The following is a 72089-nucleotide window of genomic DNA, read 5'->3' as shown; positions in this document are numbered from 1 at the left end:
AATGGCAGCAGAGTCCATGGCCTCTCTGTGACACATATTGCTGCTGCATTGCTCAAATAAATTTGTAAAAAAAAAAAGAAATTGTTGAATCAAAAAAATATCAGATTCTTAGGCATAATATCAATGTGTACATTGTAATGTAATAAGGGTCACATAGTAAAAAAAGTGCTTATTGGCATGGCTGCAGAATTGGAAGAGCATAAAGCCTTATGATGCATCCACACTGACGCTTGATATGTTTCATTAGGGTTCAGTCATGTATGCATTACATAATACATGTCAATAATAATCAGTAAAACTGAACCTGTGTTTTTCACACAAACTCCTTCTGATGAAACATTACATAATATATTGTGCTTGTTCCTTCCTGTTATCTCTGCACTGATTGGAGGACAATTAACAGTATAAATCAACATATCATCTGATATTGCTGAGACTGATAAGACAGCATGAAGACAAATTAAGAATCTGAGCACTTATATAATTATTTTTAAATCAACGTGTATAACAAATGCATGCATACGTTTTTTTATTTTTTTTTTATGTAACAATACTTTCTCTTATACCATCTTAATATGCACAAACAACCTTATGTAAGTCATATGTAGGGTTCCTTAAAAACAATCTCCAAGAAAAAGTCTCCATTTTGGCTCTGTGGTACTATCACAGCATTTTTCTATTTATCATGTATTTAAAAGTATAGTTAATTTATAAATTAAAGCTTTAAAAAACACCACAAAACTTGTCTTGTGTGCTACATCCCATGTCTTCAGAAATCATATGAAAAGCTTAGTGTGTAATGAACAGAAATAAATATATTGTTATTGACAGAAAATCTGAAATCTTCTTGGTTTATTTAATTAATGATCAAATATAATGCAGTTGGAAGATGCAAGTGTAAAATTTAAGAGCTGTGGTAAAGTACAGAGTTATCTGTAAACATCAATTTAAATGTTTTTTTAGGTTTTTTTTGCATTCCACAGAAGAAAGTGTGTAATATTGGCTTTGGCATAATATTGACATTATGATGAGTATATTATTATTATTATTATTATTTATTTTTATTTATAGAATTTGCATCTTGTGACTCAAATTATATTAAAGCCATTGTTTATTTCATCTACCAACTGTAGAGCAGGTACTGTAAAGGGTATTCGCATCATCTTTACTTCAGGAGGACACCAAATCACACCTGCACTCTTATCTTTGCCTTTATGGCTTTATAGATCTACCTGATCTACACTGTAATCATGTTCACATGGCAGATCATAAATGATCAAGTTGTTTCTTAAAACCATAATTGCAGATTATGTTAAGACGATTTGTTTAATTTATTATTTTTTTTCCCCTTGCAGTGACCCCTCAATAATTTTTCAACAGTTTCCAGGGGTTATGTCAGCTTTTAATTACAGGCAGTGTAAATTTTGCTTATCATGTTTATTTAGTGAATCATCTACTCGTGAAGATAAGAGAACCTGTTTTTCTGCATGTACAGTAAAGCAATGGTTCTCAAAAAGGTTTTCTTCACGTCTCATATTTAAATTGGCCATCAAATGGTGACCCAACACAGTATTGTTAATCATACAAAACAATGTTTTAATTAATCAAAATGAAATCGTCACATTGCATATACTATGCATAATTTCATAATTTAGGTTTCAACTGAACCTAAACCAATCCCTCTTCTTAAACCTAACCCTATGGTAAAGACATGATGTTAATCAATATTAATCTGAATGTAAATTTGTAATACAGTATTTACCTAGGGTGCCCATATTAGTGTATATAGTATACTTGTACAACATACTATTGTATTAAAAGCTATTATTTAGTTGCAGATCCCTTGCGCACAATCACAGCAGTGAGTCTGTGACCCATAGACATCACCAGACTCTTGGTCTCATCCTTTGAAATGCTTTTCCCAGCCTTTAATGCAGCCAATTCCAATTGTTGCTTGTTTTGAGGAGTTTCTGCCTTTACTCTCCTCTTCAGATGGTGAAATTCATGTTCAATCGGATTTAAATCTGGAGATTGACTTGGGCAATCTAAGACTTTCCATTTCTTTGCCCTTATAAATTCCTTGACTGAACTGGCAGGGTGTTTTGGGTCATTGTCCTGATGCAATATGAAGCACTTCCCAATGAATCTGGTGGCATTTTCTTGAATATTGGTAGGCAAGATGGTATCCAAATTCATTCTGCTACTGTCATCATACATTAAGTCATCAGTAAAGTTGAGATGGCCTGTTCCAGAGACAGCCATGCATGCCCATGCCATGACACCACCTCCGCCATGCTTTACAGATGAGGCTGTATGCTTGGGATTATTTGCAGTTCCCTTTTTTTCTCCACATTTTTGCTTTCCCCTCACTTAGATAAAGGTTCATCTTTGTCTCATCGGTCCATAAACACAGTTCCAAAAGTCTTCTGGCTCACCTTTGTGCTTTTTTGCAAACTCTAATCTTGCCTTTCTATTTTTGGTGCTGGTCAGAGGTTTGCATCTTGCTGTGTAGCATCTGTAATTCTGTGTCAAAATCTCCTGAGGACAGTAAATTGTCAGAGCATCACCCCAGCTTTCTGGAAGTTGTTGGTGATTTTACAGACACGTCTTTTAGGGTTCATTTTCACAGCTTTTATGATTTGTCTCTCATCAACTACTATTGTTTTCTTAGATGGTTTACAAACTCTTACCCTTTGTTTTTGCTAGAGCTCTAACTGACTTCCTCTTTTCTTTTAGCATCCAAATTGCTTGCTTTTCTCTCAAAGTCAGCTCCTTCATCTTCATCCTGGTTTGTGTGTCATCATCGAATTCAAGATGCAGAATACAGAAGTAATGAATATAACTGATACGACACATTCCCTGCTAATATCTGAAGAATTAATGCAACAGGACACAGCTGATCACTTAGAAAGACCTGTGAGGCAACTGTTCCAATACTTATGCTCACATCAGATAGAGGGATGAAACTCTAAAAGTGCTGAACTTCTTAGCTGGTAAAACATCTATGTGTTGAATTACCCAATAATAAAATGTGACATTCTGTAGTTTTGTCTCATATTCATCTTTTAATCATATTTGTAAATGTCTTGACTCCACAGTCAACAGAGCAATTTTGTCTTTACTATTCCAATACTTTTGGAGGGCAATGTGTATATATATATATATATATATATATATATATATATATATATATATATATATATATAAATGCTGAGCGTTGTTGTTCTTTCATAGTGCAAACTGTTTTTTCACTGACAAGTTTTGAAAGCTGTCATCTTAGTAAAGAGATTTTGAATGTCTTAATGTCTAATGTTTTGATTTTTAACTATTTATAGTTGTCCCTAACCTGGTCAGTCCCCCAAACAGCATTTTCTCAAAACAAAATGGTTGTCAAGAAGCTATAATAACTGTCATAGTACAATATATTTTATAAGCATAAATCTTATATTACAACTATTTTAAAAATGCAATCTGGTGGATTATGCCATGGTGTAAGAATGCAAAAACTTTGGTCGCACTACAACCATTTTATTGCAATTGGTAATCTCATCAGTGCCTTGATTGGAGGACTTTGTTGAACAATGCTTATCTGTCTGATATTATTTGCATCACTGTTTTTACAACAAACAGGATTGATTTTATTGATTACTGTCTTTTAACACCCAAAGGTCTAGCAGATGACTTTGAATGCAGAGGTCTTAATAAATTTGTAAATTCTACACAATATATAATCATGACAAACATCTACACTTTTTGAAACATGAGCATTATGAAAATAGACAACTCATTAACCAAAATGATAAACAGATCGGTCCAGTCTTAGATGCAGATTGATCGCTACATCATGACAGTCACACTACATAAAATATTTTATATACAGTAGCAACGGAAACACCTGTTTACCTAGCTATTGTGTGAATGATGGATATTACAATAAATGAAAAGCCTTTAATAAAGAAAACGAGCAGGCAAAACTGACATATAGGCATATACACAAATGTTATTAAAATGAGAACCATCAAAACAACTGAAAATCCAGGGCTATATATGCGAAGGAAATTAAATTGAAAACCTTTGAAAATCTGTCTTTAATTTCTATTAAACTTTTTATAAATGTAATAAGGATAACTGGAATGCACATCACACTACAACAATTGCATATTAATATCCTTGCAGAGGCCAATTGATCATTAGTCCATCAATACACAGTTTGCATAAAATTATTCTTCCTTAAATAGTTTTGAGGTGACAGGAACGCCTCATCAATAATGCAAATGTCCCTCTAATCAGTCTGAGGAAATTAGGGGCCACATTTAGCCTCTGACACAATACTCAATATGCCATCTTTTCTCAAGGCCCTGAAAACAAAGAGGGCTAACTTGTTGAAATAAGGTGTGGTAAAAAGTCAACCTGAATAAAGAGTTCTTCACACTTTTTTTGTATTTACAGAATACAAAATAGGGAAAACACAAAAACGTTGCTTTGAATAAAAGCTTACACAAACATGAATGTAAAGCATTGAAAATCAGTATTAAAACAACAGTTTCATAGTAGATCATATTTCGTATAACTGTAGATGTAAATTTAATAGTTTAATTCAAAGTTTCATTATTTGCTGCAGACTTGTGTAGCTCCGCCAGCCTGTCATATTCTTGTGTGCTCAAAAGAAGATATATTTATATATATATTAAATAGTCTGTTCTGTTATTTAGTCTCCACTTTGATCCATATGCCTCTTTCAGTGGCTATACCCAAAATGCATCTCTGAAACTGCTGAAATTGGCAATAATGAGTGTGAGTGTAAGGCTGTCTTCCTGCCTGCTCTGCCAATAACACACAACACAATGGCGACAGAGAGACATACATGTTACTGGCTAATGCAGTCCTTCTTGCATTGTCTAATCTGTAGCCTGTGACCTCTGGATCAGACATTAGCATGCTAAAACAAAGCATTGATGAGATAAAGCACGACTGTGGAAGCTCTGAGAGTTGCAGAAACTTTGGAATAAAATGTATGCATGCATGTATTTATGTTTAAATCATACAAAATCCATTTACATTTGAGGAGAAGGAATATAGCATGAAAGCCATATTGGCTACTTATATATATATATATATATATATATATATATATATATATATATATATATATATATATAGGGTTTGATATTTCCTTGTATGCTGTTGTATTGAAAATTATATATCCACAAAAGAAAGTAAATGAGTAATAATGGTGTGTAAATGTATAGGTTAATCACAAAATTTTCATTTTTGGGGAATTTTTTTCTTTAAAATGCCCAATGATATAAACTATTTTTTTTTTTTAATGATCTGGTTGATCATCAAGACTGAAGAGCATTTTAATTTAAATTCTAGCACACATACAATTAATGCAGGAAAGTAGTGTCATACATACAGTGAAGACCCAAAGCACCATGGAATGTGTTGATTTGAAACATATGGTTTCCAGTTGCACTGTCGCTGTGCACTCAATATGAGCACAGATAAATCAACTTGCACCAGAACACAACCATAACTCCAGTCAAATACTGACATTATTAAGGGAAAAAGATCCAATACAACATGACAATTTACTAAAGATGGGATCCCTTAGTGTAGTTGTTGAACTTGTTAAACTAATGAAAATGTATTTTGAATAAGCACCACAGATGACATCATGAAAATTAAAAATTGAACAAATGATGTGAGCCAACTGAGTAATAGCAGTAGTAGTAGTAGTAGTAGTAGTAGCAGTAGTACTAGTAGTACTTCGACTACTACTACTACTACTACTACTACTTACATACAATGTTTTTTAAGGCTGTTATTTATGAAGTAACTCTGAGATCACGTCCAACTGGATCCTTTCCTATGGTCACAGTCTATTTAATTCCTTTACTTGTTGCTGACAAAAACATGGTCACCTACCAGCTTTCACATGTAAATCAGTGATATTGTCCAGATCTCATGAACACAGTATTACAGGTAATATTGCCTCTTTTTTTTTTTTTTTTTTTTTTTCTTTGGTGATTTGTAGTGGCCTGCCAAAGTGTTGTAATGGCTGTCATTGCTATTTGCAGTCCTTGACAGAGCTGACCAATGTTAAAAACACATCTTCAAGGCTGGAGTGTTTATTCTCTACCTCCCATATGTAATTTACAAGATGTTATTATTATTTTTACTGAGAGAACTGTAGGGAAAACAACCCTGTCTACTAGATGCTGACAGTTAAATGTATTGTCCTGTGATCTACTTTTAATGCTGTGCCAAAAATACATTTTGGGACAAAATAAAACAGAGAAAAAGTCAATATCATGGTGTAACCGTTCTAATCCAAACAAATCAGACTGTATTGTGTATTGTTGGACATTAATGCCCCTTGCTGGAACAGATACAATACTGCAAGTCTGTTGCTCATAAACCTAAATAATATACAGCTCTGTCTTGTATTGTATGACATATGACAGAACTGGCATATTTGCTGTTTGTCAAATACAACCAAGGCATTTATAAGGTGTCAGTCTGGGAAATACAGGTATCAAGTGTTTGTGACCATTAAAGTGATTGATGAAATCGTTTTTATGGGAGACACATTATACAAGCTTGATTGAAACAACAACATATGCATCAGTCTAGTACAGTTATACATGTGGCTTGTCTCCCAACAAGAGTGATTCATTAATGTATCCATTAATGTATCCATTAGCATGCATGATTATGCTAATCATGCGGTAATTAAGTGCCAATTCTTCGGAGACTGGTTTTTAGCCTTTAATTTCCCTTGAATGTAGCGATTAGTTATGTTTTACTTTGCCGATTATTTTCAGGCCCTCTGAAATATTGGCCAGATGTTCTTTTCAGTGTCACAGTTCTGCTCTCTTGCTCGGCTTGTATTGAACAAATTCTTTAATCACAGCCATTTACAACCTGAAATTTAATCAACCAAAAACAACAACAACTGGCTACCTATGAATCACATAAACATCTGAGGTGAATGCTGCAGTAATATTTCTGCATTGGATTTCACATAATACTGAACTGGGCACCAAAAGTGCATAGACAATATTTCATCTATTGGCTTTCTATATTTGTGAGTGATTTATCAGTTGTAAAAATACAGCACACTGATTGGTGAGGTATTTCAAATTTCTATTTCTTCTTTTGGGTCTCTCATAAAGAAGAAATAATAAAGTGTTGCCATTATTGTTGTCAGTTGAGCTTAACTTTTATTCAGTGGCCTAATGCCATGCCCTTCCCATACATTAGGAAAGTATAAATTTGTATTTATTTGGGTAACACTTTATTTTGATATAGTCAACTTTAGACATTCTACTAACAGTAAGTAACTTTGCAACAACATGTCAATTAGCATTCATTAGAGTATTAGTAGACTGTCTGCTTAATATCTTCTAACACTTTATTTTGATGGGTCCACAACATACAACGTACTGCCAATAAGAAACTTTGCAAGTATATGCCAACTTATTCTACTAACCTTAAACTTAAACTAACAGTCTACTCTGAGAGTTAGTTGGCATGTGGTTGCAAATTAATGAGAACTGGTTGACATGTAGTTACTTACTGTTGCTAGTTGCAAAGTTACTTACTGTTAGTAGAATGTCTAAAGTGGACTATCAAACTAAAGTGTAACCTTTCTTTGTGAGACAGACCATTTTCTGCTCAAGATATGTGAAAAACAAAACAAACAGTGCAAATACTGGCTGCCCCATGGAAAAACCAAACCAATTAAATTTGCTCTAAATGTACAATAAAGAAATAACATAAATAAGAGAGAAAAACAAGATTCAATTCATTTGGATGTTTCTTTAAACATGGCCTACATGCCCTAGAAATGGCTGTGATTACCATCATAGTGAAAACACTACAGTCACACACAGTGAATCACTCTCTAGTCCACTGACCCTGGCTTTGTGCAATCAAACTTATATTGTGCAAGTGCGATCCTACAAGACTGAGTTCAAAATAAACCTGATCCATCGTTTAGTAGTCATGGGAAAGATCAAGATATAGAGAGTGAGTGCTTTGAACAAGGTCCAAATACTTGAAACTCTGGACCATTACATTTCAATGACCCTTGGTACCACCCCATTACATACAAAGAGTATTTTCTCATCTGCAGCAGCTATTCTGTGTGCTACAGAACATTCTAGATTATTCTAGAAATATATATAAATATACAGTATATATACAGCAGGTAAAATAAGTATTGAACACGTCACCATTTTTCTCAGTAAATATATTTCTAAAGGTGCTGTTGACTTGACATTTTCAACAGATGTCGGTAACAACCCAAGTAATCCATACATACAAAGAAAACAAAACAGATAAGTTCAGAAAATAAGTTATATGTAATAAAATGGAATGACACTGGGGAAAAGTATTGAATACATGAAGAAAGGGAGGTGCAAAAAGGCATGGAAAGCCAAGACACCAGCTAAAATCTATTAGTAATTAGAAAGCAATCCTGCCCATAGTCAGTGAAAATTAATATTAGCTGGTTCAGTCCCAACACCTACAGTACCAGGATTATGAAGATGAAACAAGGGTGGACATTTCAGCAAGACAGTGATCCCAAACACAGCCATGGAAACTCTCGATTGGTTTCAGAGAAAGAAAATAAAGTTGCTAGAATAGCCCAGCCAGTCACCTGACTTAAATCCAAATAGAAAATAAGAGGCCCACAGAACCTTCCAGATTTCAAGACTCTGTGGTAGAATCACACCTGAGCAATGCATACGACTAGTTTCTCCATACAGGAGGCGTCTTGAAGCTGTCATTAACAACAAAGCCTTTTGTACAAAGTATTAAATACATTTCAGTAGTTCAATACTTTTTCCCCTGTGTCGTTACATTTTATTACATGTAACCTAATTTCTGAACTTATCTGTTTTTATTTGTATGTATGGATTACTTGGGTTGTTACCGACATCTGATCATCATCATCATCATCATCATCATCATCTTCGTCTTCTTCTTCAGCCCTTCCTATGCTAATGATAAACTTGTAATTTTGTTTCTTTATAGTACTCCATACGCATAAGGCAATATAACTTTGATGTCAGAAGTTGTAAATATAAAATGTGAACATGCATCTGACTTTATATGGAACTCAGCCTTTGAATAACAGCGCTTGAATAACAGCCCATCATATCCATCTGATTTTATGGGTAGTTAAAAGTTCAGATTATGGTTGGAATTTGAGATGGGGTTAGAACTATGTTTGCTTCACAAGAATGTTGTTCCTGGACCATCAAAAGATGCTGATCCAGAGACACATCCTGCATGGCAAAACCAGGGTCACCGTTAATTCTCCACATAGACTTTCAGATACTATGTACCTTCATCTTTCAAATTTGCTGTAGGTAAAATATTATTCTGTTGGATCTGTCATAGCACCACATTCCCACAGAAGTCTCTTGAAACATCAACAAAAATGTATCTCCACCCAAGAGCTTCTATGAGAGCACCTAACACGGCAGGATGTAAAAGTGGCAGCAGCTGCGCAAACACGCATGCTACAGGTCACAATAACAGAGTGTATTCACCTAACAGGCCCTGTCTGAGGAACTTGGCAGGTTAGTCTCTAGCCTCCATGACCCCACAGGCTGTCAGAGCGAATGGGCCGACCGAGGGATAAAACCGCTTTTCTCCTGCTGGTCGCCCCAGCTGGGGCTCTCACCTTATGATATTTATTAGCAGTGAGATGGTGAGTAAGTTTGCCAAGAAGTTTGAGGTCTTAAGGACTGTACTTTTCAAAAGACTGTGGCAAGGTCAAAAATGAGGCCGTTTCCTCTGAGGCTGTTTACTCTCTGAGTCAACGAGAGAAATTAAGCTTAGTGTGGCTAATTCAACTGAAAGGCATTAGTTATTGAATTAGAAATGTTCATACTTCATTATTCTGTTTATTTTTTTCAAGTGTTTTCATAGCTGGTGCATGTCATATTCACCCATTTATTTTTAGTGAGAAGTGTTAATATAAATTCTAAATGCTTTTTGAAAAGAAATCAGGATATCAAATGGAAAATCCTGGCAAGTTTTATTTTCTTATTAGCAGTCTTTCTAAGACAAGCAGCCCTATTACTACTGCTTATAAGACTTTAGCACCCTGACATCCTGTTATGGACAGGCAAGCACTACTAAAAGGCAGTAATAGCTCCTTAACACCACTGGATAGACAACTGTCCTAACATCTGAATGTGTAACCTTGAGGTGCAACAGAGAAAAAAAGTAGCCCACCGTGACCTTTATATCCCATCACATCATCTTCAGTCAGGAATTTTTAAAGTTAGATCACCCATCTCACCATGTGAGGTTAGACAGACACACAAGTGTGAAAAGAGTTACACGCAGAAATGTTTGACTGTTCTTTTTGATGAAGCATCAGAACTGTCTATTACTGGAACTCATGTCTGAGTGAGACAATCATCTTTTTGGCATGCCTGTCAGATTCAGCTGACACTAACAGAGATAGATCTGTCTCAGCCAAAAAGGAAATAAATATGGTTCACAAAGCAGGCGGGCACAAAATGATGAGAAAGTGAAAAGTGACATGGTAGAAAATGCACTGAAACAGTATTATTGTATCTCTTCATACTCATGCACTTTCTTTTTTTAGATTAAATAGAAAGGATGCCATAAGTTTTTTGTTTACCTGTACTGTGCAATACTGTGAGAGGAAGAAAAAAAGAATAAATGCAGCTAATAAATGGCAACTAATATAATGTATGTATAATTATAATAGAAAAAAGGCCTATCAACATACAAAAAATAAATAAAAAATGTTTAGGCCTAAATTTAAGATTCATGTATTAGAATTGCATATAATTTTTATTTATTTGGATTACACAGTTTGAACTCACACAAATTAATTAAATTAATGCTATGCATATTTGTCATTCATACATAAATGGTGCAGTTTAGGATTGCTACTTGATGTTCAATTTAAAATCTAGTCCCTGAAGCAAAACCAGCTGTGAATCCCACACTAACAAACACTCTTGACTTATGGGAGTGCCATTTTGGCACCAAACATAAAGTTAAATGAGTTATTACTAAATGGGAATGGACAGTCTCTGAGTAAAATAATATATACTCATTAACAAAGCATCTGCAAATTATTTATGTAATTTCAGCAATGTCTTTACTTGTAATATTTTACTTGTATTTCCGCCACACTTCCAATATCCATTAGCAAGTAACTCCAATAAATGTCACTTTGGCTTTCACCTAATTAAAACAATAGATATCACACAGCAAATTGTGGTGTCATTCACAAAGCCCTTTCTCTTTGCGCTGCAACTTCTTCTAGCCACTTATGTAGAAGGATGACATAAATAACCATCATTAAAATGCCAAGCAATGGGCACAAAACCACATTACTGAAATTAGCCAGCACACACTACTGTAAACAAGACTGCCCACCTTTTTTATAGGCTGGATGGGTGGGAATACTGTAGAAGACTATATCTGAAAGAATCCACTGATGTGCAAATGTGATGGTATTTCAAAGGTAATAAATAAACAATTATAATATCAGACGGCGCATACTCTGTTAATAGCACTACGGTCAAAAACACCACCTAACAAGACTAGTCAGCAAAGCTTAGTATTATCTTTTAACCTAAACAAAATAAGACATTTCATAGTCCTATTTATTAAAAACCAGGCCATTCTTGAGCTATAAGTTGGTAAAGTGGCCATAATCAGTTTTCACAGCTGATCCCCAACACATTCACTCTTTGATGCTTGTTAAGTCCATGGCTGGGTCCAAAATCACCACATTATTCCCTTCTAGTGTACTTATTTGAGGAGGCATCCATTTTCTGAAACTATAGTGGACATTATTGAGTGCACTCATTAAAATCCATAAGCACTGCAATAACACGTGTTTAACTTTTTCATGTACAGCGTTAAGCTAACCGAGACTTGTAATAGCACTTGCATGTTGTTGCTCTTTTGTTGGTTTTGATTGCTTCTAATGTCCTCATTTGTAAGTGTCTTTGGATAAAAGCATCTGCTAAATGACTAAATGTAAATGTAAGTGATGTACACTCAGCATTTAGAGAATACCCATAATGCACTGTGAGTGGCATGCCAACTGAATACCCACGTCTATGCAGAAGAGGACAATATTGCCTGTAAATGCTCATGCAGGCAAGCATTGCGCGTGACACAAAGCATTCACAACGACATGGCTTGCTTGTTTATTTTATTCACATAAGTTGAGAAAACCAAGTCATAATGAACACCTCAGAACTAGATATTACTGTAACTACTGTTAATGTACAAGATTGAGAATTACATTAAGAATGAAAAGGACAGCATTGTTTTTTAACGTGATCAAAATGGCAGGCAGTCAGTAAGAAAAAAAGAATTACAAGAAATAAACTTAAGTATTTGTGAATTAATTTTGTATAAGTTAGTACATTTGTGAGATTTATTTATCTGGAATAATATATATTGCTGTGACAGACAGAGAACATGAAAGTTCATTGCCCAGGCCAGTTCAGCATCTAATGTTTCTCCCACACTGGCTGGTCTAAACACAGACAACAGCACCACCTCTTGACAGATTATTAATAAAACACAAGTAATGCTCTTCAGTGTTCGCTTTGTTATACTTTGTATTTTAGTGAATATATTCGAATAACAAAAAGCTTTTGAAAAGAATCCAGGAACAAATATAGTTAATTTAACACAAACTAACAAACTATAACCAACCACTGAGATAAACTGTGCTGATTAATGTAATGGGGAAAATCTGATTTTTTTACTGATTCTCTCGTTCAATCTCGTTCATCAAAATAAACTAATATTTATTCAAGTCATTTGTTCATTTGAGTAGTATTAAATGTTATATTTTCAACAGCCAAACTCCCTGAACATGTCCACCTATGCAATTTTGATCACATTCCGAATTAGGAAATCATAATGCAGCCATAATTTATAAGGAACATACATCATTACATACTTTACCTCCCGAGTCTTCTATTATTTTTTTCATATGACAGATGCAATTAACAAATCACTCGTTAACGATCCATCATGCATTGTGACAGTATTAATTATTCAGATGCATTGTCTATTTATTTTATTTTATTTTATTCTACTTATCTGTGGAAAAAATTGTTGGTTGTCACTGTAGAGTTTGAGTGTTGATATATACAAAAATGTCCAACTGCATTATGAGATAAGCAGCTAATTGTTCTTTAGAAACAATATATTTTTACAGCATTATTCCATTACTGTAACAGAAGCACTTTTGTTTAATATGCAAAACTTAGTTTGTAATGCCACATACAGCATATACCTCATATTGACATCAGACCCACATCTTTGAATGAAATTGTTGAATTAAGCCACTTTATGCTGTTAATCTTAAACAAAGGCTATGGCTAAACAATAAACAAAGACGCCAACATCGTCTTAATTCATTACTTTGCCAGAACACGAGCTAGAATTTAGTTAAAAAAAAATATATATATATACAGTATGTGAATGATGAAACAATAGTTATACAACTACTACTACAACAACAACTACTACTACTACTGCTACTACTACTACTGCTACTACTACAACTACTACCACTAAACATGGTCCAAGTATGCAGCCAAAGGAAATAATCAATAAATATATAGGCCTATGTGAACATGGCAATGGTGTTCTTGAGTTGTTTCAAGAATTCTCATGTGAGATTTTAAGTATATTTTATCTAATACTGGTTATACACCACAACTTTGGGCCCGATTTGAACTTGCCAACATGTTTTTGTAGCTCTCAGAAAAAGGCCTAAAATCTGAGGCAAATTGGTGCTTATTCTTGTGAACTGCATAGTGTGAATTATCAAAGATACAAGTCTGGAAATTACATCAGCAACAACCCATAGCCAATGATACAGGGCAAGGGAAATTTCAGGTAGATGAGTTGAAGTCTTACGTCATTCCCTGTATCACTTCTCGGACATGCATTGTGTAAACATGACAGAGTTCTCTCTCTCTAACAGCAGGTATCATGATCAGTTATCGCTTGTAGTGTGAACCCACTTCAACACTGTTTCAATGCTCCGCTGGGAACGCGTAAACACTATGTATTCTGCCATGTTAAACACATTGTATCAAATTCTCCTTTATGTAGTGCTCTTTCATTCTCCAAGGAGTAGCTGATGTCTGTGCAGCTTTGAATTGTGAAACTAAGATTTTCTTTTGATTTTGATCTACTTTGCAGATGTACTTGATCTACTTCTACTTTACATCTCTGAAACGTTTTGATTTTTGCCTGGCAATGCTCAGTAATATTTTCAAATGTTTATGTATTTTAATTCAAAATCTAACTGTTCTTTTTACTGAGAGGAAGAAAAAAAAAACATACAGGTACTTTTAGTGTTCTATTTTGCTGGTAATCAATAAATTAGAAAGGAACACCTTTAAACAGGTGATATGACATGCTTCTGAACCTCTTGTCATTGTTAACAGTCTCTGACTGTGTAAAAGGCCTCTTCTTTGGCCAGAATTCAAGCAGACAGCAATTATGCTCTTGCTTGTTCTACACCAAAATGACTAAAAACAAAAAAGTAAAGAAACTACAGTGGGGGAAAAAAAGAATATACTGTATATATTTGATCCCCCTCTGATTTTGTACGTTTGCCCACTGACAAAGAAATTATCAGTCAATAATTTTAATGGTAGGTTTATTTGAACAGTGAGAGACAGAATAACAACAAAACAATCCAGAAAAACGCATTTCAAAAAAGTTATTAATTTATTTGCATTTTAATGAGTCAACTAATTATTTGATCCCTTCGCAAAACATCACTTAGTACTTGCTGGCAAAACCCTTGTTGGCAATCACAGAGGTCAGACGTTTCTTGTAGTTGGCCACCAGGTTTGCACACATCTCAGGAGGGATTTTGTCCCACTCCTCTTTGCAGATCCTCTCCAAGTCATTAAGGTTTCAAAGCTGATGTTTGGCAACTCGAACCCAACTTCAGCTCCCTCTACAGATTTTCTATGGGATTAAGGTCTGGTAACTGGCTAGGCCACTCCAGGACCTTAATGTGCTTCTTCTTGATCCACTCCTTTGTTGCCTTAGCCGTGTGTTTTGGGTCATTGCCATGCTGGAATACCCATCCACGACCTGGTTTCAATGCCCTGGCCCTGACGGTACATGGCCTCGTCCATCGTCCCTTTGATGCGGTGCAGTTTTCCTGTCCTCTTAGCAGAAAAACACCCCCAAAGCATAATGTTTCCACCTCCATGTTTGACAGTGGGGATGGTATTCTTGGGGTCATAGGCAGCATTTATCTTCCTCCAAACACGTCAAGTTGCCAAAGAGCTCGATTTTGGTCTCATCTGACCACAACACTTTCACCCAGTTCTCCTCTGAATTATTTGCAAACTTCAGACGGGCTTGGACATGTGCTTTCTTGAGCAGGGGGACCTTGCAGGAACCAGGATTTCAGTCCTTCACGGTGTAGTGTGTCACCAATTGTTTTCTTGGTGACTATGGTCCCAGCTGCCTTGAGATCATTGACCAAGATCCTCCCGTGTAGTTCTGGGCTGATTCCTCAACGCTCTCATGATCATTGAAACTCCACGAGGTGAGATCTTGCCTGGAGCCCCAGTCCGAGGCAGATTGACAGTTATTTTGTGTTTCTTCCATTTGCAAATAATCGCACCAACTGTTGTCTCCTCCTCACCAATCTGCTTGGCAATGTTCTTGTAGCCCATTCCAGCCTTGTGTAGGTCTACAGTCTTGTCCCTGACATCCTTGGACAGCTCTTTAGTCTTGGCCACGGTGGAGAGTTTGGAATCTGATTGATTGATTGCTTCTGTGGACAGGTGTCTTTTATAGAGGTAACAAACTGAGATTAAGATCACTCCCTTTAAGAGAGTGCTCCTAATCTCAGCTCGTAACTTGTATAAAAGACAAATGGGAGCCATAAATCGTGCTGATTGATAGGGGATCAAATACTTATTTGACTCATTAAAATGCAAATCAATTTATAACTTTTTTTTAAATGTGTTTTTCTGGATTTTTTTTGTTGTTATTCTGTTTCTCACTGTTCAAATAAACCATTAAAATTATAGACTGATCATTTCTTTGCCAGTGGGCAAAATCGTACAAAATCAGCAGGGGATCAATTTTTTATAATTTTTTCCCTCACTGTACATTCTCATAATTGTATAATCTCATAATCATTTTACATCAGTAAATAATGAATAATTAATTAAGGTCTGCATAAGGGGATTGAAAATTCCAACTGCCCCCTTTTAGTGCTACAAACTACAAAGAGAGTAATGACAAATCATGAATTGAATCCTCATTTAAAGTATTAGATATGTTCTTTATACATCCACATTTGCCCTCACCTTACAGCTTTTCTGCAGTGAAGCAGTTTGTGTTTACACCAATGGAGTTCAAATACAAAATTATCTTTTCCTGGAGGTGTCACTTGTCAATAAATTAACTTGAATTAAATGTATGTTTACGCAGAAGGATGGAAATGAAATGGAACAAACCAGGAGAGATTGGCCTCATTACCTGACAAACATCTGACAGATGTCTGTAAGATGTCAGTCTTACATACATTCTAAACCATAAACATCTTAAAGACATCTAATAGACATCTATTTGACATCTGATAGGAGAGGTTCTGTTGACGTATTGCAGATGAGCAAACACTCTTGCAGATGTAAATGCAGACATCAAATAGACGTCTCCGTGATGTACATGTGCTATCAGGGTGGATCCATCTATAGCAGTGTTTCCAGGAGGCACACCAATAGTACGCATTTTGAATATCACCCTTGTCCAATCCATCCATTTTAGGTCTTGAAGTTTCTGCTAATGAGCTGATGAGTGTTTGTTTAGGAATAGTTTGAAAATAGGCTCATTTAAAATTTAAATAGCAAAATCTGCACAGAACCAATCACTGGTGAATACCCTGAAATAGTATAGTGCAGAGTGGGGGAAAACATCCCCTTTAAGGATTGAAGTTTTTTTTCTGTGAAACACGAAAGCAACAGCTATGCACTGCATTTTATTCAGCATCAGCTAATTTCAAGACCAAAGAGTGCAACAGGAGAGAGAGCAGCATTGGCAATTTTAAGGAAGATGATTGTGTGTTGAGCGTCTGCGATGTACTTCATTTGTGGTAGTTTGTGTGATGATGCGTGTGTTGCTTTGGTGCTATCGTATCTGGCTATGACTTGTCATATAGCCCATAAAACTCTGTCATACGTTTATTATTTTAACATTTTGGGAGAAATAAAATTTACATATGTGGTTTCAACAACCAGATGCATTTACACATGTCCAGTTTTGTATGAAATGCATCCCAGGCAACCTTCTGAAGTGCTTTGAGCGATCAGATTTAAATGAGTCTTGAAAGCGTTTCAGAGGGCATTTACACCTGGGCCCAGATTCATGAAAAATATTAGTGCTAAGGGTTGCTCCTAGTAACAAAATTCAAAGAAAATTCTTAGAAACGTGTGTTTCCTCTTAAAATTAAAGAAAATATCCTAGTAAAGAAAAAAGTAATTCAGAATGCATCTTAACCCTTAAAAGAGGTCTTAAGGTCCACAATTGTTAGGAGTACAGACAAGGACGTTTAAGAGGCTCAAGAGTTTCTTTAGCAGTGGAGAAAATGGACGAAACATGAAGAGGGAGAAGAAATGTGTTGCACACAATGCATGCCAGTGAGTTAATAAGACACTATTATATTGTGCAGGGATCATGTTTGTGACCGATCTTATTAGAGACAAGCTAACATCTCCGACACCGCACAGAAATGCCGTAGCGCCAGAAATCACTACATCAACATATTTAGCAACTGGAAAAATGCAACTAAGCAGCAATGATGATTTGGGTCTGTCACAACCTTCTATAAGCAAAGAGATCACAAACAAATACAGCACTTTCAGAACCTTATTGTGTCACTGTTTATTTCCTATACAACACATATAGTACAAATATGTATTGCAAAATACATAAAGTATGACAGCATGGTAAGTAAAAAAGAAATAATATATAGGCTACATATAAAAGGACGAATATTGATTTGCACATGCGCAGTAAGCCTCGGTAGGAAAATCTGACCGGTAGGATAAAATGTCAGGACACCTGCTCATTCTAGCGCTGCGCTCTCACAGCAGGTGGCGCTGAGCAGCTTTGTGGCTTGTAGTTTAATGCTGGAAGTGTGACAGGGGGGCGGCAGTTCGAGTGATGGCGGCAAACACAGAAATCAATAATGACAAAATATAGAAGTTGTTGTATTGGAAATGGACCAGAGACACTAGATAGTATCGATGAAACAGATAAGGAGGATGATCAAATTGAGATAGGAAGGACAGAAGAAGAATAGGGTAGTAGAGATAGGAGGGAGGATGTGGGTACAAAGAAAGGGAAGAAAAAAAACAAGGAAAGAGAGGTAAGAAGTTCGGGGGAGAGTGGAAATGAACAGGAGACAAGGAATGGAAATCTGGATAAGTTAAAGGTAACTTTGAAGGACCCGTGTAAGTATAGATCGGAGCAGCTTTCCAGCAGTGGAGAGAAACTCAAGGAGTAGGAAGGGCTCGAATTGGACACCGAGGTTGTGTTGTTTCTTTTTGATAGGTGAGTAACGTTGATTTTGCTTTGTCTCACACAACTTATTCTTGTTGGCTTTTGCTTGAATATGCTTTTGTGCCATCAAATGACAGTGGTACTTATATTTCATTATGTACAGTAATTGCTCTGCAGTAAAGCCATTCGAGCCAGTTACATTTTTGCAGATGATTATTTGTTTTATGCATGTGCTAATTATGAGTAAAAAATCACGTCATCATTATGTTTTAAACAGTGCCACTTTGTGGAATAAAGGTGAATTGCACATTGATTATGCAGACATGTAATTATTGTTGTTTAATGCTTAATCTTTCCTGCTGTTATGGAGCAGTCCAGCAACATGACAAAGAAAGTTGATCCTGAATGGTCCTCTTACATGAATTCAAAGTGTTGATTGGCTGATTCACAGATAGAACAAAGTTAGTATTCAACCTTGTAGATAGAACCTTTTTGTTTTCTAAATAAAAAGTCCTAAAATGTACAAAACTTAAAAAAAAAAAACTCATAATGTAAATAAGTTAGAATAAGAATAAGAATATGTGAGTAACTCAGTTTTGACAAAAATGTCAGATAGAACCTTATAATTCCAAGGCAACAAAATGTTCTTTTATTGTGAGTGTGCAAAAATAAAAGTAAACACTTTGCGAGTTGTATGACCAAAAATGGAGTATTTAATTTGTCAACTGTTTGATCGCGCCGGTGCCTCGCACACACACACACACACACACCACATATTCTAGCAATTCAAACTCGCCATCACAGTCTGTTCATTATCAAAATAAAATACAGTCATCCAAATATATAAATTTAAAGAGTCCGTAGTATAACCGGTCTACAGCTGCTGTTATGCCAATTGCATTTTTGTGCATGTGAAGAGTATGATTTTTTTTTTGTCGATATACGAACGCGCATGAAGCCAAGTCTACATTTAAAATAATAGTTTAATACTGATACGGAATACGGAATATTTGGATTTGTGCTGAATGAGAGAGGTACGTAAGCCCAACGGTAGGCTACTTTCAGTTTCGCTTTGTTTTGGTTTCTTTAGCTTTATTTATTTTCTTGGTCTGTTCTGAATACCGTTACATTTAAATTTTTCATTTTGGAGTGAGGGGAACTAGGCTATGATTATAGTGTTTGTAATGTTTATACAATTATATTTCACTTTATTTGGTATTATTTCTGGTATTATTACACTCTCTCCAAACATTCCGCTGCTCACAAAACAAATCAGGCTACAGTTTTGTGAGCAGCGGAACATTTGGAAAGAGTGGGTTAAGCAGTAGCGCCAAGCAACAAGAACGATTTTGAATTTAAGAAAGCTGATTGGTCAATAATATGTTGAGGACCAATACATAATCTACAAATCATGCTCCAAATACATCTACATTTATTAACCCGCAATCACTCTGTATCTTATGCACTGTCATGATCTAATGCACTTGTTAATGCCCGATCTTTAAAAACAAATACGGGAATGCAAAAATCCGAAATCTGACATTTTCTGGAACAGAATCTGGCAGGATCCGGCTCAAATTAAGCACTGGCCAGGGTTATATAAGCAACAGACACATTCAGTTACTAGAATTTTACTATTGCAGTCATCATTTGATCCTGTGTATTCAGGATGCAACAGTATTCTAAAGTGTTACTGGTTTATATATTATAATGCATCATTTCAATACCGCATACACGTTTTACTACAGTGTTTTCAAAGGGTTTGTTCATATCATGAAAGAGAGAGAAAAGTAAATAAACAGTTTATTGGTCATTTCAAAACTTTTTTTTTTTTTTTCTTGCCAGGGATAGGTATAAATTATTCATTAAAAATAATAAAATCAGGAAACTCAAATCAACTTGTCAAGGTGAAATTTCAGCATTGGAACTAAAGACAGACAGACAACAACAACAACAATAATAATAATAATAATAATTTCCAATGTTAAGAGCCCATGGTCAGTCATATCCAGTATTTCCAGATGATGCACTGAAGAATCAGTTCTGGGCTTCTTCTGATTGATGGTGTTAATGCTGTGTTACTGGCAGTAAGCACTGCATTGTTTGGCTAAGAATGGCTAAATTGAAGATGCAGTGAATCAGTTCTTAGACCCAACCTGTTCCAGTCTGTCTGAGTCTCTGGCCAGGATGGGGCTGATGCCCCTGAAGCTTCCATAAGGCCTCTTTGGTTTCTCACTCAGTGTTGGTGGGGTCCCTGTATCCATGGGGCAGATATAATCTGCTGATTCATCCATTCTGAGCTTTCTTAGTTGTCGGAAATTAGTAAAACCAAGCTTCTTTGGCTAAGAAAGAGAAATTAATAAAAATAAAACATGACAAAAATTATACTTGCCACTTATATGTAGCATAAAATAGATTATTTTGTTTGGAATCTCATACCCTGACTTTGGCAGTGGTGGTAAGTGGTGCATGCCCACTGGCATTGGCAAACTCCTGTTTCTCCTGCTGGGCCTGAGGCCCCACCAGTGAGTTAAAGTTAGTGGCGAGGTGGCGTCTGAGGAGGGTTTTCTGTGGAGGGATGTTGAGCAGCATGGCCAAGGTCTCTGACTGAAAGCGAGGCTCTAGGATCTGATATGGAAATACATACAACTTAAAGGGATATTTCACCCCAAATAATCATGATATTTATTTTAATGTTACAGCTAAAGTAAAATCAATTGGTTTAACATGATCAACTTAAAACAGATACAACTTAAAATAGATAAAATATCATACATGAAATCTTACTACTGTGCGACACTGAAATAAGCATCCTAAAAATAAAAAAAATAAAATCACAATGTCAGCCCTTCTGTAAATGTCAAAACTGAGTCGAGGAGCAGCCATTCAGCAGAAAGTTAGCCAATCAAAAATGCTCCCTTCCTATGAGTAATTGTGTATTTTTCTTCAGCTCTGTCCTGCAATAATGTGCCTGCATTAAGAGTGCTAATATAACTGTACAACAGCCTTGAGACTTTGTGTCATTGTGTCGATCCACTTGTCTGTGTTTGCATGTTCCAAACAAACTCTAAGTCTGTGCGTCAGTAACAAGGATTTTTTAGTGTCTTTTCTGTAGGTTACAAAATTACAGTAGGTATCTGTGTTAATGAGCAAGTCATTAAATCATCTGGCTAACTGATTCATTCAAAAACACTGATTCATTCCGGAAGCAGAATCAATTGAGCATGAATCTATAGAAAAAAAAAAGCAACAAAAACTACCTTAAAAACGGTGCACATGTGTACTTTAAAACTTGAGTGTTTTAAAGTCAAGGGTGGTTACACCAAAAAATTATTGGATTCAATTAGAAGTTAACTGATAAAAATATTCCATGGCATTATTTTTTAAAACAAGCTAAAGTGTTGTTTCAAAAGTGCTTAAAACAGTTCTCAGTATTGTAGTTTGCTGTTAGACAGCATCATCTGTTACAGTTCAGCCCCAACTGCAAAATAAAATAAATACTTGAATAAAAAAATTCTCAAATTCTCACATAAGCACTTATCATATACATATAATTTATCATATATAATTTATGATATTATATAAACACCTGCCCCTTGTTTTACCCCTTGTCAGTTCTAGTATATATTCTTTAAGTTCTGTTCGTTGTACTGTTTGCTTCCACGTGGTTTCTCCTGCTATTATCCCTATTTGGATTATCTTTTATCTTTTGTTTTAATAAAATACCTGCCTCCTTGTCATGCCAGATGCAATGAATCCAATGCAGTGGATCTAGAAGCTGTCCATCACTTCCTTCTCACCCAGAAAGATCACTCTCTCGAGAACCACACCAGAAACTTCTAGGACCTTGCCCAACAGATCTACTATCCTGAAAGTGCACTTATTTTTTTTATTTTCTTCTCAATGAACAATTGAAATAACAACAGCAACTTCCTTTTTCAGTTCATGGATCCATCTCAGTCCAGTGAGCCTGTGTCTCAGCCTTAACTTTCCATACCAGAGTAGTGTGGCCCTGGATCTTCATCTCCTTGGCTCTGCCTAGGTCTCCACCTCTCCAGAATCCACCTCTTTCGGTCATCCCACTGGTTCTAGATGGCATCACACATCAAGTCTGTGGCCCCTTCCACAGCCAGTTTCTTCGTGGCCTGGCAGTGGTAGAGACCACCATCTGTAGCCCTGTAGCCACCATCTGACTCTTTCATCTGGGTCATCACCCATTCCCACCACAGTTTTTTTTTTTTTTGTTTGTTTTTGTTTTGTTTACAATGCCTAGCAGGATGGTAATGTACTGTTAGCGTTTCTTGGAGTTTTATTGATTTGAATAACCATGTTCTCGTTTCCTGTGTTCCCGCTTTTCAGGATCCATTGAGCTATCTGATTTCTCACACCTGTTCCTCCTTTTTTACCCCTCATCAGTTCTACAATGTATTGCCCCCTTTCAGTTCAGTTCTTTGTCTTGTATTGTTTGCCATGTGGTTTGATTATCTTTTGTAATGGCTGGACAAATCAGACACATTATATTTAACAAATAATCCAACAGACCCCTCACCCAATAACTGGACAGGGTGCAGAGATGTCTTTGAAGCCATAACAAACAACCAGAGGCAGAACAGAACTCTGGTTATCATAGCAGCAAGGACAGATTAAAAGATTAAGACAGGTTTTATGAATTCTAACGGAATTCACAATGAGTTTTACACTCACTTAATTCACTTCAAAACAGACACATACTGCCCATAGAAAAGGACTTCTTTCATTAATTCATAGCCACACCTTTCTATGAATGAACATTCATATACGCAGGTCATTGTGTGTATTATTAATATTCTTGCCTTTGGTGTTGTATACTGTTCTATGCATACTTTATGAACAAGCCATGTTGCAACTTTTCTCTCGGGAGTCAGAATAACATCTTAGATATTTGTCACTCTTCAGTCCCAGAAGAACGTGATCGCTATTTCAATACCATCAGAACTTCAAATCATCAAGACTTTCATTCAAGACTGCATCCGGATGCTCGTTTTAACGGCCAAGGCAATGCAAGTATTGTACATTAAATAAAAAGAAACACAGATTTCGTATAAATTGTAGACTCCTTTCTAAAAAGGCGCTGGTGGTTCCTTCAGAGGGTTAAACTGACTTGTAACTGTCCATTCCTCCCCCTGCTTGAGTTTGGTTTATTCAGTCATTTTCACTTTTCCATACACCATGTATGCATCATTGTATATGTTTGTTTAGACTAGTTATGTGTTTGTGATTTAGTTAATACAATTTTGTGCACAATACATGACTGCAGTATATTATAAATTATTTAACTTGCTGGATTGGACAATCCTGTTATCTACATTACATATACAGTATAGTGAATTTAATGTATGAGAAAATTTAAACCTCATTAGCAGTAGTAATTTAATGACCAGTGAAAGCTGACTCACAATTAGGCCTCCATGAACGCCGCTGCCTCTAAGGTTTGGAGCATATTCAGCCAAATCCACCGACCTCAACCACTCCATCACACGATGGTTGGACCACTGCACCACCTCAGAGGGAGATGTCTTATTCTGCAAAAAATAAATAAATAGAAATACTGTCTTTCGGAGTTTCAAGTTTTATCCTTTGTGGAGATGTGAGTATCCTATACAATTCTGAAGTTGAAATGGTGAGTTTTTAAATCTGTGATTTGTCTTACTTCATCTCCTGGCCTGCGTCTCAGGCAGTTTGGGTTAAACTTGTTAACGTGGAGGACATGGATGGCACATTTAATGCTCAAGTGATGGAGCTGACTGGTGACTTTCAAGAACAAGAGATCATTCTGTGAGAAAAGAACATCAGTTTCTAAAGGGTAAAAATATGTGAATTTGAAAAAAAATGTAACACAGGGATAGAGGCAACTTTTGGTCTTACCACTGTTAGGTACTGTAGCATGCGACCATCAACTTTGTTTTCATAGAACTGATCTTTGTACTGTGGTAAACCGATGTCATCAAGCCAACCTACAGATGGAAAATAGGGTAGTGGAAACACATGCATTTATTTCAACACTGTCATACTGTCAATCTTTTCATTTCTTTTCACATAGCAAGCACTTATATTTCCTTAAAATCTAGCTAATTTTATTAGTTGTAGTACATACGCGTAACCCAGATGTGATCCAGTTCTGAAGATTTCTCCATCGTCTTGTTGCTAAAAGCTATGAGAGCCAATTGCAGCTTTTTTCTGTGCAGAGGATGTTTAATACAAATCTCCTGTTGAAAACGGTGCATAAGAGTCATGGGAACTGTACTGTTTCAGTAAGACTTTCATGCTAAACAGTATATTTTTGTTGTTGATTTTAGATGATAAAAATAAAAAAAAAAACTATGGTTGATCATTTTACATCATTCAGAGTACACTCATACTACTATAACCCATAGACAGCAAGATAATCAAAATATAAAATGATACCTTCTCAAGCTCCTGCGGAGAGGCAGAGAGGAGGGTCTGTCCGCTGTCCACCCACTGACGTGCCAAACTGACATACTGCCCCAAACCAATGTCCTCCAGCCAACCACACACCTGCTCCGTCGTCCACTTAGAGAAAGGTATGTGTGCACTAATGATGACAAGATAATAACATCATCAGAGCAATAACAGCTATTTATCTGTATTGTTCTTTCAAAATCTGGCCCTGTCTGTTTGTGAAGGAAAGTTTACCGGGATGAGCATCCAGAATCAGGGGTCCGTGTTAGCCGAGGCCCAGCGGTGGCCCTGAACCCTCCTCTCTTGAACTGAGTGGGCTCAATATCATCTGACAGCACACCTGTCCTCTTCATCCTCAATACAAACACATCCTGTTAGATGCTTGTTTTTCATTGGTTGAAAATGAAAAACAAACAGAAACAGAAAAATTTATGAAAAAAAAAGCATTATGAAAATGCTACAGAAAAATTTCATAATCAACTCACTTTCCCCAAAGTTTGCGTATGCTGCTATTTTTGACGTTTTCTTGTAACACAGGAGACTGCTGGCCAGAGTCAACTCCAGAAGACAGTGAAGAAAGGTCAGAACTGGTTGTGTCCTTCATTTTCTCTGTAATTCCTTAGGGGGACAAAATAATAATATTTTTTTGCTGAATGGCATGTACCATAAACCAGCAACAGAATGCTATTTTGGTTAAAAAAAAAAAATATATATATATATTTATTTATTTTTTCTCAAAGGAAAGGCATTATAAAGAGGAAGCTCAACGTGCAAATGTTCATTGTAAAATCTTATTTTATGTTGCGTATGTATGCATGTATGATTTTTTTATTTATTTAGTCCCTCAGCAAAAAGAAAGACAACAGAAAAAATCATGTAGGCTTAGAATGAGAATTAATGAATGAATTAATGTTTTTGTTACAGCATTTTATTTTATTGCAGCATTCAGCATGCAGTAAATGTAATTTATCAGAGCTGTAGAGTTGTTTTGAGGAAGGGTTATTTTTTTATAATTATTGTTTTTATTTTTACTAGATATTCATTAATGACAATCTCTGTTGGAATGTTCATTTATGATAGTTATTTATGAATTACATAGCTTCTTGTGCATATCTTGCTCAAATGATAATAGCATGTGTTGAAAGACTCGAAATAGTTTTGCACAGACAATGTGATATGGTTATACCTTTGAAATAGTGTAATAATAATTGAATAATTAATTGCAGTTCTGCATGCTTGACCGCTATGGCTTTAATTGAAAGGATATTTTTCCAGTCCTTTTTACAAACTAGGAGGATTTAATTTATTTTCTGCAGTAGTCAGATACAGAAAACCATAGGAGTGGTGCATTGCTAAAAAATAAATGGGAAAATTCCTTTAAATACAGTCAAAGTGTCTTTAAACAGTGAAAAAGGGAGAAAAGGAGGGAGAGATTTGATTGTGGCATTGAGCCCTATTACGGTTTTAGTTATGATTTACATGTGTGAAATGTACATGCAATTACCAAAGACAAAGTGCAGATTTTTTATTTTTTGGTCCTCAGTGCTATTAGCTCATTGTTAGAGATTTAAATGAATGAAATGAAAGCAGCTGTACTAATGGCGCATCAGAGACTAACAGCAGGTTTTCATAGGCCTGTCTCTAGTCTCCCTGCTTGTCAAAGCATGTTTGGGCATCTGGCAATGATTTGCCTCCCTTCAGTCGAGCTTCAGTTACAGGGTGGGTCCTGAACAGGTGGGGCCCCTATGATAGATCTGGTTCCTGATAGAGACCCTTTCATTAGAGTTCATCAAAGGCACAGGGTTTTAGGAATGGTAGAAGTGGTTTTCCTCCAAAATAGTGTGGAGGAATTATACATTCTAGTCACAAAAAAAAATATCTCTCCAGAGATGGGTGGGTACGAGAACAAACACAAATAAGCAGGGTTGGGAATCAAGATACTTGTTATAATAATATACAGAAATATACCTCTGCCATGAGTAGTACAGACTCAGATGGATTAGAATTAAATATCAAGATTCTTTTTTAGAAAGGAAAATCCTATCTGATTTCAGATTTATAGTACCAGCTCTGTTAAAAGTTGCATAAAAAGTCAAAATGGTTGGTTGACTTCACATTTCATTCAAATAGACTTTTCTGCAGTTCTTGATTAGAACAAGCTCCAATATGGACCAGACTTTATGCCAATACACTGTTAAAAATAAAGGTGCTTCCATAAAGAACCTTTAACATCTGAAGAACCTTTCTGTTGCACAAAAGGTTATTTGTGGTGAAAGAAGGTTCTTCGGATTATAAAAGGTAAGAGATGGTTCTTTTAAGAACCTTTGACTAAATGGTTCTTCTATGGCATCGCTGTGAAGAACCTTTCAAGCACCTTTATTTTTAAGAGTGTAGTCAAATTATGCAAGATCACCTGCTCTCTGACAATTATCTTCAAAAACTAAATGATTATGATAGGCTTAAAAGAATCAGCAGTGTCTTCAACACAGGACAAGATACTATGAAAGGATCTCATACTGAGGTTGATGTCTTCATCCTTGCTCTCTGGTGTCCTCTGGTCTGATGTGTCACTCGCCTCACTCTCTCCCTTCTCTGGGTGACTCAACACTGTTGGGCGTGTCGGATGTTTGTTATCAGCTGGTCGAGTCTATACAAATGGGTGAGAAGTGAAGTGTAGATAATGCTGGCTGCTGCAGACATATTTAATCTTCAAAAGTCTCCTATTATAGTATCAGCATTAAACCACTGCCAATAACAACATGGCCATTATTTGATTTTATGATGACAGAAACTTAAAGACAATGATTTCTATACCTCCTCTGAAAGAACAGGCTCTACCAGTTTCCCATCCACAGCCTAAAAAATAGAGTGAATCACTAGAAAGAACCTTGGCATGTCAACATCATTTTAGGATGTTATAAGCTCTGAGCAGTGTTGGGGAGTAACCAATTACATGTAACGGAATTACGTACTTTAATCACAAAATAAAAGTAATTGGAATCAGTTATAGTTACTGAGACAAAATGTGTAATCAAATTAGTTACTTATGAAAATATTAAGGATTACAAAGGGGGTTATATCTGATTTTTTTTTTTTTTCACACACACTCCCACATAGACTTGATTGCAATTTATGAAAGAAATCAATTTTCAGTGACTGCTCTAAAATATGAAACACCAATGTTTCAGAAGTTTATAACGTGCTTATCCGATAACTCTTATATTTCCTATATGGGTATATGTACTGTATTTGCTTTATTTTTTTAAGATTAGCTCTTTTTTTCTAAGGCATTGCTAGATGCAGTGTTTCCCATCATAGCTATGCAAATATTTTATTTCAAAAACAGTATCATAGCTATACATTATTTATTGTTATGATTTTAAATCTGTATTTAACCTCAGCATGATTTTAAAGTAAGTCTGTTTTTGCGGTGGCTGCGCTTCAAAGGGGACATCGGATGCCCATTTTCCACAAGGTGGTATGATTCATTAGGGTCTTCTTGAAATGGTCTCAGTGGTCATGTAAAACAACATCCTTTTTCCCTTGTCAAAAACAGCTCTGTTCGCAGTGACTCGTTTCGTTATCTCTTTACATGCTAATGAGCACTGCTCACCCCGTCCCTCTCTTCTGTGAAAGTGATCCATCCTTGAGTTTTAACTTTTTAACAAAACCTGCCTTGAATTGTCCCTCATTCAGAAAACAGTCTGGAGTAAAATGATTTGCACTGCCAGGCATGAATAAATTTAGTGAAAGTGAAGTGAAATGGCGTGTGGCCAAGTATGCTGACCTAGTCGGAATTTGTGCTCTGCATTTAACCCATCCAAGTGCACACACACAGTAATGAACACAAACACACCCAAAGCAGTGGGCAGCCATATTGCTGCGGCGCCCGGGGAGCAGTCGGGGGTTTGGTGCCTTGCTTAAGGGTCTCACCTCAGTAGTGGTATTGAGGGTGGAGAGGGCGCTGGTTATTCATTCCAAAATCAAAATGGCTTGATAATTGAGACTGTTTAGGTTTTTGGGGATTAACCCTTAAATGCATACCACGGGTTTTTAGCGACCCAATACATCATTCTCTACCCTCTCCCTCCTTCATTTTTTTTTTAAATTAGACATAAGCTTTCTTAGTATTCCTCAATCTATTCATTATAAACAATATAAAAATAAAACAAAATGTAAAATATAAAAGAGAGCCTGTTTTCTGATAATTTTTTTTGTAAAAAAGTGTATAGGGTTGCTAGAGACCCCAGGTATGTAAACATGTAAGTATTTTTTTTTCGTGCAACTATATTTACGTATCTGATTACTCAATATGTGCAATGCATCTTTTTTCCTCAAGGTGACACTGTTTGATACACAATGATGACGTGGTGTTTCACTCATAATTACCTCAGGCATAAAACAAAGGAATATCATCAGCAAAAATTGAATTGGTTTGAATGGCTTTACTGCAGAGCAATTACTATACGCAATTATATATAAATGTCACTGCTATTTGATGCTGGATATGGTGAATAAGCTGCCAGTGATCAAAATATTGAAGATGAAATCATTGAAAATGATCGTTTTGAGAATATGGTTGAGATCTTGAATATGAGGCAGATGCTGAATGTAGTGTGGAAGTGCGCTCTGACGATGACAGCGATGGTAAAATCATCTGCTCAAATTGAAGCTTTTTTTTTTTTTTTGCTGTTGCAGCAGTTAGAGATCCATCCGTTCTGGCTATATAGGTCCAGCTCACTAAAGACCCGAATATGTAATAATGGTTGGTGAAACATTCATGCATTTAATGGTTTAAAAAGGAGTGAATTTCTATCATTGTAGGGTGGTTGTGTCCACAAACTGCTAAGACACATTAATATGCAAATTAAGACATTTTTCATCCAGTGCCTCCTAGGGGTTGAACGACTTCAGATATTTTAAAGTCGACTTTTATGTGATGAAAGTCGAGTCGCAGCAAACATCTTGTTCACAGCTATGGCATATGACACTGGACTGCCCACATGGCTATTGCTCCTCTAACATCTTATTTTTATCAGTTCTTTCTTCTTTGGTCGTTATATTTCTGCTCGTTCTAAATCAGACACAGATAAGTAGAACATAGATTACATTCATATGAATGAATGCATTAGTGAGAGCGATTGAAGTGAAGCGACATATGGAATTCGTGCTCTGCATTTAACCTATCCAATGTGCACAAACAACAGTGAACAAACACACACTGCTCCGGGTGTGTGTTCACGGTGTGTGTGTGTTTGTTCACTGCTGCACATTACAGTGTAGCAGCGCATTAGATAAGAACGCGATTAATTTACCTTTACAATAAGATGTTTAAAACGTGCATTCTCCCGTTCAATTTCAAGCATCCAGGAATATAATCACACATGTCTTGTGGAACACTTTCAGAGTATGAATTAATTTGTAATTTTAACTGTTTGGAAACGGAGCATAAATGTGGATTTCTTATCCTCTTGCGCCCTCTATAGGACCAGCGACTAGTCGACATCAAGCTTAAAGCGTCATGGCAGAGCACTGAAGTCGACTAGTCGATTAGTCGGTGCAACCCCTAGTGTCTCCTTTAAAATTAAAATATTAGAATCTTAAGTCAAGTGATGAAAGATTTCAAAAGTCTGACAGTAATGTTGAGCACTACTGTAAGGTGAACCCTGCTTGGTTAACATGCTTGAAAATGATTAACAGTTGAAAACATTAGAAATTTAGAAAAGTAATCAGTTACATTACTTTAATAAAGTAATTGAAAAGTTATACTACTTTTTACATTTTAAGTGGGGTAACTTGTAATCTGTAACCTATTACATTTCCAAAGTAACCTTCCCAACACTGGCTCTGAGTAAACCACACACACACAAACCATAAATAAATAATTCTGTATCAACAGCTATCAACTATAAATAAATTAGATTGGTTGTTTGGCCAAACCTTTTGTGCTGGGCTGCCTTCAAAGTCTTCCATACTGATGGACCTGAGGAAAACAACATCAATAGTTATATGTGACATATATTTGACTGTTTGAAATGAGGTTTGCATGTACAGACGCTGTTACCTGGGGTTTGCATCTTTCTGAGAAGAAGCTGAAGACAACAGCAGAGGAGATGAGCTACTAAAGGTCAACTTTATCAGAGACAAAAAAGAATAAGTTCAGAAATGGTTCAGGAAATGTAAGTTTCAGCAGCCACTGATACTCATGAACCTATATACACACACACACACCTCAGCATGAGCTTTATGTGTTAAAGTCTTCATCTTTACAATCCCGTTCTGTTTTCCATCTTCACTGCTTATCTCTGCTGATTTGTCTTCTGGGTCTGAGGAAGGCATCATTTACATATCATTAAGCTATACCCTAGTAAAAAGAAATGTATTTAAAATGCATTTATTTCATAATAAGTATAGTTCAAATCTATTAACATATTTACTGACATATTGCTTGAGACTTATTAAGAAATATTTATTTTGAATATTTTTTTATTGTACAAAGCACATTTCTTAATATTATGCCTAAAATGTGTTTTAATGCCACTATTGATGAAGAATTTTGTATAATATCAGTCTTTAAATGCAATATATTTAAAGTGTACCTGAAGTATACGGAATACTTCAGTATATCTTTAGTTGTACTTTCGTCCACACGAAACAAGCGCAATAATTAAAGTACACAATTAGTTGTTCCGATTTAGTAAACATTCCCCCGGTTGCACAGACAAGGCTTAAGTCGCAAAGGCTCGCCCCAATCGGCCTATGGGGGGGCGCTACAGTGAACAAAAACGTGAAATCGCTAATAGCTCCTAAACCGCTTGTCATAGACAAAAAACATTTTGGAATCCTTGGGTCAAGGTGGACAAATCCTAAAAATCGGATTCGCGCTGTGAGGTACGGTTTTTCCGCAAAATTGAGCTATGTCCAAAACCTATTTTTGCGAACTAGTCCTAGATTTTTTCAACCGATCTGAACCAATCAGTACAGAAAAATTCTCTGGGCAGTGAATATCAATAATTATCAAAAAAAAGTTGAAATTTCGACTTGCTGTCGAAATGGGGTGCCAAAACTTTCGAAAGCGGAGGGCCAATTTTACTACAAAGGCTATCCACCTGTTTCCGGGGGGCGCTACTGTAAAATAGAACGTGGGAGAAACTTCCGGTTAGGTGGCGGAAGTATTAAATCAACGGTATTTTGTGTTAGATAGCAAAGAGGTTAGGTATTTTTCGAGTACATTTTTCTGCTATTTAAAGTCGCAAACATTAATGAGAGATGTCGTTACGGAGCTCAGGGACAACATGTGCTGTTCGTGGTTGTACATATAACCGCACTAAACTAATTCATTGGCTTAAACGTGAGTGTTTTGAACATAAGCCTAAAACTAAATCTGAGTGTTCCTGTGAACGATTATACAGTTTCCATCCCCTCCCAAAAGACGACGAATCAAATAGAATATGGAGGAAGAACTTAAACTTAAAAACACACCCAAAACACCTGTTTGTGTGCTCGTTTCACTTCGTGGACAAGAAGCCAACAGTGGATAACCCGTACCCAACGCTCTTTCTGGGTTACGAGAAGCAACCGGAGAAGAGACGCCGACAATATTAAAATAAATATTTTAAGTCAAGGCTACTGTGAAGCAACATATACAGAACATGAATGACACACAGTAAACATTTCAGTTTAGTACATTTATTAATTAATTAAAAATATACAATAATGCACAATACAATAATACATTTTGTGCCCTTAATTGTCCTCACTTTACTGACCTTCCACAAAAGTGCTGCTGCATGACTACAAGAGCGTCCTGGCCCTGCAATACATGAACAACCCGCTGTCTGTACTTCACCTGTCACTGAAACTAGCACCCAAGCCTTATGATGTGTTACGTGCAGGCTCTGGCTCGGCTCAATGTCAGCTTTTAGATACGCAAGGTCGTTTCCGACGTCCTTAAACAACACTCGACCGACTTTATCACTGTGTAGATATTGATATGCCTCTGAGCTTTTCAGATTGCTCATCGCTTTACCATCACAGGCTACTGAATCTACAAAATAGCTAAAAATTTTACCATACGTGATACGAGGCCACTTCTTCACGTCATCCTCCCAACCATCTACCGCGGATGGTAAAGGTACTGTTATATCACCCCTTTTAATTTCGTTGAGGTTGTGTTCCCACATCATTAAGTTTGAATCACTAAATCTTGAATGACGGTCAACTAATGAATGAATGAGTGTCAACTCCCGCTTGTTTACTTCGAACCGGAAGTCGCGCCCACTTTTGACGCAATGCCTCATGGGACGTAGGAAACTTGTGGATAGCTCGTGAACGAAATGAGATATCTTCACCAATCTCGAAACACATGTGTAAGAGCTCAATCTTTGGTCAAATAAAAAATAATTGCGCAGCTCTGCCACCTGTTGGCGCTATAAAATGGAAAAAAACAAACACAGCTATAACTATGCAAGAGTTAGTTAAAATGACCTGAAAATTGGTATGCAGTGTCTTGGTCCAATGTGCCATAAGTATTTATGAGGACATTGGCGTATCTCAAAAAACATGGCTGCCATCGGCCAATGAAGTTTGAGCACCTATTAGACAAAGTTAATGGAGGTTCGATCGGAATGAAACTCGGTGGGCATGTTCAACTCATGACCCTAAAGGCCTGTAAGAATTTTTAAAGAAATCGGCCACTAGTTGGCGCTAACAAGTTTTTTGGCTCTGTATTCACATGGTATTTCACACATCCACACAATATGCATAACATTTGATATATCTCCTAATATTGCACAACTTTGCCTCAAGAACCATTGCTGCCAATCAAATCATTCATTAATTATTCACAAATGTGTGAAAAACCTACTTTTGAGAACTAGTCCCTGGTTTTCCGCTCAATCTCGATCAAACCACTGCAGTAATAATCTCTGGACTCTCTACATAAATAATTATCAACAAAGTTTGAATTTTGTCCTTTGTTTAGCTACAATGGGATAATTTAATAAGGGGGTGTGGCCACATATACCAAAATGCCTATAAAACCTAAACGAAAACTCAAAACTTTACGAAACTTGGTGAAAACGTGTCATATGACTCTTAACAAAAGTTTCATGGAAATCGGACCATAGGTGGCGCTATAACAGTTAAAAAAAGCCTTCAAAAACACAATATTTGTATAGAAAATGAGCTCAAATTGTAGAACATGTTCATATATTCACACAAACACTAGATCTCCATATAATTTGATAGATCTCCTGATTCTGAACAACTGTGTCTCTGGGACTAATACTGTCAATCAAGTCGTTCAGGAAATATTCTCAATTATGTTAAAAACCTACTTTTGCGAACTAGTCCTAGGTTTTTTGCTCAATCTCGATCAAACCACTGCAATAATACTCTCTGGACTCTCTAGATCAATAATTATCAAAACATTTTGAATTTTGTCCTAAAAATGGGTATGGCCAAATATACCCAGAAGCCTATAAAACCTAAACAAAAACTTGAAATTTTACGAAACTTGTTGAAAACATGTGTACGATGACTCTTAACAAGCATGCAAAGTTTCATGGAGATTGGACCATAGGTGGTGCTATAACAGTACAAAAGGCCTCTAAAACACAGTATTTCTATAGTGAATGACTTCAAATTGCAATAAAATGTTCTTAATATTCACTTATACACGATATCTTCATATCAAACGATAGATGTCCTCATTTTGAACAACTTTGCCTCTGGGATCAATCAAACTGTTTTTTTTTTAAGTATTTGAGATTATTTAAAAATCCTACTTCTGTGAACTAGCCTCAATTTTCAACTCAAAATCAATCAAATCAATGCAGAACTATTCCCTAGACTCTCTAGGTCAATAATTATCATAAAAAGTTGAACATTTGCATTTGCACAACTATAAATCGGTCATTTTATAATATGTTCTTTACATAGTGTACCCAAAGGGCCTATGAATTCTAAAAGAAAGCCAACAAATTCTCAAAACGGTGTAACATTATGCATAATTTAATTCTAAACAAGCATGCAAAATTTGAAGAGAGATTGGACAAAAAATAACACTGTAATAATTATAAAGGTTAAAAACAATGTGTTGTATGATAAATTGCTATTTATAAGCACTAGATGGAAGCGGAAGACCAGTAATGGCCTCGTTCAACTAAATCAGTGGTTCTCAAACCTGTCCTGGAGAACCCCCAGCCCTGCACATTTTGTATATCTCCCTCGTCTGTCACACTTGATTCAACTAATCAGCTCAATAGTGGAGACTGCAAGACCTGAAGTGGGTTTATCAGATATAGGGAGACATACAAAATGTGCAGTGCTGGGGGTACTTCATGGAAAAGTTTGAGAACCACTGAACTAACATAAACAGTACTGTTCATAGGTTTGATGGATTCATGCTTATATATTATAAAATCACTTGTTATAACATTTGAAATCACATTTAGTCAAAGTTTACCATTTTGTTTATACAGACATATTAAACGGTTTCCACGGTTTTCCTTAAAAAGTCTTAAATTGTACAAGAAAGTCTTAATTATGATTTCAAGAGGTTCAATTTGGAGACGGAAAGTCCAGAATTGCGATATGACTGAATGTGAAGATTAAACTTCAAAAGGCTATGATTTCATTAAACATGAGCGCTGCAAGTTCAGAGTCCGGTGCTGCGCTGCTTGTGTTCGGTCTTTACCGGGAAAACCGTTATATTTCAGCCAAACCTGCTGGCAGAGAATGAATCTGTTAACAGGTTAAACTAGTGCGTGTACGAGTTTCACTGCACGATTCAGTCGATTAAAATACATTTAGAATCATCACATAATTTAAGATATGGGGGCAGAAAATGTAAAGCCTATATTTAAGGTATATCATTTCATATAGTTAATATCACACGAAGACGCCAGTCTTTTCTTCAAAAGTCAGCATTATTACAAATGTGATTTTGATTGTATGCAACAGTTCAATAAACAAAAAGTTAATATTAATAGACTTGCGTTTTAGACACCATATTTCCTGCTTTTGCTCTATTTCTACAACACAAATAATTCCAAACACAGTCACAGCATTGTTTTGCGTCTCTGAGCAACATGACTTATTAACAGTCCACTTGCTGGCGGTTGTTTTATGCTTCAAATAGCATAACATTATTTATGCATTTGTAACTGCAGGTTAGCATTATATGAGCTGCATTAATAAAGAGTGTGTAAATACATCTAAATGCCAATTCAGATGCATTGCAAAGATACATTTTGTTGATACTGATTTAATTTGCTTGGTAATAGCCCAAATGCAAGAATTTGACTCAAAAGATGATGCACACTTTTAGAAAAAAATGGCTTAAAGGTAAAAATGCCCATACAACTTGTTGGAAAAGATTCATTTCTATAACTGCTGTGAACTGACCACACAGAATATGCAGAATATATATAAAAAAAAAAATCAGGATTCAGCTGTCCACAGTAATCTTTAAGATACCCAATAAGACACTCAACAAAATATTGTATAATTATTGTTATCGATAAAATCCCAGAAAATATCAAGATATAATTTTTTTGTCAATTTCGTACACCCCTAATTCATGTTATTTAATTTATATAATAATTTATTGATAATAATTGTTCAAATCAATATAATTAATACTGTTGACTTGAAAGGCTGAAATGTAAAGTTTATAATTTCATAAAACGTATCTGAATACTTTTGACAGTCGTTTTACAGTTTAATATGGTACTATAGACATTGCCCTACCTTATATGGTATTCATTTTATTTGTGCAGGTCTTAAAAAAGGTCTTAAAAAGTGTTAAATTTGAGCTTAAAAATTCTGCAGAAACCCTGTAGCTATCAGTTTTTTTTTTAAATTATGCTAGATTGTGATTACAGTAAAACCTGAAAATGACAAATAAACTCTTAAAAAGAGAAGACTTGCAATAAGTATTGTCACTTATCATTTATTTCAAATATATATATATATATATCTCTGCAACAAAATGTGTGTGCATGTATGTCTGTGTGTGTGTATGTAAATTTGCTTATAGAGTATTAATATACTAGTTAAATCATTTAATGTCTCTGCGTGTGTGTGTGTGTGTGTGTGTGTGTGTGTTGTGTCTGTGAGCCTATTCTCCATTTTGGATGTTTAACTGTCAGCCATACATCCAGGTTGGCCAAGACCACCTTAAGTGCTTGAACCCCGGTAATCGCTGCTTGCAGTTATATTTTATATTGTGTTTGTGCTATTTTGCATATTGTCCATTTTGTATATTTGTACATTATTATTATTATTTATTTTTTTTGTTATCCGTGTCCTGTCGCTGTCATTCTGTCGCACTGTGGAGCTACTGTCACTAAAACAAATTCCTCGTATGTGCAAACATACTTGGTAATAAAGCTAATTCTCATTCTGAAAAAAATGAAAATGTATTTGTAGTATACTTAGCATGAAATAAATATATTTCAAATACAATACATTTTAGTATATTTATTTTTCACTAGGGTAGCTATCTGGAATTCAATATTTCAACACTTGATCATAACTCCCAAAAAGTGTGATTTAATTTGAGTAAAATAATCATTCGGTTTTGATTTAATCTCATTGCCATTTCCAACAGACAATGCACTCGTCATTTAATAATTTCTACATGATCAGCAAAAGGTTATCACCTGACATTTTTTTATGCATGATTATTGTGCATTTTTTGCATTTTAAATATTTTCTGGCAAATCTCTATAAAATGGTTTTGATGGGTATATGACCATTGACTATCTGACAAAACAGGCAAAAAATAGTTTAAGAATTTACCTTGAACTAAAGTGATGATTTCATTAATTTGTCTGAACTTGCTGAGGAGGAGAGTGAGCTCTTCTATTCGACGATCCTGAAAAAAAAAAAAAGAGACACCAAATAATAAATGTGATCAAATGACACACAAAGCAGTCTCTGCCACAGGTACTGTAAGTCCAAGTATTTGGCACATGTCTGGGGAAGCTGGTTCTGGCTTCAGTTCCACAGACATTCTGCACACTTAAGTCCATAAACACAGGGCAGTGTGAGGAACAAAGGGTCCAGTGTGCTCAAAATTGCTCTTGCTCACCCTGTGAACATGGTGAGGAGAGTGTGTTCACACAGTGAGCTATAATTTGGAATTTCCAGATTGTTTTTTTTTTTTCTGTTAGTGACCATAACAATTATGGATTTCATGTGTTTATTTATATTTTTTCTTTTAACGTTTAAAGTAAAAAAATAAAAAAAAAATAAGAAAATCTACCTTTTCATCATTAGCTGCTATAAGTGATTCCATTCCTGTCTTCAGCCTTTGTAGCTCCTGATCTGTTGACAGACAAAAAAAAATAAATAAATAAACTTATGGGAATTCAAGATCTGCAAGATTGTTTACAGTGTCTAGTAACCACAGTCTACAATTTCATGAACCTTACAAATGTTTAAGATCTGCTACCCTGAACATACTTTTCCAAGGAAAGCCAATTGGAGCAATAAATGGTTATGACTTCATTTTAGAGTCACCAGTTCACACGACATTTACACAGGCATGAGTTTATGGGGTCACATAAAACAATGAAACAAGTGAGAACTTACACAATTAAATGGAGAAATTGGTTTTATATACACAGATGCATTCTGCATTAATCTTTCTAGCAATTTATGTGAATTTGTGTAATATAAACAAGCTTACGTTTGGTGTTGAGTCTCCTTCTGTATATCTCCTCTAATGGTGAGTGAATGGTAGTAAGGAAAAAGAACCATTGTTAGCTACCACACCACACAGCATACACATATGGCAATTACTAATAACTGCTGTTAACATTTAAAGGTTAAGTGTGCAATTTCAGTGCAACTGTAACAGCACAAAAGGGAATTACAAGAATAATGACAATGTTCTCCCGAAATCGTTTGCTGTCAGTGTATGCATTATTTTTGATGAAGAACGTGCTTCTCGGCCATTAATAAAGTATGTTCTATTATGAATACTGCATTTTTGGACATACTCATACTGCTACTCATGCATAGTACTGTATGTAACTAACAACATCTGGATGCAAAACTCAATGCATATGAAATGCATGCATTCTCTGAACTCTCTCACTGTCTGTCATTAGTCGGACAAACAACAGATTTAAAAACAGCAGAACTAATACTTTTGCTACTTAGCCAAGTGCACACAGCTATGGGACAAATATCTCAAATGGAAAAATACCGGCTTATCACAAATTAACATGCACAACTAATTAGACACAGCTGTGAAAAATACAAAGAGCTGAATTGTCTTTTACATTAGTATTGAATGCGTTAGATGGATTTGAGAGAGAAAGCAGTACCTCTTTCAGCACTGTCTACAGACACTGGAGCTCTGGAGAGCAGCTGAGCCTGTAGACTCTCTATCTCAGAGTTCTTACAGCTCAACAGCTGCTGTAAACTCATGATCTCTGCCTGAGAGAGCAGAAAAATGTCATTATGATATAGCCAAAACTGTACAAATTAATTTAAATTATTTGCATTAATAACAAGCCACGTTTACAAGAGTATTAAAAGGACATTGTAGAGAGCAGAAACATTGCTGCATTGACCACAGATGATCACTACATGAGCTACATTGGAATATTGTTTGTGAACAACACCTTTGGGACAACATTTGTGCCTTTGTGATTCACAATCACATTTGTGTGGCAGTACCTGTGTCACTTTGAGCTTCTGCTCGTACTGCATCTTCTCCTGTTCCAGCTCGTCAACTCGATGCTTGAGCATGTTGAGCTCCTGAAGCAGGTTCTGTGTAATAATGCACGCACCAATAATGAAAAATGTTATCAGAGTCAGAATGAGCTTTATTGCCAGGTAATAATGGGAATACATAATGTTCCCATGTTAAAAATCAAACTGGTAACACATTGCTGTAATACATCATGGTTACCATGGTCAATTTAGGCAAGGTTGTCCAATCCTGTTCCTGGAGAAATACCTCCCGGCTGTCATGTATGTTCAGGTCTGTTTTTTTTTTTTTCTATTATTCCTTGTTCCTGTGTTTTACCCAATATTTCCCAATAGTTTTACCCAATAGTTCCAATTTTCCCACCACTGGTTAATCCACTGGTTAATTTCTATGGTTTCAGGTAACTGTAGTTCACAGATGTTTCTGCTTACCCTGATTAGTTCTCTGTCTATTTAAGCCTTGTGTTTAGTTCGGTTGGGTTGCCTATTGGGTTGCCTAAACCGATCGAGCTCAGCCATCTTGAAGGGCATCTCAGTTCTCTAATTGCACCGCGAGGAGGCTTCCTGAGGAGTCATGAGCGAGGATACACAGGCGCATCCTTTGCGGAAGTGTTTTATCGACTAAACGTGATGCACTTATAAATTTTCCTCCCCGTTAACATCTGTCACAATAATTTACATTAATATTTTACCTTTGCAGTTTAAATAAACCACACGTCATATATTTCAACAGGGCATCTTGCTTTATTAATGTTTATTATGAATGCCTTAAATAAGGAACTTTAACAACATAAGGGCAGATCCCTTTAGCGCAGCTGATGACGCTTTGAAGTGACGCTTGGGTGGTCAAGAATATTCCAATGTTCATCCTTTGATTCCTCCGTCCTCATTTCCTTTCCTTGCATCCTTCCCTCGTATCCTAAGGGGGTGGAGCTAAGACACGAGGAAAGGAACCGAGGAAAGGAAACGAGGATGCACAAATAAGAATTGAGAAGCACCCTAGGTCCAACCCTACACCAACACACCTGTCTTAATTAGCTGGTTCAGGTGTGTTTGATTACAGTAGGGTAGGAGCAGAACTTTGCAGGAAGGTGGATCTCCAGGAACAGGATCGGGCACCCTTCTGTTAAACAATAGAAAGGGTTAAACAATAGAAAACATTTTTGTCAAGCAATGAAGACATAACCACAGCCCAAAAAAAAAACTAATGACAGAAAAGAAACAGATAATAGGTTCTAGAAGTAAAAGTCACATTCAAATCGTCATAAAAAAATATGTTTATGCACTACCAATCATTACAAGACCATCCCAGAACTCCTTAAGCAATGATATATGCTACCGTATAAACCATTAATTTGATTTAATAGCCAAATTCCAGGTGTAGAATTAAATTATCCAAATTTCTAAAAAAAGAGCTTGCTCAATTAGAAAATTTACTTTTAAGATGGCAATGGGAAATGCATCTAGCAAGACGGTTTTGTCAGGCTATCTAGATAATGTTAGCTAGTGACTGCATACATGATGTGGGATTTTGTAGTGCTAGAACATAAACTACAGCAATAAGTTGTCTTGCAAGAAAATGTATTTTAAAAACTACAACAACAGAAACAAAGCACAGACTAATTCAATTACACAGTTTACAATACTTGATCCCAGTAAGATGTTTGCAAAAACACAACACCTGAAAAAACAGTTAATTCTAAATAGTGTACAAAATGTTCAAATGGTTAAATATTAATGAAAAATAAATAAATAGAATAAAAAAAATAATAATTACAGAACCAAAGCTCAGTAGATGTGGGTGGTCACTGATAAAGCTCTATTAGATATCATACACTATCAAACACTGTTGATCAATAATAATGTATAATTGTAGAAAGATGGCATCCATTTATAAAAAAAATAAAATAAAAAATCTAACTCAGTTTATTTTGATTGTCCACTTAAGACATTCTACTAAATATAAGTAGCTTTGCAACTACATGCCCACTAATTCTATTTAGCGTATTAGACTATTAGGTTAGGTTTAGTAGAATAAGTTGATATATACTTGCAAAGTTAGCATAATGCTTGTTGAGGGACCATCAAAATATTTTTTTAGCAGAAGTTAAGTAGATGATCTACTAATACTCTTATTGACTGGTAGTTTACAAAGTTGCAAAGTTACTTATAGTCAGTGGAATATCTAAAATGGACTGTCAAAATAAAGTTGTTTTTGCAGATTACAGACTATGACTATAAACCTGTCAGATCCAAGTGGTGCCTAAAAACTTTTATTCCACAGTTCCACAATGTTTAAATGTGTCCAGGTCTCAGACCCACCACTGGCTTTGGCTCAGTCAGAGAGGCATGCGCTGGCTCACTGCCACAACCTTCCTCTGGGACCATCTCCGCTGGCTTCTCTTGGATCTTACTAGAGATCTCCTGCCGAATCCTACACATCTGCTCCTGAAGCTCGCTAATCAGATTCACTACACTCTGTCAGAAAGGAATAGCAATAGGGAAAAACAGATAAAAGAAGGTAAGAGAAAGTGGAAAGAATGGATTATGGGAAGCAGACATGCAGTGGTTTCCTCCTGTCTGTGTTCTACAAGTTTCTTGAATAATTAGATTATTAAATCACTTGTCTACTTTGTGTTTTCTAGATGTAACCTCTGATATATCCTTTCCTCAAGTGCTTTTCTCTTCCCAACTAGTATCATGCATGTTAAAAATGTACAACCCGAATTCTGGAAATGTTGGGACGTTTTTTTTTTTATTTGAATAAAATAAAAACTAAATGACTTTCAAATCACATGAGCCAATATTTTATTCACAATAGAACATAGAGAACATAACAAATAAACCTTTGTTGGATGCCGTGGTCTTCAGGCCCTCAGACGACACTGCATCACTCATTGGCATGAATCTGTCATTGACATTACTAAATGGGCCCAGGAATACTTCCAGAAACCACTGTCGGTAAACAATCCGCCGTGCCATCTGCAAATGCCAACTAAAGCTCTATCATGCAAAAAGGAAGCCATATGTGAACATGGTCCAGAAGCGCTTTCGTGTCCTGTGGGCCAAGGCTCATTTAAAATGGACTGTTTCAAATTGGAAAAGTGTTCTATGGTCAGACGAGTCCAAATTTGACATTCTTATTGGAAATCACAGACGCCGTGCCCTCCGGGCAAAAGAGGAGGAAGACCTTCCTGCGTGTTATCAGTATTCAGTTCAAAAGCCAGCATCTCTGATGGTATGGGGGTGCATAAGTGCATACGGTATGGGCAGCTTGCATGTTTTGGAAGGCACTATGAATGCTGAAAGGTATATAAAGGTTTTAGAGCAACATACTGTATGCTCTCCTCCAGACGATGTCTTTTTCAGGGAAGGCCTTGTGTAGCTCAGCAGGACAATGCAAAACCACATACTGCAGCTATTTCAACAGCATGGCTTTGTATTAGAAGAGTCCAGGTGCTGAATTGGCCTGCCTGCAGTCTAGATCGTTCACTTATAAAGAACATTTGGCGCATCATTTAGCTGGAAACCTATTTCAGGCAAGAATTGGACCAAATTCCAACACCAAAACTCCAGAAACACACAACCTTGATGGCCAGACATCTTCAAACTGTTTTGAAAAGAAGATGAGATGGTACACCATGGTAAACATGCCCCTGTCCCAACTATTTTGAGACCTGTAGCAGGCATCAAGTTTGAAATGAGCTCATTTTGTGCATAACATTGTAACATTTCTCAGTTTAAACATGTGTTATGTTTATCTATGTTCTATTATGAATAAAATATTGGCTCATGTGATTTGAAATTCTTTTAGATTTCATTTTATTCAAATTTTAAAAAATGTCCCAACATTTCCGGAATTCGGTTTGTAATATGACTAACGATCAGTCAGTGTCATTACACAAACACAGTTTAGTACCACTACAAACAACAAATTCATAGTTTAAATGTAATTGTTATTTATTTTGCCAAATGGAACTTTTACATAAAGTCACTGGAAGTTGTTTCTCTAGACTGACTGTCTGCATGAGGTGTCATTACAGCATCTATTTGTGTACATTATGAGGACAAAGTTGCGAAAGGTTAAGGTCTCTGCACACTGAGTCCGAAATTTTCGCATGCGTTTTTTCGCATTCGCAATCTTAAAAATTCGTCACGCACAGAGACCTTGCACACTGAGTCCGATGCGTTTTAATTAATCCGTTGCGAAAAAATTCGCAAAACTATACAAAATGTCTTCAAGCAGTGAGGATGATTTTGTTGTCCTCTCTCTTTTTAAAAAAAGAAAAAGGAAATATTGGGTCCATCCAATCCAGATTGCGCAGAGAGGAAGGTTCCACCAGAGCTGCGGGATTATCTCGAGAGATTCAAAGTTTATTTCAGGATGTCAGTGCCTCAGTTTGATACTTTGCTAGCGATACTGAATCCACATAATAAAAAGAAGACCACCAATTTCCGTGAACTAATTTATCCTGAACAGAGACTGTCTGAGGTATGGACACACACACACACCGAACTGTGGCATCGGAAAGGTGCGCGCCAGGCATAAAAAAAAAAATCAAACCTGATCCGAATTTTCTTTTGACGGACGAAAATTTCGGAGGCAGTGTGCAAACGTGATTGACAAAACGTGAGGTCGTATTTATTTTTCAACGTGCGAAAATTTCGGACGAAAAATTCGGACTCAGTGTGCAATGGCCTTTAACCTGCGTGTGTTTGTGTTAGATTAACTCTTCAAACAAACAAAGAAACTTAAACATACTAGTTTAAAAGAATATAACAATGTAACATAAATGCTCCTAAATGTCCCATTAAAAAAAAAATAACATTTTAGTTTAAGGACCAATTTTCGCTATTAACTAGTTGCTTATTAGCATGTAGCATACTAGCATTCTGGCTGTTTAATAATACTTATAAATCACGATGCCTTATTCTGCATTACCATATTTTAGTTCCATTAATCCTACTCTATACCTAAACTTAACAACTACATTGATAACTATTAATAAGCAGCAAATTAGGAGTTTGAGGCAAAAGGTGTAGTTCTGTTACTTAATAGTGAGAATTGGTCACCAAACTAAAGTATGACCGATCAAAAACTGTGTGTCATTTTATACACTACAAATGTAGTCTTTTTTTTTTTTTTAACAAGGTGAGTACTCAACCTAAATTATTAAAAATAATGCATAATCATGAGAGCATGCTAGTTTCTTACGAATTAGTATTTCTTTCAATCTGCTTTTCCAGGACACTCTGTTGGTTTAATACAATGGAACATTTCAGGATCATTCATGAACATCATTCAACAGCTCATCTACTACCCTTTTAAACAAACCACAATGAGAACACATGCTGTCTGCTCCTATCAGCCTGGGCTTTCTGAAATATTCTTTTAGACGAGTAAATATCCCTCTGACCGAATTTCACACAAGCCAAGGTCTCAAATATAAGAGCTTTTGTTAAAGAGCCAAGTATCTAAATTTATTTTCCAGGATATACTGCATGGGTAATCATGATTTGAACACAAACCAGTTTCCAATGTGGAGTTTGAAATAACTTCATCGTCTGGGTACTAATCTTTAAAAACATATCAAGTTAACTCACAATTTAATGCATAAAGCTGTCGTTAGCTGAGGAACTTGGCTTTCCTGTGTGAACCATAATGGCTTCATAACCTATAATAACCACTTAACTTTTAGTATGCCAGGCACCAAAAATTGTGACAAAAATAGCTGTAACTTTTAAAAGCAAAGACAGCAATGAAGTTTATAAAATAATAATAATAACCTGTCAAACACAGACTCCTGTAGCATCTTTTACAGCAAAGGAGCCTGTGTTCTAATAAAAGTTAAAAATCATGTACTGTCTCCAGCATGTGGATGAAATAACTTTCATGCGAGACTCCATGGGACACCAACAGCATGGTAAACTGGCCTATCTATAGCAGGTAGAAAGCCAGAACCTCGTGAGTGAGAGAGTGAGAGAGTGAGAGAGAGAGAGAGAGAGAGAGAGAGAGAGGCATGCCGCTAGAATGCTCACGGGTGGATTGGTGCCATTCTTTAACTGTGTGAAGCCCAGCAGTTGTCAGACATCACGCTGAGGTCATTCTTAACACTCTGACTGTTTGTCATTTAGACTAGACTGCTCAAGACCATTACACAGAAATTAGTTCTGCTTGTATTGTATGAGGCCCATAATGGTTAAATGAAAGGTACACAGCTACACAAACACACACAGCGTATGCCAGCACATCATAATGTCAGAGGAAAGGTATATTTTAGATCAACCAGTTCTGTCCCGCAGTAGTTACTCTGAACATAGTAATTACATGAAAGTGGCAAACTGTAAATTAAGAGACACAAATTGTTTGACGTAAGTCAAAACATCAGCTTTTTTTTTTGTTTTTGAGAAATACATAGCAGAGTTTACAAGACTTTAAGAAACAACAGTTTAAGTTTAAGACTGATACATTTACCGATATTTGGCGTTTTTGATATTATTGGTCAAAAACTGAGCCCATCTGGTCCCTTAACAGTTTTTATTTTTTTCTTGCATGTGAACAGTTTATTTCATTTTATTTCAGCAATTTTGATTACATCTCATCAAATATGAGTGCCACCCTGCTCCAGATCTGTGGTAAAAGTGGGTCTGTGCAATTCACAATTTCTATGTTATATATGTTTTAAATGTATATATGTATATATATATACACATGTATAATTCAACATACCCACTGGTTGTAGCCTAAATAAGTTAGCTTCAGGGGAGTATAAGACCACATAGTTTCCAGATTATGTTCTTACTTCAATCTGTTGAGTTTTATTTTAGATTTCATAAGAGTTTTACCTCAGCTTTATGTTGTCTCTCAGCACTCTTGATGTGTTTCTCTTCCATGTTCCCCAGCTTCAGTTTTAGACAGGACACTTCCTCCATCAACCCCAGCTTCTTTGACTCTAGAGAACTCCTTTTCAGAAGCTCCTATGAGAGTCCACACACAAATTCAAACACACACACACACACACAAATAAAGGAAACTAAGGAACTGCACTCTTAAGGAGGCACAAAGTCCGTTCAAAAGATATGTACTTTACTGTCCCACAATGGCTAAATATACACAGGTTATGAGGGCTATATTTACCCACTTCTCTCGCAGGGACTGACACATGAGAGAGAGCATGAGACAGAGCTTGAGTGTTCTGATCGTGGTGGGAAAAGTGCATTATTTGAGCATAGTAAACAGAATGGGTATTAAATCACCAACACAGAATCAAAGCTAAAAATTAAATAAAACTAAATACATATTTCAAAGACAGCATATGGAAAATATTAGGCCCATGTCACTGGAATAGGATTCATCTTTGAAGGCCAAAACCTCAATGACCACAGGCACATGCCCTGAAAACCTTCCCATCTGAAGACTGGAGATTTAATAAACCAAAGAGCTTTCAAAGCAAAGACGAGTTAAACAGAAATATACAATTAGCTTACGAGGAAAATGAGATTTACAAGCAGTGGAATGTGAATTTTGTCCTTGAAAATGTTATGGATAAGTACAGGTGTCTTACCATGTCTGGAAGGATTTTATCTTCATAAATGGTCCTAATGTCTCTAGCAGATCTACTGAAAGCTTCAAGACCACTTTGCTTCTCTCACTCAATTACATTCATGCAACATTTATTTTATTTTTTTTAACTGGACACATCCTTGTCTGACTGATTACAGAAGAAAAAGCAGGTTACCTGCTCTCAGATAATTTCCAAGCCAATTTGAATGTCCACGTCAATGCCGGCTCTGAAATACCACCGCTACTTAAATATTTGAGTTGCCAAGGTGACATGATGACCAGTCTCTTGGAATCCCATCAAAGAATTCCACATAGATGCCAAAGTTGCTTCTCAGGCACATCAGGGGCAGATTTTTCTGTTGGTGTGAGCTGGTTCCCTAGACTATAGCTATTAGTTTCCTTTAAAATAATAGCTGTTTAGAGACTAAAACTAGAGGAACCAGATTTTAATATTTTCTGAATCACAAATGTCCAATGTCAAGTCTCTATGGTATTCAGATTTATAGATATGTCTCAAGTCTCTGAAAATAGGATCACTGTCAAAAAAGTGACAAGTCAACTAAGAAACCTACTGCCTTCAGAATCCCAAACTCTTTAATGCATGCCCGCTCATTTACACATCCACTGAGCCTATTAAGAATCCTAGCCTTCCCACCCAGTCAGTGTAAAGCAATGTAAGCTGGATAAACAGCAGATGACTAATGATGTAAATGTGTAAATATTTTAGTGCTCTTTACATTTTGTGGAACACATATCAGCATTGGTTGCTTTTTGAATCTGACAGTCTAATGCATACTTTGCAAAGAGGAAAAAACTTTGATTTACCACACTTTTTCAGTGTTTGAAACTATTTCTAATACAAATATGAAAATTAAAATAATTTCAATGTATTTTTTGTTGTTGTTGTTAATAAATATTACCAATACCTGTTGAAGCATCTCCTCAGTGGAGTTGAGCTTGTGCTGATATTCCCCAAGAGAATTCTCCAGGTCTCTGATCTTCTCTCCCTGAGCCTCCACCTGATCAGTCAACACACTCACCTGAGAAACAGGTTTAAATTACGTTTGTTCAGTTGAGGTACATCATCTTTGTCCATTGTCCTTCTAAAGTTACTCCCAGTCTGAGAGTAAAGTATAAATTACTCACAGTCTAATCACACTCATTCTATTCTGAATTAGACTGAATACACATATACATAGGTTTATTCAATGTTTCAAACAAATTAAAGCAATATTCTCGTCAACCCAGTTGATCAGGAAGCACCCACATACATCTACTGTCAAAAACCCAACAAGCCAGAACAGGACTAATCCGTAAAGCCCTGTCTGTTCCCATGAAACACCACAATTGTACAGGCTTGGCTAGGAACACTATAAAGTTTTCATTTATTTTATGCTACAACTTAAAGGTTTTGCAAAATGTCTTCATAATTCAGACATTTATGAAAGCAATGTTACATTTATATGCTGTCAGTGTTGTTCCTATTCAAACATGATTACATTGATATCATACAACACTGATGTTTAAACTATTTATTGAAACAAATCATGCTGTCTAGATGCACTTAAACCAAGTAATTGTAACAAATTGCCCGCATGTTTTACCTGTAAGACGAGAGACTCTTTATCTCCTTCTAGACGAGACAGCCGCTCCTGGTAGCTCTCACCATTGCCTGAGCCTTGCACATTGACCTGTGGTTCACAGGTGGTTAGAGTTATGTTTACAATCAACAGAAGAAAGTGAAACATAAATCATGAAACGTCAAGCCCACAGCTACTGTTACAGATGTATACAGTAACTGGCTGTTTATTGTTTCTCAACACCCTTTATGATTCAATTTATATTGAATGACACCGCTCTTTGGCAAATTTTCACTATACCCAGCACACCTAGGTTTTTAGAGAGGCATTTCTTAAGAGGTTTATTTTGATAACGTTTTGGTACACAAGCTCCGTGCAGTAAAGCTCAGGGATTCTGTGGAATGTCATTGATAATATATGAAATACCGTGATATATACAAATGATGTAAAAATACAATGATGTAAAACAGTGCATAATGTTCTGCATTATCTCAGAAAAAACTGAGAAAAGAAAAAAAAAAAAGAAAGAATGGTTGTTTTGATGTTTAATTAAATATTGTATGCAGGTTCACAGGCATATAAAAATGTCCTTAAATACAATGCATGTTTGCATTTTGTGGATATAAAGGCAAACAGCAGCAGTTAAAAAAAAAAAAAAATATATATATATATATATATGCACATATATACGTATACGTATATATATATATATATATATATATATATATATATATATATATATATAGTTTGCAGCACCGAACATGAACTTAAAAAGACTTCAGTTTAAGCAATTATACTACTTAATACAATTATAAGCTACTTCTGTTACTAAAGGCAGAAGTCTTCAAGTCTTCTGTAGGTCTGTAAGTCTTGTTCTTGTAGACCTACTGTCCTGGAAAATGTATTTTTAACCTGCTTCAACACACTGACCTATGATTATCAGTTCTAAAGACCTTCATTAGCTGGGCAGTGGGTCTGCAGAAGCAAAGTTGTAGAGCTCTAAATCAAGAATTATTACATATAATGCAGCTCAAATTCCCACCAACAGTTAATGTAGATTGCAGACAAAAGACCAAAACTGAGGAAAATTGGTGCTATTTGTATAGCGTGAAGATTGATGTGTTTTAATGATCAAAAATATGATCTAAGTGCCAATTTAGCTGGTTCAAAATCTATTCTAGACCCATCTCCCATCCAAGTGCTGCAGTCTAAAATGTGTTTTGACTGGAACTGGCAATGACAATTGAGTATTGTGAAACAAAAACAATTCAACGATTTTGAAAGTTGTGTACATGAGGGTGGCATAAGAGTTCTTTATATTGAACCTGGAGGTCAACAGCCATGCATAATTTACTTTCATTCCTTCTCAATCTAACCTGGCTGCTATGTTCTAGTTATCCTGAAGACTTTGATTAGTTTGTGTTTGATTATGGTAGGAGTTAAACTCTAAAGTTGACCTCCAGGACAAGATTTGAAGAGCGTCTTGGGTATGAGTGTAACCTTGGTTCAGGAAATGCCCTCAGCATGATTGGTGTCTGAAGCATGGGTCTAAACATGACAATTCCATTGGCCAACGACAGTCCATGACATCACTATAGGTGCGGGCAAGTGTATAAGAGAGTGCCTGAACATACATTATCAATTTATTTGTCTGAACGAAATGTTGCAGGCAGGCCTGAAGCATGGCATCCCTTCCTTGTGGGCAAACTGCTAGACACCACCTATAGGGAATAAAGTTCTCTTTCCATTTCTAGTTCCCTTATATAACATACATAGAAATTGTACCCATAGGGAACCACAGGGGAGCAACAGGTTTACTGCCCAAACAAAATGGGGAAAGCACATCCAGCAACTCCTTGTATGCAGGGCTGGGAAGCTGGGAAAGCTCACTTGCAAACATCCATGACTTATTCGGTCATATCCATCTCTATGTTTGGAAAGTGCCAGCAAAATGCTATCTGCTGGATCAGAAGACTCAAGAGATGCCTCTCCAGGATCCTCAAGTGGGTGACAGGACCACAAGAGAGACATACCTCTTCTTGAATTCCTCTGTCAACTCGACCTGCAGCCCCTACAAGATGAGTATATGCTGTACCTCGGCCATTGAGGGTCCAAAGCCAGGGAGACATAACTTTACCACATCTCTCTAGAAAGCAGAGACAAATGCGAACAGAGCTTCTTCATCAGCTCTCTCAAGAACTAAACATGCATGCTTCTCACCCAAACACATAACATACAACTTGTGTCTGCAGGTGTCATACCTACAACATGGGAGGACACACTTCCTGAAATGGTTGAGTGTTCCACAATAATCATAAGCATCATTTGATATAGGCAATTATTGAAAAATAACCTTAACTTTTTTTTTTTTTTTTAAACAAAGAGCAGTATATAAATAAATGTTTAAATGACCACTGTATTTTTAATCTGCAAAGTTTAAGAAAAATCATTTTAATTTTAAGTCAAACACAAAATGATACTTAAATCTCCTTTCTTATATATTATGCATCAAATAGAATTTTGAAAATAGCAAACAATTTTGAACAAAACAGCATCATGTATTTATGCATATCTTAATACAAAAATCTGAAGTGCCGATCACATAGATATCATTTAAAAACATATGAGACACAGTGGAACAAAATGATGCTGCGTTCATGCCATCTTGTACAGTAATTACCGTAACTCACCACAAGTCACCACAAGAGACGGACTACAGCTCGCGTAAGTGTTTTGAATAACTTGGTTGCAGTTCTGTTGTTTAAATAATTTACTTGCTACTAGGAAGGAATAGTTTGTTTCCTACCTATTTCTACTCTGCATTTTCGTTGTTTTCTCTGTTAATTGCACTTACTGGAAATTAGAATAATTTGCGCCTCAGCTGAGAACGAGCCTGTGTGATTGTGCAAAGTGTTAGTTTCGTCTTGAGCTATTAGCAGTCCTTTATCCTTATCGGCTGGGCTGATCAGAAGCCGGCAACAGCTGTTTTCACTCTAGTTTCTTAGACTGTATTTATTTGATGTCAGAGCGTGGAAGCGTCCTTGTGTGAAGACCAACGAGTGTAAAGACAGACGACTTTTTCCTGCGCGACTTTGACCGAGCAACGACACCGAGCGCACACTTAAGTATCCTTTATATCTTCCCTCACGCTTTCCTATCCTCTATCATGTGTTTCCAAACCATTCCGGTTCTCTCTCTACCTCGCTCTAAGAATACATGCAGAAGGTCACGTAACCCTGCCAACCTGCGCACTATCTCTACATCTTCCACTGCAGCTCTTTCTTTCTCTGTAGGTCTTTGGAATTGCCAGTCAGCTGTCAACAAAGCCGACTTTATTTCTGCATTCTGCATTTTCCTAACATTCCACACTCAGCATCCTGGGCTTGACTGAGACCTGGATCCGTCCAGAAGACACGGCAACCCCAGCTGCTCTCTCTCACAATTTCTCTTTCTCTCACACCCCTAGGCAAGTTGGCCGGGGTGGGGGCACTGGCTTGCTCATTTCTAACAATTGGAAATACTCTACCCACTCTCCCCTAGGCAATCTCAACTCATTTGAATCGCATGCTGTTACTGTGACAGCTCCTATACGACTCCAGATTGTGCCTCACCACTACTAGCACGCACAAATCAGGTAACCAACTCGACTTAATTTACACACGCAATTGTTCTACAGATAACATTCTGGTACAACCACTCCATATCTCTGACCATTTCTTCATTACATTTACTTTACATTTTGCTACCCAGGTGCCACCATCTCCCTTACCGGTTACTTTCAGACGCAACCTACGCTCCCTTTCCCCCTCCCTTCTTTCCTCTGTAGTATCCTCCTCTCTTCCCTCGCCTACCCATTTCTCTTCTCTGGATGTAAATGCAGCCACTGACACTTTATGCTCTACCTTAGCCTCTTGTCTAGACGACATCTGTCCTCTCTCCTCTAGGCCAGCACGGGCTGCTCCTTCTAACCCCTGGTTATCCGATGTTCTTCGAGAGAATCGGACCAAACTCAGAGCGGCAGAGAGAAAATGGCGCAAATCAAACGATCGGACCTGAGTAGGTATCAGTCTTTGCTTTCATCTTTCTCTACTGAAGTCCACACTGCCAAATCCTCACATTTCCACAACACGATCACCAGCGCTCCAGACATGCGTAATCTCTTCAGAACATTTAATTCTCTCGTCTGTCCCCCTCCTCCACCTCCCACCTCTTTGATAACCGCTGATGACTTTGCCTCTTTTTTCACAGACAAAACTAGAACAATCAGCAACCAGTTCTCAACTCCACAGGACCTCCAATCAACCACATCGACCGCTCTAGCTCCCATCTTCTCCTTCTGTCCCCTCACCGAGGCAGAAGTATCCAAACTTCTCCTCTCCAGCCATCCTACAACATGTCCTCTCGACCCGATCCCCTCACACCTTCTCCGAACAATCTCTCCCACACTCTTACCGGCACTCACACACATTATCAACTCATCTCTCCTCACAGGCATCTTCCCCACAGCATTCAAGCAGACTTGGGTAACCCCACTGATCAAAAAAACCTATATTAAATGCTTCTCTTTTAGATAACTACAGACCTGTCTCTCTCCTTCCATTCATAGGGAAAACACTCGAACGAGTTGTCTTCAACCAGCTCTCGCGGTTTCTTCCACAGTACAACAAACTGGATGCTAAACAGTCAGGTTTCAGGAGTGGCCATTCAATAGAGACTGCGCTACTCTCAGTCACTGAAGCCCTGCGAACTGCAAAGGCTGATTCCAAATCGTCAGTCCTCATTCTGCTGGATCTCTCTGCTGCGTTTGACACTGTCAATCATCAAATTCTCCTGTCTACACTCTCATCACTGGGCATCACTAGGATTCCACTTCGCTGGTTTGAATCCTATCTCACCGGTAGATCCTTCAGGGTGACCTGGGGAGGGGAGGTATCCAAACCACATCAACTGGTCACTGGAGTTCCTCAGGGATCAGTTCTTGGACCCCTCCTCTTCTCCACATATACTACATCGCTGGGTCCCATCATACATGCACATGGCTTCTCCTATCACTGCTACGCCGATGACACACAGCTCTATCTCTCTTTTCAACCAGATGACCCAACGGTAGCTGCACGGATCTCAGCCTGCCTGGCGGACATCTCGGCATGGATGAAAGAACATCACCTACAGCTCAACCTGGCAAAGACGGAACTTCTGGTCTTCCCTTCCTCTCCGACTCTACGGCATGACTTCACGATTCAGCTTGGCTCATCAATGATTACCCCATCAACTTCGGTCAGAAATCTTGGTGTAATCTTTGATGACCAGCTGACCTTCAAAAAGCACATTGCAAAGACTGCTCGTTTCTGCAGGTTTGCACTACACAACATCAGAAAGATCAGGCCGTTTCTGACAGAGCATGCTGCGCAACTTCTTGTCCAGGCCCTTGTTGTTTCTAGACTGGACTACTGGACTACTGCAATGGTCTGCCATCAAACGCAATCAAACCTCTACAAATGATTCAGAATGCAGCGGCACGACTGATCTTCAACGAGCCCAAAAGAGCGCATGTTACACCTCTCTTCATCTCCTTGCACTGGCTACCAGTGGCAGCTCGCATCCAGTTCAAGTCACTGATGCTTGCGTACAGAACTACCACAGGCTCTGCACCCTCCTACTTCCACTCACTATTACGAACCTACATCCCCTCCAGAAGTTTGAGATCTGCTAGTGAGCGACGCCTTGTGGTACCATCACAGAGAGGCTCAAAATCACTCTCCAGAACATTTTCGTTCACCATTCCTGGCTGGTGGAATAATCTTCCCACCCCTATCCGGAATGCCGGATCCCTGGCAACCTTCAAGCAACAACTGAAAACTCATCTCTTTCGGCAGTACTTGACTTCATCCTAAACTCAAAAAAAAAAAAAAAAAAAAAAAAAACTTTCCCTCTATCTTTCTCTCCACCTACTAGCTTGTACTTATTTGAACAATGACTGAGACTTGGTGTTACGAGCACTTCATCTGTCTGGTTGCCTCTTCAAGATTAATCGCTTTTTGTATTCCCCAATTGTAAGTCGCTTTGGATAAAAGCGTCTGCCAAATGACTAAATGTAAATGTAAAATGTAACTCCGAGATGACAACACGTATGTCTCGGTGCGGCAGCTACAGTGAGTGAATGAGGAGACGAAGGACCGCTGAGACATGGGATATTCACAGTCACAGTCTTTATTTGACAGAAGCCACAATCACAATAGGTAGAGCGGGGTGAAGACCATTCAATTACCAGACAGGAATCACAGGGCAGAACACACTATAAATACTGAACATAACGAGGGGAAGAATAGACACACCTGGAACCAAATTAACAGATAATCAAACTAAACAAGGACAGGAAACAGGAAGGACCAAATATGGGCATATGGGGAACAAAACACAAGACACAACAAACACAAGCCTGACAACGTGACGTTTTACTCGTTGCTGCCCATGTTCTCAGAGGTAGCACCTTAGTAGTGCCTAAATGAATATGGGGACAGTAAGGTGGTACAGCCGTCACTGGTCCAACTCTCAGAACATTCCGAGCTCACAAATTGTAATTACGAGAGAAGGCTTTGGAGTTGATGGTGTTGCCATAGAAACACATAATTCTGCTCTGAGTAGAATGTCATGTCATCTCAGAATTAAGATAATTACGACATGCCGTGAACACAGCCCAGATAGCACACATGTCTGTTAAAGATCTCTTGATCTGGAAAGCATCTGCTGTCTACAAACGTCTGACAGATGTCTTTAAGATGTCAGTTTTACATACATTTTAAATCATAAACATCTTAATGACATCTAATAGACATCTATTTGACATCTAAAAGGAAACGTCCTATAGACGTATTGCAGATGAGCAAACACCCTAAAATTTACGTCTTGCAGATGTAAATGCAGACGTCAAATAGATTTCTCCGAGATGTATGTGTGCTATCAGGGAGCATAAATTCCCCACAAATTGTCGGGACATGTTTTCTAAAAGTTGAATATCTTTTAACTTTATTTGGCTTTCTATACGTCTCCTGTGCGAGAAGCAATGCACCAGTCATAAACCAGGTTTCCATCCAAGGATTTTTAAAAAATATTTAGCGCTTTAAAATATTTACGATATAGCTGATGGAAATGCCAATTATCGATTAAATTTCTCCTGTGTCGACAAAATCTTTTTCCGTTTAACTTTAGCGCATAAATTCCATATCGATACTTCAAATGTCGCAAAAATTTGTTTGGAAAAAATGTTTGTTCAGAAAAGGGGCTTTAACGCAAATAAATGTGGAGTCACATGACAGAATTAGCCTATAGGCAGCGTCTGTGTTCATGGTGTTTCTCACGTTAAAGCATTTTTTCCCTGTAGTTCAAAAGCACATTAAATCATATTCATATAATTAAATTGTATTTAAAATTATTTTATACATGGTAAGAAAAAGACGAGTTACCTCTCAAACATACTTATCTTAATTTGGTGTTAGTAAGCTAGCCTATGTTTACATGATTATTATTAATAATTTTTTACAGTGCACTGTTCAGTTTAAACAGCCTGTAGTCCGTGCCTTTCAGCTTGACCACCATAACCCCGTGATATTATGCCAAGCACATTTTGTTTTACATGAACTTGAAGTACAAAACTTAAAATTAATTAGTTTTGGCTTGTTAGTTTCTTACATTTTTATTCTTGCTTTGTTCTGAGTTCTTTCTACCGTTAAATTTGTTGATGGAGTGAGGGGAAATAAAATATTTGTTTCATGTTTCTTCAATATTTTTGGCTGACTGTATTTTATTATGACATGAACAGGCTATGCGAGGCGCCGGCATGATCGCTTGCGTATTTTTTTTTTTTTTTCTCTTGTAAAAGTGGAAACTTGCACTAGCCTACTCTTTCATTTGTGGTCATATAAGAGTAAGACAATATTCAAAATATTTATTTTATTTGTGTACATTCACAATAAAAAACAAAATGTACTTTTTTGAAATAAAGGAAAAACTGCCGCTTTCTCAAGAGTGCATCACAAAAATGAACCGAAATTCTACATATAGGCTGCTAATTGTTGCAGTTTTTTATTTTGTTTTGTTAATTTATTATTTAGAAAAATATATTTTGCATATGGGCCTGTTTCTTTTATATATAATAGCTTATGTTTTTCTCCGTTCGCTGCAGGTGCGTGAATCCTCACCTTCATGTTGTTTATGCTGCTTTTTGCGTGTATAAAATGAATCCCTGGAAAACAAATTTAGGTATTTGTAATGGGTCAAGCCACCTATCAATTTAAATTTTATTTAATTGTAACTTAACATAATCTTGTCGGTTAACGGTTAATATGGCTTAACGACCGTCGGTTAGGAGAAATAAAATAACCGGAATGAACTTTCATATTTCCTATAAACGTTAATCAGAAAAATGATAATACAACAACTGTTTATGATCATTGCTTGATTATCAACAGTGGCCTATCTATCTAGTCTATAACAAAATACAAAAAAAACAACAACTTAAAACACAAAAAAATGTATGTAGGCCTATACAATTTAATATAGGCTTTTTTTTGTTTGTTTCAAATGGATGAAGAACAGCTGGCTTAGCCTATAATTTACGCAAAATTATAAATTATGTATGGAAACAGCTCAAGGGCAACATTTTTTTGCGATACACCAAAACTTATGAGGCAATTCGTTTTTTTTAGGGATGACGTCATGACGCACACCATTTTATCGGTAAAAGGTCAGTTGGATGGAAACAGGCTGTAGACAGCAAATTTCGCTAAGTTTTTTATAACGCATATCTCTGTCGATAACAAAACAGCGCAAAATCTGGATGGAAACTTGATCATAGTTGTCGGTCTCAAAAGTGCACAGAACATGTTCTGTGTGAATGGCTTGGTTTCAGTTTTAACCTATAACCAAAAATTCTCTCTAATATTTTGAATGGAAAACGCAATAGTGGCACATCTCAGAGGTTCAAATTGATAGGCAAACAAAAACATTAAAAAACAACAACATTTATATCATCACAGCATCTCTTGCACCACTGATAAGTCTCCCGGACGCACACCTAAAATTCAAATGCACAGTTTTTGCCTTTGAATGTGAATTTTTATTTTAAATTCGACTAATATAACCGTTCTGTCACAGAGGGACTTTTGGTTCCTTGCCGCTGTCGCCTCTGGCTTGCTCAGTTGGGGACACTTAATTTCTAGTGATTATTGCCAATTTGATTTAGTAGATGCTATTAAAACTAAACTGATCTAGACAATGACATCTCTGAATTCAATAATGAAATGTTTTAACTGAAAATTGAGTGTTTAATATTATTTCTATACATTACTGACACTCTATCTTCCAAATTTGATACTGTTAAGGGCTTTGACACAATCTGTATTGCTAAAAGCGCTATATAAATAAAGGTGACTTGACTTGACTTAATAATCCTTTTTTATTCACAATCTCAACGCAGACAGGCACATCACCCATTTTAATATGTTTGTGCGTTCTGATGTCACAACTTATTGGCTTAAATTATTGCTTGTCGCTCAAAGCACGCACATATATCGAGCGTTATACCAAACATGTTTTCTTTCATTATCGATGAAGATGCACCGTCGATAAATACAATACCGTTTTATCACCCGGGTCTTGCAGGCTTCCACTTATACTCTTGTTGTGTTTAGACACAAGCTTCAGACACCAGTAGGCTAATGATTAGTGCATTCTCCATATAGTGTCTCATTAGATGTAGTGGAGAAGTTCCCATTCGAAAGAGAACACTGTTATATGAACTTCTGTCTACGAAACAATTGAATACAATCAATATCACACTGTCACATATGCTGTTATACAGAATATACACAGCTGTAACTACCTTAGGCATTTTATATATTTGGTAATTACATGGCATCTTAGCAAACAACAGATGCTTTTGGATAATACCACACAATACTGCACAGCATCTTATGAAAAACATGTTGCATGCTTGAAACAAAGGTAAACAATCTGTCCTCATAAAGTATGGCACTCATAATCCATCATAATGCCATGAACACATATTGAATAGCACATGCATTTCACATTAGGTATTATTGAACAGATTCACTAAGATGTAATTGCATGCACCCAAATCATTTATTTTATTATTATTATTTGCATGTATTTATTTTCTCCACAATTTGCATGCTGACATTTTCTAGTTCTTGGTGATTGTGGAGGATTCAGTTTTCAGTTGACTACCACAATCTGGCATACTTTAATGGGACTGTGCACTTGACTACACTGCACATCTGGATACACAATACACACATATATATATACACATATATTAAATTTACATCTAATAGAAGTGCTGCTGCAATAAACAACAATTAAATAAACCATAAAAATGCTTTTGCATGGATCTGCATCTCACATGGTGCTTAACCCATTAATCCTACAAAACATCCACTAATGAACAAATTATTCAGTTGTTCTTTAAGTATTTCACATGACAAAACAAAATGGAAAAAAAGAGAATAAAACAAATAGTATACATAGTATACAAGAACAGAAAAGGTCATGCTTACCTTCTTAAGCCATGCAAAATGTTTGTAAAAATCAACGTCCCATTCCATTTTGCAGGGCCATTATATGATCCTTAAGTCTCATAGCATTATAACTATCTCAGACATGAGGAGAGTGAATGCTTCTTTCTTTCTTTTCACCCTTAATGTAAAGACTGTGAGTTCTTTCTCTTCTTCTTTGTCTTTCGTCTAAGTTTAGCCTTTGGTTTAGGTTCCTGAGCATCTGGTTTGGAGCAGCGGTTTGTAATATCAGGCTTCACTCCTGCCAGCTGCCTTTTCTTTTTTTTCTTTTTCCCCTCCCTTTTCTCCTCCTTTACTCTCCTCCTCCACTCTTTTTTCCTCTGCCAAATTATTTTTTTTTCGTTTCTAAACTTATACCCCCCCCCCCCCCCCCCCCCCCCCCCCCCCCACACACACACACCCTTCGCTTATTAACAAGTGCTGTGTTTAGGGGCTTTCTGTAGGGGAAACACTTTCACACACAAGAAGACAGAAAGCGAGTGTGCATGGATTGCATGAGGTGCAGTGCCCCTCAGAGAGGCCACAGTGTCCACTTGAAAACTTATAGTGGTACCAGACAGCTTGCACTGCATTAGACATGTGACATTGTCAAAACTCTGTTGACAATATCCTTCATACATCATGTGTTATTTTATGAATTTAACATTACGGTATATAAAATGAGAAAGGGATATAATTATTATATAGGATTTTTTTAAATAATAATAATAATTATTATTTATTTATTTATTTTAATGGTTTGCATGTTACCAACCAGCACAAGAGTGTGTGAGTGGAAGGGAGCGACATTTCACTTCAAAACTTTCACATTCAGACATCATTCATTACTGTATTAAAGGGACTGCAGTATTGTTTGTGTTGCCCCCTCCTCCTCAGATTCAATGCTCACACGGGTTGCAAGATTGTGGACATGCAAGAGGATCAAGCACAACTGACAATAGAAGGTGACTATAATTTATCACTTTAATACGTGTCTGAGCTTTTTAGTTAGAAACTGATGCTTTTTAGGATATAATCTCTGAGCCAGTTATTTTGCTAGCATCCATGGCCGCTGTGTTTTCCACCAACTGGCAACCTGAGGTGTCAAAATACTATTTGGTAAATTGGCAGACCAAATCACACAGACCAAATCAAAAACAAACAATCCGACATAAGTACATATTCAAAACAGAATAACTGGCAGCAGCACTGTTTTTTTTCTTCAGAAAAACAAGTGTTAACTTAGCATGTTTCTTAAATATATGCTTTAGTGCAGTCAAACATTTTCACACAGCACTTTTAAAGCTCCACTGTGGTTTTGCTTTTTCATTCACTACTCACTGGTCAGAGAAACCCTACTCAGAGCTATCCAGACCAAATTATCCACCTTATTCTTAACGTAAAAATGAGTGCTATTTGTAAACTTTAAGGGTCTTGCTTTGAGTTTAATTTGCTTCCAGCTATTATTAGCTGTACTAAACCACTCGTTTTGCTGCGGGATATTGCAAATTGGTGTATTACCATATTATTTCAGTGTATTGTGAACACACTGGTTTGTAATGCAATGCATGTTTTTATTCTTCTTGTTATTTCTCAATAGCAGATAATGAACCGGAAGTCTCACCCATAGGCTTACTTCTGCATTAGGGAATAAGGTGGATAATACCAGAACAAACTATTGTGCAAAATATAATTACATTAGTTAGAATGTCACTATGATGTCACTAATAAAATACCACTATCATTAAACTGTGTTGTGACAGTTATGCTCTGTAACTACCAAACGGTAACGCTGGCAAGGAATACGTTTTTAAATATAATAAATAACATAAAATAAAATAAAAGTTCTCACTGAAATATCTGATCTCTTGTCAAGCCACAGAAGAAGAGTGTGAGCCGTGGCTGAGGACATCTGTCTCCTCAGGGTGTCCTTGTCCTCTGCACAAGTTTGTCCTTCCAGAGCAAATTTCAGCTCCTCAGCCAGCTGCAGAACCCTGAGATGAGCAGGACACACTGCTGACACCACAGCCTTAGACCCTTACAGGACAAAGACAAAAAGAGGTACAGTGTTATACACATTATTAGATAGATAGATAGATAGATAGATAGATAGATAGATAGATAGATAGATAGATAGATAGATAGATAGATAGATAGATAGATCCTGGAGGGCCTGTCCTGCAGGGTTTAGCTCCTGAACCTGCTGATCAGCTACACTCTGTAGGACGTTGACCCTGCAGGACTGGAGTTTGGCATGTACTCTAGATGTACAGTATATAACCTCTATTATGATGGACTAACCTCTTTGCATGAGTAACAACGTCCCCACCAGGTTCATAAACATTAAATAGCAATTAATATAAACTAAATTATTATATTAATATGCTCGTGGTTGTGATATGTCAAAAACATTGTATATTGAGTTGTATTAAATAAACAAATGATTAGGTGCACTGGATAGGCCTACATGAAATTGTAACAACAAATAGAGAAAACAGACAGAAAAAAAAAATCCTTACAATAAATGCTGCCTGTTACGGGGCAAACAAGACATGAAACGTGCGGATCCATTTGCGAGGCTTTGTTAAAAGGCGAGGTCACAAAACAAGCAAGGTTCATACAATGGCAAACAGGAACATGAATGAATGAATCAATGATGCATTTATATAGCGCTTTGTGTATTGCTGTACACCCAAAGCGCTTTACAATCATGAGGGGGGGGTCTCTCCTCAACCACCATCAATGGGCAGCATCCACTTGGATGATGCGACGGCAGCCACAGTACAACGGCGCCAGTGCACTCACCACACACCAGCTACAGGTGGAGAGGAGAGAGAGATAGAGTCAATCAAGTGGATGGGGATAATTAGGAGACTATGATAGACAAGGGCCAGTAGAGGGAATTTATCCAGGACACCGGGGTTACACCCCAACTCTTTACGAGAAGTGCCATGGGATTTTTAATGACCACAGAGAGTCAGGACCTCGGTTTAACATCTCATCCGAAAGACGGTGCTCTTTTTGACAGCATAGTGTCCCCGTCACTATACCGGGGCGTTAGGACCCACACAGACCACAGGGTGAGCAACCCCTGCTGACCTCACTAACACCTCTTCCAACAGCAACCTAGTTTTCACCGGAGGTCTCCCATCCAGGTACATGGACAAAGACAAACATCACAGGCAAGACAACGAGTAATCCTAGGGCAAGCGTGGGTCGACGATCGGCAAACAATATCCAATAGAGCAAGGCAGAGAGATAATCCAGGTACACGAGCAGTAGTCCAAGAGAGGTGCAAACTGAGTCCAAACGGTAAGCTAAGGGTTAATCCAGGAAACACGGGCAAGAATCAAAACACTAGAAAAAACAAAAGGCAAGGCAAGGCTATGATAACTGAATGGCTCCATAGAGTAGCTATCGCTATGAGAGTGATATACACTATACAATACTCAGCAGAGAGGAAGAGGAAGTCCATGGTTTAAATAAACTGGGTAATCAGTGCAATCAGCTATGTGTCGTCAGTGCAATGGATTATGGGAATTGTAGTTTGAGGTGAAGTGCAACAGTAGTGTGGTGCAAGAGTCAATGTGGTGAGCGAGTGATCTCTGGTGGTGAATAAACGGAAGTTCATAGACCAGATTTGTGACACTGCCAATCAGACTTTTTTTTTTTTTTTTTTTTCTACAATGAGATGGCCAGTAACAACAGGGTAGAAGGTAACATCATAACCAGGTGAAATTAATTTATTGTTTGACTGTTGGCATGATGTTTCTTTTTTTATAAAATCCTGTGTTGGTTTGATGCCAGGTGTAACGGGACACACGCCTTCCAAAAAGTTCAACTTTTGTCTCATCAGTCCACAGAATACTTGCCCAAAAGTCTTGGGGATAATCAAGATATTTTTAGCAAATGTGAGACAAACCTTTGTGTTCTTTTTGGTCAGCAGTAGCTTTTGCTTTGGAAACCTCCCATGGATGCCGTTTTCCCTAGTCTCTTTCTTATTGTTGAATCATGAACACTGACTTTAATTGAGGCAAGTGAGGCCTGCAGTTTTTAGATGTTGTTCTGGGTTCTTTTATGGATGAGTTGTCATTGCGCTCTTGGTGTAACTTTGGTTGGCTGGCCACACTCCTGGGAAGGTTGACCACTGTTCCAAGTTTTCTCCATTTGTAGATATTGGCTCTGACCATGGTTCCCAAAGCCTTATAAATGGCTTTATAACTCTTTCCAGACTGATACATGCCAACTATTTTGTTTCTCATCTTCTTTAGATCACGGAATGATGTGCTGCGCTTTAAGCATGCTTCACTTTGTCAGACAGGTTCTATTTAAGTGATTTCTTGTTTATACTGATCTGGCAGTAATCAGGCCTGGGTGTGGCTAGTGAAATTTAACTGTCAGTGAGAGACAGAATAACAACAACAACAGCAAAAAAAATAAATAAATAAAAAACTGGAAAAACGCATTATAAATATATATTGATTTGCATTTTATTGAGTCAGAAATGCATTTGACCCCTTCTCAAAACATGACTTAATACTTGGTGAGTTGAGTTGATGCCAAAGAGCTGGATTTTGGTCTCATCTGACCACAACACTTTCACCCAGTTCTCCTCTGAATTATTTACTCCCTGTAAGAGAGTGCTCCTAATCTCAGCTCGTAACTTGTATAAAAGACACCTGGGCGCCAGAAATCTTGCTGATTGATAGGGGATCAAATACTTATTTGACTCAGTAAAAAGCAAATCAATGTATAACTTTTTTTAAATGTGTTTTTCTGGATTGTTTTGTTGTTATTCTGTCTCTCACTGTTCAAAAATAACCTACCATTAAAATTATAGACTGATCATTTCTTTGTCAGTGGGGATAAAATAATTTTTTGCCCCACTGTGTGTATATATATATATATATATATATATATATATATATATATATATATATATATATATATATACACACAATTTTACTGTAAGTGTTTTTTATTTTTATTTATTTTTTATTTATTTTATTTTTTATTTTGCATTGCCATAAACTGCATTTATTACATTTTACAATAATCATTTCAATCCATACAAGTAAATAAATAAAATAAATAAATAAAAAATCTGATGTGTAACATTATATTTGATCCATGCATTACAGTAGGTCTATAGATCTGTCTCAATGTTACATTAAAAGAAAAGACGGAATCACTCGCTGCTCTTGATTAAATACTATTTGCATTTTTTTTCTTCTTTTTAATAACAAAGATAAAATAAAAATAGCTATATTGTGATTAATAATATAGTAATTATTATTAAAAGAATTGGAGGAAAATATGCAACGTTGCTTGGTGACTTGCTGCAGTTTGGAACTGAACTGCTGGTTTGTTTGGCCAGAGGAGAATTGGCCCCCCCGACTGAGCCTGGTTTCTCCCAAGGTTTTTTCTCCATTCTGTCACCGATGGAGTTTTGGTTCCTTGCCGCTGTCGCCTCTGGCTTGCTTAGTTGGGGACGCTTCATTTCCAGAGATATCGCCGACCTTATTGCAAAGACACTATTTAAACTTATTGACACATTATTTTCCTTTTTTTGATATTGTGCAGTGCTTTGACGCAATTTGCATTGTAAAAAGCGCTATATAAATAAAGGTGACTTGACTTGACTTGATTCTGCTTTGGAATCTTTAACTCGATTTTTCTCAAAATCAGATCTGCTGCTTCTATTGCCTTCAAACAGCTGCAGCTCAGTCATTTTTTATCCGATTCCAATATGTATATATATATTATATCATTTTGATAGTATTTTAATGGAGAATGTGAAAATAAAAATAACTCATTTTGCCAGCATTTGTATCAATACCGTGTGCCTTTTACCCCATGCTGGTGAGCAGGGCCGTCACTAGTGGGGTGAAAGGTGATGACTATTATAGGGGACCACGGCTGAGTGGGGGCCCCTGGCGATCTCAACCAACTGGCATAAAAAGACACTCAGGACAGTTGATGGGCCACTGCTGTTGATGGGCCAATTGCCTTGCCAATTTAAACATTCAAAAAAGTTTATAGCATTCAAACACAAGACGGGGAAAAGCTCAACTGAGTACTCGTGCGCCAAGTTCGGTGCGCACGTAAAGAGCCACGTCTCACAGACAGCAAGACCGAACCAAGTTCTCCTTCGCATCCTCCTGCACCTGAACGAACAAATACAAATCGCAGTTTAAACATGCAAACAGAAAAAGATGTGAAAGAGCCCAATTCAGCACCAGTGCGTGGTACAGGGCGCATGCAGAGAGACGCATCTCAAAGCACTTGAACACTTCTTGCTCTTGTACTTTGACAAATGTGAAAATATCCATCTTAGCGAGTATCTTCTAAAAAACTCTTGGTTATGTCTTGTGAAAGTGAAAGTAAACAGTTGAGAAAGAAATCGGATGTGCATCATTATATTCGATGCATTGTCTCTTAAAGTGACTGCGCCTAATTTACTAGAGCTGTCGGTGTCCTTAATGTTAATCCAAAAACAATTAAAGAAATAAAATCACTCACTGCTCTTGACTGAATTACTTTGCAATTTTAGCAATAATTAATCCACAGTCAAACCAAAAATTATTCAGACACCAGATATAATTTTTTGATATTTTGTTTTACTAGTGGGTGCAGGACACTAGTTCATTTATGTGAGTATAGCAAAAAAAAAAAGAATTGGGACCAAAATTATTCAGACACTTTGACCTGACCATGTTTTGCATGTCAAGTGTTTTTTCTTTAACTAATGCAACCTTTTTACACCACAGACTGAACAAAATTAAGCATTTCTTGGTAATTGGTCAACAAAGTATTGATAGTTGTGTAAATGTTGTCATACTAACAGTTGTCTGAATTTTTGATTGATTGTAATCCATTAGGCTACATAACTTTCTATCAAAGTTATCTGACATTATCAAGATTAATTTGTTCTGACACAGTTTAACTCTGAGTTCTTGACATATTTTCTAAACTATAGTAAATAAACTGATAATGTGAGAAATGTTGAAGGTGTCTGAATAAATTTTGGTTTGACTCTATATTTATTTTTTACAGTGAAGACTATGAATGAGAATCAGAATGAGCTTTATTGGCCAAGTACTATGCAGTGCTATTTTACATTTGATTATTCAGTTTCTGTACCTGGACACCTACAAACTTGAAAAAAAACTTAAAAAAAAAAACTTAAACATTGTGCAAATAGCACAAATACATAAATAGAACGAACATACAAATGAAACAATTCAAACAATGCCCACTGGTACAACCTGCCCCGCAAACCCCAGCTACGACCCTGCTGGTGAGCCTTTTACCCCGTGTGTGGTGTAAAAGCCCCCCCTTGCCAACTCATATATTTATAAGATTTTTAAACAAAATAAACAACTTGAATGATTTATTTTCACACAAAATCTGTTGCTCCATTAATGTTCAATACAAATGTATATATATATTAATATATTAAGCAATTATATATTTAGGCGCAGTGAATAGCACATTTTTTCTTAAGGCGTGCCTTTAGCCCTGTTTAACCCTATATATTAAAAATACAACAAAAGTCTAATTGAAGTCTAATGGTTATGAACATGCATAATTTCTGTAGAATGTCTGTTGGGTGACTATCAAAATAAAATGTTAGCAGATAAGCAGACAGTTTAGTAATATTCTAATGACTAGTAGCTGATGAGAAAGTTACTTATAGTCAACTGAATGTCTAAAGGGGAACATCAAATTAAAGGGTCACACTTTAGTTTAGGATCCAGTTCTCACTATTAACTAGTTGCTCATTAGCATGCATTTTACTAGCATATTCAGCATCAATAAATAAATCCATAGAAATATACATACATACATAGACAGACTCATTGAGTACCATGGTACACATCTGACATAATGGCTGCATCCAAAATGTCATACTTGTATTCCTGAATTCACAGTATTTGTAAAACAGTCAAATAGTTTAGTTAGCTAAACCTTGTAGTATTGGGTTTATACATTTCTCCTGAGAGTTCATGTAATGTTCTATTATTTCAATAAGTAGACAATACATTTAGTTACTAAATTTATATTTAAAATTTTTGATTCTGATATTTTCATTCAACAGTCACTTAGAAATAAACTACTTTGAACTTATTGTGAAATTAAAAGAGACAATTGTAAAACTAGTATGACCTAGTGCTTTATGTATTTCTCCCTTTACCTAAAGTCATCAAGGGGTTATGTGTAATGGTGCTAAAGTTTGATAAACAGAGCAGTCCTAAATGTAACACTCTGTATGGAAAATACCTTTTCCCAGGGTCTACAAGCGCACATGGACAAAGTAGACAATATGAACACACAGTGTGTGACCAACACTTTAAAAACCATACCAAACAAGAACAAAGATATGCAACACTTGTAGACATTTACTAAAGCAGTCAAATTAATTTTTAGAATTTACGGAGCTTACCAGCTATGATGCCATCCATCTGCTCTAAGGCGGCCTCCAGCATAAAACTAACATCTGATGTCATTCTGACAAATTATCCAATTCTCTACTTTAACACTGTAAGATACTCAGAAAAATACAGGCATCCACCCTCACGAGAAAAAATTAAAATAAAAAAGCAGCAGACGTTGATGCGAATGTTCCTTTCATATTCACTATGGATGTGGCTCATGGCTTTAGAGCCTTCTTTCATTATGTGGCCATCAGTCAATCTGCTGTCGGTCCTTCCGACCAATGAAGATTCAGCAGGGGTGTGGCACCTCTGAAGGGTGTTTACACATAAATGCACATAGTATGCAGAGGTTAGTCAGGGAGTCAAACCTTAAAAATGAGCACACCTATAACTTCATTATGTGGAAAGTAATGAAACTTTGACTTACCTTAAACAGCAATCAGGAATTACAACTACATTTTTACATTTTATGAATAAAACATTAGTAGTCTTTAGAATAATTTGTTCCCTAGAAATGAGTCATATTATTATTTCACTGTAAGTATATAGGATGTGTGTGATCTCTCCTCAACAATTTAATGTATCATTCATGTCCGTACCTCAAATGGTATGAGCAGAATTAGGGGTTTGTTCAAGTACCACACCCTAACCCTGAGCAATAATAGTGTTACTTGCCCTAGCAAACTAACAAAGCACTAACAAATGATGGCACAGTGTTACATTTGTCTTGTTTTCATAGATCTTAATTAACAAGTTGACAGTCTGCTACATGGGTCTATAAGAATTTAACAATGGATTCAACCTTATGAGTCTTGGAGCAATGAAACTTCCTGTTAAATGTAAACCTTTGCAGCAGCAGGGTGACAGTGTGATCTTTTATTGTTCTTTGTGATATCCCCTGCTTATTTGCTATTCATAACAGCATGTTTATTTGTTAGGAAGCTTGTTTCTCTGTTATTAAGATGGAACAGCATGATATTGCAATGTCAACATGAACTCAGCCTAAGGTAATTACTTTGGTAAACAAATAACCTGGCTTCTTAGAGATTGTGTATGCCAGTCAGCACTGTAACTGTCAGGGAACTGTTGTGTGTCTGTCATGTGTTCCTGCCCCTTGTGCCCATATTTGGTTTGTTTCCTGTCCTTGTCATATGTAATCATCAGTTAATTCTTGTCTAGCCGTGTTCGTCTCATTAGCGTGTGTATTTAAGTTCCTGCCTGTTGAGTTTCGTGCTGTCTGGTCTACTCGTTACTCCCTGGTGTTTCCTGTCTGTAAGCCTTGCCTTGTCCTGCCATGTCTTGCCCTGTCTTGATGTTCTTCAGTAAAGTATGTTATTTGAGTTTGTATCCTCGTCTGCGTGTTCCTGGTTCCTCCCTCGTGTGTGCACCGTGACAGAAGACCAGACCTAAACAGTAAGCGGCGCCCCTTCACCTCGTTTTGTTTTCCGTTTTTTAAAAGTCTTTTTGTTTGTTCCTGTTTCGTCTGTCCCTCGCGGCATGGAAGTCGCCGCTTGTCATCCTGCCTTAGCCCGCGTCAAGTGGGCGTGGGAGTTTGGTGGGATCACCGCGAGTGCCGCGAGTCCGCTGGCCGCGAGCCCTCAAGTCAAGCCCGCGGGATCGCCGCTGAGTCAAGCCCGCCGATCGCGGGAGATATCCGCCGCTGCCCGCGGCTATCCCAACCTCGCCGCTCACACCGAGCCCGCCGTTCGCGGGAGTTCACGCCGCCGTCCACGGCACACCGAGCCCGCCGTTCGCGGGAGTTCACGCCGCCGTCCGCGGCACACCGAGCCCGCCGTTCGCGGGAGTTCACGCCGCCACCTGCGGTTCACCCAAGTCCGCCGTCCGTGGGGAAAGCCAACCCACCGTCGGCGGCTTCACCGTGCCCGCCGTTCGCGGGAGATCAACGCTGCCGTCCGCGGGGAAAGCCAACCCGCCGTCGGCGGCTCCCCCTGTTCACGCCGCCGTCCGCGGCTCCCCTGTGCACGCCGCCGGTCCGCCTCTGACTCAATGCCCGCCGGTCCGCCTCTGACTCAATGCCCGCCGGTCTGCCGCTGACTCAAGCCCACCGGATTGCCGCTGACTCAAGCCTGCCGGTCGCCGATACCCTCTCCGTGGATCAAGTCCACATGTCACGGCCAGGAGAGCCGTGTTTGTGTTCGTTGTGCCCACAGGAACATTTTAAACTTACCTTGTCGTGTCATGTCTTGTCCATGGAGACTCGTCTGGGGCAGGCGGCTCCTTGAGTTGTGGCCATGGAGGCCAGTCGCAGCCGCTTGCCCCCCCTGTCGCAGAAGTGGAGGAGGTCGCTGAGGGACCCTGTGAGGGCCCCTGACTCCTCGTCATGCCCAGAGGAAGACTCAGCTTCCTAGCCAGCCCAGGAGGGCTTCTGGTTCCTGTGAGATGTCCTGTCGTGTTTGTCTGACCCTGGAGGGTTTCTGTCGTGTCTTGTACTGTTTTGTCTGTCTAGCCCCGGAGGGCTCCTGATACCCCCTGGATTCCCCATGGAAATTTTGGGGGGGGGTAGTAGAGCTCTGGGTGGAGTGGGTGGGCCGAAGAAGGATGCCATGGCCACAGTTACCACCTGCCATGGCCTCCTGAGCTCCCTGCTCCGCCATGGGTCCTGTCTGTCTGTTCCGCTCTGGAGGTCCCCGTCCTGTGGTCCGTGTCTGTCCTGAGAGGCCTCCAGAGCGCCCACCCCCCCCTCCCCGATGGAACTGTTAAAGGCTCGGGACGAGCCTTTCGGGAGGGGGGAGTTATGTCAGGGAACTGTTGTGTGTCTGTCATGTGTTCCTGCCCCTTGTGCCCATATTTGGTTTGTTTCCTGTCCTTGTCATATGTAATCATCAGTTAATTCTTGTCTAGCCGTGTTCGTCTCATTAGCGTGTGTATTTAAGTTCCTGCCTGTTGAGTTTCGTGCTGTCTGGTCTACTCGTTACTCCCTGGTGTTTCCTGTCTGTAAGCCTTGCCTTGTCCTGCCATGTCTTGCCCTGTCTTGATGTTCTTCAGTAAAGTATGTTATTTGAGTTTGTATCCTCGTCTGCGTGTTCCTGGTTCCTCCCTCGTGTGTGCACCGTGACAGTAACAAGAGTGACACAAATTTGTACTGCCTTATATGATTGCCATACCCAGTCTAACACACACAAACAAACTCAAAAGAACTATGCTATGGGAATGCTCAATTCTCTTGGATGTCTCAGTATGGCCACAAGTAGTTATTTTCCATAATACCATGTTAACAAAAAGCAACACTATTTTTGAGACAATAGAAATAAGGCTGTGTTTTTGCACAAGTTAGTGCACTCTCAGTGCTGGGTTGTGGCAGGAAGGGCATAAAACATGTGCCAAGCAAGCCGAAGGGGGGAGGGAAAGAGAGAGAGAGAGAGAGAGAGAGAGAAGGCTGAGTTTAGTCTGATTCTGCTTAAAGACAGATAGAAATAAGCAAACACAGCATACTCAAATAACAGGCTACATATGCATGTTCCAAACTGAGGAGAACATTCACCCAAAATGACATTTCTGTTATTTTGTATGCACCTTCATGTTGTTCCAAACCTACACAAAGTTTTCTTTTGTGAAACCCTTTTTCTTTTTTGTTTTTGAAGAATCGTACTGAATTGTACAAAATTGTTGTTTTGTAGGATGTGATGCAAATAACCAGGGCTCACAGTTTCACAGACAATTTTGTTGTCCAAAATCCATAGAACAATTGTCCAATGCACATTCAGCTCAACTCTGCATATCTATTTCCTTTTAGCATAACACGAGCATGATAGTTAGGATTCCTAAGCACAACTTTAGGACAGCACTTAAAGGGACATTTCAACCAAAAATTTAAATTACCCCATGATTTACTCACCTTCAAGCCATTCTAGGTGTATATGACTTTCGGACGAATACATTATGTGAATACATCCTATGTCATCTGATGGAATGCCACTCTCTCATGAATACAAATAGGACATTTCGTGGAAGCTAGACATTACGGTTTATAAATATGGATATTATTCTTAAGCAAATGCAACAATTCTCTTCAGAAGGCCTTTATTAACCCCCCGAGGATGTGTGGAGTCCTTTTTATGATGTATTAATGTACTTTATTTTGCTTCAAAATCACAACCACTATTCACTGCCAATGTAAAGTTTGAAAGAGCCAAGACATTTT

At 37.3% G+C, this 72089-nt stretch overlaps 1 protein-coding gene across 1 annotated transcript; it reads right to left on the bottom strand.

The window, feature by feature from the left end:
• Window positions 1-20372: 20372 nt before the first annotated feature.
• Window positions 20373-46871, bottom strand: LOC306888332 (liprin-beta-2-like). Its single transcript, XM_079446549.1, has 20 exons — window positions 46621-46871; window positions 39742-39834; window positions 39387-39498; window positions 38744-38776; window positions 38318-38379; window positions 37852-37927; window positions 31276-31370; window positions 31109-31176; window positions 30985-31027; window positions 27859-27900; window positions 27562-27691; window positions 25530-25662; window positions 25279-25398; window positions 25030-25177; window positions 24719-24830; window positions 24490-24578; window positions 24275-24397; window positions 24021-24146; window positions 21025-21213; window positions 20373-20927 (listed from the first exon to the last, which is right to left on the bottom strand). Exons 1-20 carry the CDS (start codon window positions 46705-46707, stop codon window positions 20724-20726), a joined length of 2085 nt encoding a protein of 694 aa, XP_079302675.1. The 5' UTR covers window positions 46708-46871; the 3' UTR covers window positions 20373-20723.
• Window positions 46872-72089: the final 25218 nt, after the last annotated feature.

This window comes from Barbus barbus, assembly GCF_936440315.1.
Source record: "Barbus barbus genome assembly, chromosome: 22".
NCBI classification, from domain to species: domain Eukaryota; kingdom Metazoa; phylum Chordata; class Actinopteri; order Cypriniformes; family Cyprinidae; genus Barbus; species Barbus barbus.
Note: the sequence above shows the minus strand (reverse complement) of the source record. Positions and strands in the feature narration are given on the sequence as shown.

Coding starts and splice junctions, on each gene's coding strand:
- LOC306888332 (XM_079446549.1), bottom strand. CDS start 46,707: ATGGAGGAAGTGTCCTGTCTAAAACTGAAGCTGGGGAACATGGAAGAG. Junction 31,177..31,275: donor CACATAAAGCTCATGCTGAG/GTGTGTGTGTGT, acceptor TCTCTGATAAAG/TTGACCTTTAGTAGCTCATC. Junction 24,398..24,489: donor TGCTACAGTACCTAACAGTG/GTAAGACCAAAA, acceptor CTTTTCTCACAG/AATGATCTCTTGTTCTTGAA.